General features: G+C 44.4%; 2 protein-coding genes across 5 annotated transcripts; both read left to right on the top strand.

Annotated features, from left to right (window-relative positions):
- The first annotated feature begins 482 nt into the window (after positions 1-482).
- Positions 483-23575, top strand: LOC115148930 (nuclear pore complex protein Nup98-Nup96). 4 transcript variants are annotated; one of them, XM_029691255.1, is made up of 33 exons: positions 483-654; positions 2044-2150; positions 2328-2426; positions 3101-3148; positions 3722-3907; positions 6973-7115; positions 7378-7485; positions 8051-8237; positions 8326-8504; positions 8603-8746; positions 8839-8974; positions 9101-9193; positions 9384-9524; positions 9735-10056; positions 10301-10420; positions 10507-10660; positions 10752-10953; positions 11045-11183; positions 11410-11587; positions 11670-11825; positions 13703-13933; positions 14044-14173; positions 14584-14849; positions 15118-15299; positions 15450-15682; positions 15837-16103; positions 17669-17826; positions 19513-19796; positions 19950-20171; positions 20564-20805; positions 20900-21054; positions 21352-21463; positions 22120-23575. In XM_029691255.1, exons 2-33 carry the CDS (start codon positions 2072-2074, stop codon positions 22305-22307), a joined length of 5484 nt encoding a protein of 1827 aa, XP_029547115.1. In that variant the 5' UTR covers positions 483-654; positions 2044-2071; the 3' UTR covers positions 22308-23575. The 4 variants fall into 4 exon arrangements, with proteins under 4 accessions (XP_029547115.1, XP_029547116.1, XP_029547117.1 ...); XM_029691256.1 differs by having other exon boundaries at positions 8842-8974; XM_029691257.1 differs by lacking the exon at positions 3101-3148.
- A 966-nt stretch (positions 23576-24541) lies between these two features.
- Positions 24542-39411, top strand: LOC115148931 (neuronal acetylcholine receptor subunit alpha-9-like). Its single transcript, XM_029691260.1, has 6 exons — positions 24542-24820; positions 34410-34555; positions 34721-34875; positions 36391-36637; positions 36989-37274; positions 38057-39411. The coding sequence occupies exons 1-6, from the start codon at positions 24760-24762 to the stop codon at positions 38917-38919; spliced, it is 1758 nt and encodes a 585-aa protein (XP_029547120.1). The 5' UTR covers positions 24542-24759; the 3' UTR covers positions 38920-39411.
- Positions 39412-71418: the final 32007 nt, after the last annotated feature.

Here is a 71418-nt window from a genome sequence, read left to right on the forward strand (position 1 = left end):
CTTTGGTCATATAGTGTACATCAAGTGCCTTCGGAAAGTATTCATACCCCTGACTTATTACACATGATATTATGTTATAACCTGAATTCAAAATTGATTAAATAGATTTGTTTTCTCAGTCATCTACACATAATATCCCATAATGACAAAGTGAAAACATGTGTTTTTAGAAATGTTTGCAAATGTATTGGAAGTGAAATACAGAAATATCTCATTTACATAAGTATTCACACACGAGCCAATACATGTTAGAATCCCCTTTGGTAACGATTACATCTGTGAGTCTATCTGGGTTAGCCTCTAAGAGCTTTGCACACCTAGATTGTACAATATTTGCCCATTATTATTTTCAAAATTATTCAAGCTCTGTCAAATTGGTTGTTGATCATTGCTAGACAACCATTTCTTGCCATAGATATTCTAGGACCGATAAAACGTTGGTGCGCGTCGACATATTTAGAACGTAGCCGCCGTGCGTCGTGACGTACTTTGGCCTCGTTACCGCAGTTTCCCTCCTCGTTGTGCAACGAAAAGCCGCAGTTTCGGAAAAAGAACATTACAATCTATTCCAGTTTAGAGACTTCGACCTTATTTACACCCATATTGTGACTGGATCACAAGACACGTATTGTATTGAACATAATTTGATTTACGGTGAGTTTTAACATTGTCCTTCCATCCCTTTTTCAACTGGATTACATATCAAGGTAGTTAGCACAACATCACAACTAGCTAGCAATGAGTTCTTTAACAGTTAGCTAGCAACTTTGGTCTGTTAAAGTTGTCAATATATCTAACTATAGTGTAGACTTGAACGACCTAGATACATTTGTTGGATATCAAAGATTGTTATCATGCCAGAGAGAGTTGGCTAACAGGAGCTAGCTAATTAGTGAGCTAGCTGTTAGCCAACGTTAACAGATTTGCGGTTCTGACTCACCAGCGACATTTGCGGATGTTTATAACTAACGTTAGCTAGCAGGTTAAACTGGTCATATCTGGTTTTATCTTGTGCGACGTTGGTGTGATCATTTTCTTAATGTTTTGAAGTGGGCAATTAACTGGCTAAAGACTGTTTTAATATCAGGCTGTGTAAGTAGTGCGCTAGCAGCTAGTTAACTGACGACGTCTGCCAGGCCTTGGCTTGGCGTGATGAGAGAACACATTCTGGCGCCTAGCTGGTTTTCAAACGTTATTTTTTATTTCACCTTTATTTAACCAGGTAGGCTAGTTGAGAACAAGTTCTCATTTGCAACTGCGACCTGGCCAAGATAAAGCATAGCAATTCGACACATACAAAAACACAGAGTTAAACATGGAATAAACAAAACATAATCTTTAGTTAACAAGCCAACGGAGCGGTGAGCGCTATTTGTTAGCGAAATCTAGCTAAAGTTCAACTGTTTCTGCACGGACTCTTGGCCTTTGCTCTAAAAAAAATATATATATCGATGAACTGAAGGACTGGCAGGTAGTGAATTTGACATGTGCGGACGGTGGTTAACTAACGTTACAGTAGCTGAGTTAGCTAGCTAACTAAGTTCTCATTACAGGAATTATAGTGGAACTAACGTTAGTCCTATTTTCTGGAACCTCGCACCACCAGAACTAATTTACTGTACACTGCTTCTCTCAATTCCATTTCTCAACTAACGTTAATCCGTTTTTGTGTTGCTATGTGTGTTATTATAACTGCCATATAGGCCAGGTTATGCTAAAACCAGTTTAATGTCTAACAATAAAACATTTTACAGGCCAATTGGCTGTCTCATAGAAAACCTTAGCTTCTAATGGATATAAATCAGCCACTGTGTTCAGTCAGCGCCTGCTCTCTTCTTGGCTACTGGAATACCTAAAACGAATGTACTGTATCTCATTAATTTGTTCCATGCCCAAAAATCATACATAGCCAGCTAGATCTTGGTAACTTAGAACATTTACGTGATTACTGTAATTGTATTTAGTTACTGTCAATTATGTTTGTCAGTTATTTTTGTCTGCTGATATAAACTGAAGTTTGTCATTTTGTGAAATGCTGAGCAGACATATGCAGTCCTGCTAGCAGGAGAAGATGTTCAACAAGTCATTTGGTGCTCCTTTCGGGGGAGGGACAGGAGGATTTGGGACTTCATCCACGTTTGGACAACAAAGTAAGTAACAACAGTAGGAAGCAAGTGTACAGTTTATTTTAATGTATGCCCTGACAAGTTGAGTACCTTTATGCTTTCCTGCTTGTCTCATCAATGTCTTCGCCTCAGCATTCACTCTCAAGTAAAGTTACATTGTTCCAGATTATAAGAGGGGTGGTGTTGACCCTGTGTTTGCAGACACTGGCTTCGGGGCGACGACAGGTGGCTTCGGGGCCTCAGCGTTTGGGGCAACCAACAACACTGGAGGACTCTTTGGGGCAACGCAGAATAAACCAGGTTTGCCACATCTCCCTGATCCTGACTATAACACATGTTAATAAATCAGTACCTGCCTAATCCTGTCGAATATCAGATCTGTTCTTCTAATTAACATCCTGTAGTACAGGGGCCATAGCTGCTTTCCTGAATACTTTTTTCACTATAATCTGCTGAGGCCCTAAAGCAGTATGGTTTCTGCAACTATGCTCTGGGTTTAGAACCAGGCCAGTGTTCTCCATTGCAGTGGTGTAGGGGTTAACTGTGCTGACGGTTCAGGACGACCGTGTTCTTCATTTGAATGAATAGCCACAGAAGAAAGGTGTCTGTGGCATAAGGTCTTTTGTATAACTTTTGCATAACCTACAGATTCCATTATGAAATTTCCCACTGGCATTTTAACCACATAGCTTCAGGGGGATTCCCATGTGTCAATATGATAGCACTGATAAAGTACGACGTTGAACATGTTTAAGACTAGCTTTTGTACTGTGATGTCTGCCTGAACAGTGAACCTGCATGATCACACTGCCACTCGCAGTAGACAGAGAGCTGACTATGTGCTCTATACATTAATCTATTATTCAATATACAATGGTGAGTGTTTTCTGTGCCCACCTTGATGCTGCTACTGACATGTGGTGGTTGAATATGTGTGTCTAACCCCACCCTGTAATGCTTTACTCTCTCAAAAGTGGTGACAGCCAATCCTCAACAAATCCAAACTGGTGCAGGTAGAGGAGGTAAGCATGGGTTGACGCGCGCACACACACGACCCGCTGTTAAACAGGCGGCTGTGCACACACAAAAAGGCTGCGCACCCACAGTCCCTGTTATACTCTTGAAAGGGGTTTCCGTACATACAAAGTATATTCAATATGTAGTATTTGGTTTGGAGCAAAGCCACAGTCTGCATTCTGCTCTTAAAGGGAGTGTGATCATGTAGACAGGTGGCACTGTGTATGGCCCTATTGTCTGTAATATATGTGAGAGTTCATGGGTTATTTGTGCTGAGTGAGAGGAAAGAAAAAGGTGGGACAAGGATGATGAAGGGCTGCATGTTATTTGAGACCACCTCTCCTTGTGATGAGTGAAATGATTAGGGGCTCCCATAAACTAGTTCAGATGGACCTAAAGGCCCATCTGACTGGCTTAGTCAGATCATGGATGCACAACTCCAGTTCTAGAGGATCCTCAGTGAACATGAAACCAAACCGTTAGCTTGGGTCCTACAAGAATTTGAGTTGAGCACTCCTACAGCTGGCCATAGGGACCTGTGTGTGAGCTGGTTTGAGGTGGTGTGTGTCCCTCCCCAGGTGGCCTGTTTGGTTCCAGTACGTTCAGCCAGCCCGTAACGTCGTCCACCAGTAGCGGCTTTGGGTTTGGCGCGGCCAGCGGCACGTCCACTAGCCTGTTCGGCAGCACCAACACGGGCGGCGGCGGAGGACTCTTCTCCCAGCAGAGCAATGCTTTCGGAGCCGCCAAACCAGCCTCCTTTGGCAGTCAGTGTCTATTTTTACTGTCTAGCATTGAGGTTGTTCAAACAGTTTTACCATAGTACAACTAATTCTATCATGCATTCACATTCAAAGGAATGTTCCGTGACCAGTAGGACAGTGGTCATATTGGGTGTACTATGTAGTCCCAGTCGGTATTCACGTATTAATAAGGAATTCTCCTCGACCACACCCACAAATTTTGGACCGTCCCACACTATTCAACAGCCAGTGAAATAGCATGGCGCGAAATACAAAACAGCAAAAATATCATAATTTCAATTTCTCAAACATATGACTATTTTACACCATTTTAAAGATACACTTCTCCTTAATGTAACCACAATGTCCGATTTCAAAAAGTCTTTACAGCGAAAGCAAAACATTAGATTATGTTAGGAGAGTACATAGACAAAAATAACCACACAGCCATTTTCCAAGCAAGGATATATGTCACAAAAACGCAAAACACAGCTAAAAGAAGCACTAACCTTTGACGATCTTCATCAGATGACACTCCTAGGACATCATGTTACACAATACATGTATGTTTTGTTCAATAAAGTTCATATTTGTATCCAAAAACAGCATTTTACATTGGCGTGTGATGTTCAGAAAATGTATTCCCACCAAAACTGTCGGTGAATGTGCACATCAATTTACAAAAATACTCATCATAAACGGTGACAAAATATATAACAATTATTTAAAGAATTATTGATAGACTACTCCTGGATGCAACCGCTGTGTCAGATTTTAAAATAGCTTTGCGGAGAAAGCACATTTTTCAATTTTCTGAGTACATAGCTCGCCATCACAGCAAGCTATACAGACACCCGCCAAGTTCGGGGTCACCTAAACTCAGAATTAGTATTATAAATATTCTCTTACCTTTGCTGATCTTTGTCAGAATGCACTCCCAGGACTGCTACTTCCACAAGAAATGTTGTTTTTGTTCGAAATAATCCATATTTATGTCCAAATACCTCTGTTTTGTTCGTGCGTACAGAGCACTATCCAAAGGCATAACGCGCGAGTGCGGTACCAGAGACAAAGTCTAAATGTTCCATTACCGTTCTTAGAAGCATGTCAAACGTTGTTTAAAATCAATCTTTATGGTATTTTTAAAAAATGCGCTAATATTCCAACCGGACAATAGCATATTCATTCAAGAAGAAAAAGAAGGAACGGCGCTCTCGCGGGATCACTCATATCTAATCCCTTTCCCCATGCAGTCCACTGATTGACTGAGCTCCTATACTCTGCCCAGTGACAGGAGAATGCTGAAAGAACTTTCTGTAGGCTGTTGACAGCCAATGGAAGCCTTAGGAAGTGCAACGTGACCCCACAGACACTGTAGTTTCGATAGAGATTCAAAACAACTACAATTCTCAGACTTTCCACTTCCTGGTTGGATTTTTCTCAGGTTTTTCCCTGCCATATGAGTTCTGTTATACTCACAGACCTCATTCAAACAGTTTTAGAAACTTCCGAGTGTTTTCCATCCAAATCTACTAATAATATGCATATTCTAGTTTCTGGGCCAGAGTAGTAACCAGTTAAATTTGGGTACGTTTTTCATCCGGCCGTGAAAATACTGCCCCCTATACTTTAAGAAGTTAAAAGAAAATGACTCAAGTAAAAGTGAGTCACTCAGTAAAATACTACTTGAGTAAAAGTATTTGGTTTTAAATATACTTAAGTATCAAAAGTAAATGGAATTGCTGAAATGTACTTAAGTATAAACCATTTCAATTATTTCCTTATTTTGCAAACCAGACGGCACTATTTTCTTATTTGCGGATAGCTGGGGGCATATTCCATCACTCAGACATAATTTACAAATGAAGCATTTGTGTTTAGTGAATCTGCCAGATCAGAGGCGGTAGGGATGACCAGGGATGTTCTCTTTAAGTGTGTGAATCGGACCATTTTCCTGTCAACATGTAACAAGTACTTATGGGTGTCAGGGAAAATGTATGGAGTAAAAAGTACATTTTCTTTAGGAATGTAGTGAAGTAAAAGTTGGCAAAAATATAAATAGTAAAGTACAGATGACCCCAAAAAGTGACTTTAGTACTTTAAAGTATTTTTACTTAAGTACTTTACACCACTGGCTACTGTGTTGTTCAATGTACATGTAGCCAGGCCAAAAATCCGGACCTGTGGTTCGCAATGCTCCCTCATAGGGAAATGGAGCCTGCAAGAAGAGCCATGTGGCTTCAGGCTATTCGGTGTGGGAGAGTGGAAAATGTGGGGACGCTGTGTTCAAGTAGGCTATATGTGGAAAACATTTAATCACATGTAAGATATTTAACTTGTTTAGTACAGTTCGATTTTAACTCCACTCACTACTTGTAGCTGTATAGTCCGTTTGTGTTGGTTTTGTCAGGCTTCATGTTCCGGTCGGTAGCGAGCTAGCGCTCACTCGCTCAAGTGGCTGCTAGCATCGTCATGAAAAGGGGCATGAAGGAAGCCCTACAATATTATGTTTTTTTTAACACTAGGGACCAGGCAATGTTGAAAAGTAATTGACTAAAACAAGCAGACAACAATAAAATTGCATTTGAAAAAGGTCACGTTTTTGCTGTGAGTCCATAGGGTAACCACAGGTTCTTTTCCCCGCAGGCAGGCAGGGTCGCGACGTTCTATCTAATACCGACTGGGTCTATGGAGTGTAAGCTTAGAATTCTGTGCCTTTCTCAGAGTTCCATAGATGCAACAATGGCAAATAGAACTGGTTTTGAAAATGTTGATTATTTTGTGGTGGCACTCCTATGGCCACACCAGTGCCTTCTATTTAGCCTGTAAAATTGTAGTAGATAGAGGGCTTTGGTCCGTTGTAGTAATTGTGTGACAGCTGGTGTTCAATGAAATACAATGAGATCATGATGTGTAATACCTTATATTTGTTTCTCTTTTGATTAGATGCATTTGATGTTGTATATTGCTCATATTTCAGAAGGATTTTAGATCACTCATGAGGGGCAGGAGTTATCTTGGTCAGGTCACATGGTCCTACATCATTATCGATGTCTGGCTAGATCGTTAACATGTTTTTTTTTGTCTAGCGTTTGGCACGAGCGCAGCCAGCAGCGGGGGGCTGTTTGGGGCGACCAACTCCAACCCCTTCGGAGGGGCGTCTGCCTCCCTGTTCGGAGCTTCAGGGTTCACTCAGCAAGCCGCTCAGCCAGGCACCACTGTCAAGTTCAATGTGAGTTTGGCCTGACCTAGGCTAGCCCATTACACCTGGGACAAACTACTGTACTAGGACTCTGTCTAGTGTCGTGTATGGAATGTTATTTTATCTAAAAAGGTCTGTACTTACTGCTGTATGTCATGCAACTCTTTACTGTAATCCTCAAGAAATTCATAGGTTAGCTTTCTCTGCAATGTGTACGAGTAATCAGTTTATCCTGCTACAATACAGTAAGGGAGTTTGTATTCCAATGAATGTCCTCTTCTGTCCTCCTCAGCCTGCAACAGGAAGTGACACCATGGTGAAAGGGGGTGTGACCACGAGCATTAACACCAAGCACCAGTGCATCACGGCCATGAAGGAGTATGAGAACAAATCACTGGAGGTGGGCCATTATTATGCAGTTATTTTCAGCTGCCCTCTGTCTTTTAGATCAGTTCAAATGAAAGGGAAAGAGACGAGGAGAGCAATCACTTTAAAGTATTGAATCAAAATCAAGTTGAATTTGTCACATGCGCAGAATACAACAGGTGTAGCATTTACTGTGAAATGCTTGCTTAAAAGCCCTTCCCAACAATGTAGTTAAAAAAAAATATATATATCTCTCACGAGGAATAAAATACACAAGAATTTAGCTATATACAGGGAGTACCAGATCACTGTGCAGGGGTACGAGGTATTTCAGGTAGATATGAACATTAAGGCAGGGTAACGTGACTAGGCATCAGGATAGATAATAGTAGGAGTCAAATATAGAACAGAGTAGCCGCAGCATATGACTGTAAAAGTGTGTTTATGTTGTCTGTATGCGTGTATGTGGTGAATGTGTGGTTTTGTGAGTGTCATTTTAGGGTGTGTGTGGAGCCAGTGTGTGGAGCCAGTGCAAGATGGGATCAGTGCAGCCCAGGCCTCACTCACCCTCTCTCCTGTGTGGTGTTTGCTCTGTGTAGGAGCTGAGGTTGGAGGACTACCAGGCAGGAAGGAAGGGCCCCACTAACCCCATGGCTGCACCAACGGGGGGTCTCTTTGGGGTTGCGGCCGCAGCCACCCCCAGTACGGGGGCTGCAGGGCTGTTCGGCTCCTCAGCCACCAACACAGGCTTCTCCTTCGGCCAGGCCAAAACCAACTTCGGCACCAGTAAGTCACATAGGCCCATAGACAGAGCTCAATAGAAAATATATATACAAATGTATTATATAGTACAGTTTTAACTCCCTGTCCCCAGGTACTGGTGGGTTTGGTGCAGCCACAGGCAGTCTGTTTGGCCAGCAGCAACAGCCCCAGCAGGCCCAGCAGGCAGCCAGCCTGTTCAAGCCCTTCGGTCAGGCCACAACCACACCCAACACAGGATTCTCCTTCGGCAACACCAGCACCATGGGTCAGCCCCAACAAACCAGCACCATGGTGAGAGCTCACACGTACATGTTAATACACTCACGTGCCTAACATTAACTCTGTCTGTGTTGTACCATTCCACTAGAGTAACTCTCTCTCCATCCCAGGGGGGTCTGTTTGGGAGCACCGCGGCATCCCAGGCAGGGGGATTGTTTGGAAACACAGCTCAGACCACACCAGCCACAGGCTTTGGGACAGGCACTGGGCTCTTCGGACAAACCAACACCGCCTTCGGGAACGTCGGCACACAGGTGTTAATAGACTCGACTGCGCAGGCTTTTACACAGTTGTTAGGTACAGGCATGGTGGGATGGGCGTGTATTAATCTGCTCTCTGTCCCTAGCAGAGCTTGTTTGGTAATAAGACTGCAGGGTTTGGCGCCACCACCACCAGCGCCTCGTCGTTTGGCACAGGCACCGGCCTCTTCGGCAACAAATCCGCCCTCACCCTCGGAACAGGCACCAACCCATCTAACTTCGGTGAGTTGATCATCTGCCCTTATTGGAGTGCACCTGTGTCATAAAGGCTAGTACTTGCAAATAAATCGTCTATAGATAATCGTATTGGCCATTTAAGTGATCATGTTATCTCTGTGTTGTGTGAAGGTTTTGGGCCCACTGCTGCTGGCGGAAGCCTCTTTGGGAACAAGACGGCAGCAGGAGGACTGGGGACCGGACTGGGAGCCGGCTTTGGAGCAGGTATGAACGGAAAGAGCGTCATAGGCCTGGGATACAATAATAAAGAAACCAAAAATACATGAAATTTCCATCATGTAAAGAAAAGCAAAAACAAACACCTGCCCGTTTGGGTGTTTTACCGGAGTCTGTATTGTCAGTCGTTAGTACTCCCCTGTGGATGTTTCTCTAAGTGTGTTCTGTGTTTTGTTAGCGGTGGGCACTGGGCAGATGTCTCTGTTTGGGAATAACAAGACACTGGGTTCCACTCTGGGAACAATGGGAGCGTTCGGACCGCAGGGATTCAGCACAGGAACCAGCACTCTGGGCTTTGGAGCACAACAACAGCCCGTCGGTAAATACCACTTCCGTCTACCACCTCTATCTCCTCTGCCCAGTCTCAAGCTGATTGTGAAAGCACATTCTCTAGCACTTTCCTCTAGTACCTAGTCGTATTACTCTTTGTGTACTGAAGAAACTGTCTAGATAACATTACACTGTGGTGGAAACTTCCAGTAGCCCTTGAAGGCTAGGTGAAGCTATAATTCTCTCTCTCTCCTCCCAGCGCTGACGGACCCTAACGCGGCAGCGGCCCAACAGGCAGTGCTGCAGCAGCAGATCAATGCTCTGGCCTACTCCCCCTTTGGTGACTCCCCTCTCTTCAGAAACCCCCTCTCTGACCCCAAGAAGAAGGAGGAGCGTCTAAAGCCCACCAATCCGGCAGCCCAGAAGGCGTTGACCACGCCCACTCACTACAAGCTGACGCCGCGGCCTGCGACACGTGTGCGGCCCAAAGCTCTGACATCTTCAGGCTCCTCCAAGTCTCAGCTGTTTGACGGGCTGGATGACGACGAGCCTTCTCTCACCAATGGAGCCTTCATGCCCAGGTAGGTGGCCGTCTGTGGAAATTCACTTGTAGCTAGTTCACATGTTTCTGTTTACCGATTTTTTTTTGTTGTTGTTTTCTGTTATGTTTTTCTTACCGAAAACCAAGTTGGAGTATTCGCTAGCTTTTCAACTCTTGTGTAACCTCTTGTATGAGGTGCAGCTATTTGCTTCTGTCTGTCTTCTGACAGTGATGTTGGTGTATGGTATCTGATCTGTGTGTTTCTCTGTGGTGTTGTAAACCAGGAAGAGCATCAAGAAGCTGGTGCTGAAGAACCTGAATGGCAGCAGCCTGTACAGCAGCCCAATCAACAGAGACACAGATGACCTGGCCTCTCCACCGGAGTACCCCCTCAACGGACTCAGGTCAGACACGCGCCCACACACACCGTCGGGGATATTGATCTGTGTGATGTTTGTTGCTGAACCATGTCTCCCCCACCCCCCTACAGTGCCAGTGTGGACGAGGATGATTATGTGAGGGAGGTGGTGGAGGGAGGGGATGACCTGGAGATCAACAAGTTCTACACCAAGCCCAACCTGCAGGACACCATCTCAGAGCTTAACGCCCATAGGGTGGGGGCCAGGGGCAGGAATGGCCTGGAGGTGAGCTGATAGAACAGAGTAGACTTCTTTTGGCCGTGCTTCTCATATAGTGCTCTACTTTTGAGGTTTGACATGAGTGTTCTGATTCCAGGTGAGCAGCGAGGACATATCGCTGGGAGAGGACTCCATACAGGAGGAGCGAGAGGAGGAGGTGCAGGAGGTTCCCCCACACCCTGCAGGTATCGTTCTGTGCCGTGTGGGCTACTATACCATCCCCGCCATGGACGAGCTGGCCAAGATGGTGGACGAGAACGGCGTGTGTGTGGTGGAGAACTTCACCGTGGGCAGAAAAGGTAAACGATTCTCTTAATTGGTCGGGTGGAAATGGCTCTGGGGAAATAATTGGTCGGTAGCTCACTGCTCTGCTCTCTGATTGGCTCTCAGGTTACGGCTCAGTGTTTTTCCATGGTGAGGTGAATGTGACGGGGCTGAACCTGGATGAGATTGTTCACTTCAGACGCAAAGAGGTCATCGTCTACCCCGACGACAAGAACAAGCCTGCTGAGGGGGAGGGGCTCAACAGGTCAGTGACAGGGAAACTTACTACCCTTCACACTGGGGACAATGTCGTTATCAGTTTCCTTGTAATTTCATCACAGAAGTCATAAACTGATTCAACATATTCTGATAGTGATCACAGCTGAGATGTAACTCAAGTTGATATTCTCTTTCTCATCCTTTACCTCTCACCTCTTTACTACCCCATGTTATTTTATACCTCTTTTTCCCTCACTCCTCTCCTCTGCCAGGCGAGCGGAGGTGACTCTGGATGGGGTGTGGCCTAATGATAAGACCACTTGTACTCAGATAAAGAACCCTGAGCGTCTGTCTGAGATGAACTACGAGGGCCGCCTGGAGAACGCCTCACGCAAACAGGGCGCCCGCTTCCTTGAGTACCGCCCCGAGACCGGCTCCTGGGTGTTTGAAGTAAGCATGCCTAGACACATACGAAAGGTATGTCTCCATATCTCCCTTCCAATGTCTGTAACCCATCTCTCTCTGTCTGCAGGTGGCCCACTTCTCTAAGTACGGCCTGCTGGACTCTGACGAGGATGAGGAAGTGCCTCTCAAAGTGGACCCCAAGAAGCTGAAGACAGCCACAACACTTCCCCCGGGGCTGCAGCAGCTTCCTCCCTCCCAGAAGCAGGTGGCGCCACAGGCTCAGGTAGACGGAGCAGCACAGCGCGCCCACCCACACTGACAGTCACACCCACTGCTCTCTACATCACCTGGATGGCCTTAGTCAATATACAACCTAAATATACATGATCTGAATTGAAGCCGTTTCCTTTCCACTACCATTACAGCCACATGCAGTGTGTGGGGTCCTCTGCCTAGATCTCAGCTGTTTCACCACTACTATTATGGGTTGTATTCAATAGGTTTCTATGGAAAGGTATTAAGTTTGGTAGCCCTCGTTGGTGATCTCTGCACCCCAAATAAGGCTGCTAAACATTGGTCTGTCATCAGTTGGATGGGCTGTAGAGTATAGCGACTGATCAGATGGGACACCCCACATAATCTGTTTATCAGTGGTGGTGTGGGGAAGGCTGGGTTCTCCTCTCCCAGGTTCACCTGTACCTGAGGTGGTGGAGGCCACAACCCACCAATCACAGACAGGAGGTGGGCAGGGTAGTTTGTCAGAAGTCTGTCAGTCCTGGTTAGTGATTACGTTCTGCCCCTCACAACTGATTCAGGATCATCAACTTCATTTGTGCTCTAAATATAAACTGTCCTTAGCTAAACATCAGCCTGGATCAATAGCTATGGCATGAAGTCATCCGTGGATTGAAAATAAGGTATTTTTAAAGGGATACTTCTGGAATTTGTCTCTGCACGCAAAGACATAAAAATTGTATCCACTAGTTCACCTGAATCTGGAGAAGTAGATAAAGGGCCTCATTGCCAAAATCCCGAAGTATCCCTTTAAAGGCTGTGTTAAATCGTTTTTTTAATATATGAAAATCTAACCGGCAATCTGCAGTTCGAACAATAACAAAGCGCCACCCCGCCACTGATTTGGTAAACAGCTAAGGGATGGGGCGGGAGAAATGTAACCACTCACAAACTCATGGGCAGCGCTATGGATACAGGGACTGACCATCCATGATATTGGAGTTGTAGTTTTAACCATGTTTTGAGGCTATACAGTTTGTTTAAATTTACATTGTTTTCAAACAAAGGAGTAACACAAGCTTATATTTTGGGTGGTGATGGTGTATGACAGAAACTATGCTCATGAGGCATCTGTTATATTTTTCAAGAATCAATGGGTATATATCATTACTTTCAAAGTCTAAAAATGGATGTACCAACTGCAGATTTCCCCTTTTTAAGGAAATGTTTGAAGTGTAGTCTTTACTCAGAAGTAGAGTTTGTTTGTAAGATTTTAAGATTTCTTAAATTAAATCTGTATTATATTGTAAAATGTTTGTATTTTGCCAACTGTTCCTTCCATTGTTATGTGTTTTAAAATCAAATATAATTTGACTAGGTAATACTGATTATGGTAACTTCAGAAAACCTCACATTGATCATGGTTGTATCTCATAAGAGTCTACACAATGTATTTTTGATTCTTTGTTGTTATGAATATTAGTTTATCTCTTTGAAACAAGCTTTGAGATGATGACCAAAGATAATGAGTTATGTGCGATAACCTACCATTCTTCGGAAACTGCCAGTCCTGCAGAATATATTCAGGGTTAGGTCTTCTTTCTGGTTGAGGGTTTAAGAAGCTACAACATCTACTCTTGGGTTATTATTGAGTCAAGCTATGAATTATTTTATTATGTAAAACATGCTCCTATATACATCTGTGATATCTTGTATTTGATCTGATAAATCTAAGAAATAAACGGATTAAAGATCACACTTTGCTGGTCTGTCTGACTTGTGTATGCTGACCATTTTCATTTATTTACACTAAACTGATTTTGTCTGTGTGTCTCTCTTCTTGGTGTGTGTCACCTGACTGTGTGTGTTTGGTTGCACTTTCCCTGCTGTGTGTGTATCCTGTGTCCATTCGCTCTGTGTGTCCAGTCCACGGCGGTGCTGGAGCTGCTGAGCCGCATGTCTGAGGTGGACAGTGACATGGCCGACATTACCCAGGATGCCCCAGGGGAGAGCATGTTGGGGGAGGAGGAGGGGGAGAGCGGCATGGGGGAGGAGAAGGGCAGTCGGCTGGGGACTGTGACCCCCACAGAACACAACCTTGTCTCTGCATCCAGTCAGATCGCCTCCTCGCTGGGAATCAACCCTCACACTCTCCAGGTAAGATACTACTGTACACCCTCACATTCTACCTGTTTGTTGAGGCTAAAGGAGTCCTCAATCACATCATGAAGACAATGTATTTGTGATGTGTGCTTCTCTTCTCTCAGATCATGAAGGCATCTCTGTTTGCTGAGGATGATGATGGTGACATGTTCCTGGAGCAGGGAGGGATGAAGAGCTCTCTAGACAGGGCCTCCCCTCGCATCCTCCTGCCTGGCACTCAGGGCAGGCCCTCCAGTAAGTGTGTCACACACAGCCCTAACCATGATTTCTGCCCTCACACACACTCACCCATCCTTCACTCAGAGACCCTAACATGTCTTAAATGCTATTATAAACTGTCTCGTTCGAGCCCTGAATGCTGATTGGCTGACAGCCGTGGTATACCGTATACCACGGGTATGATAAAACATTTATTTTTACGTTGGTAATTATGTTGGTAACCCATTTATAATAGCAGTAAGGCACCTCGGGTTTGTGGTATATGGCCAATATATCACGGCTAAGGGCTGTGTCCAGGCACTCCGTAATGCGTCGTGCCTAAGAACAGCCTTTAGCCATGGTATATTGGCCATATACCACAAACCCCTGAGGTGCCTTATTGCTATTATAAATGCTCATCAATCTCTCTTGCTCTCTTTCTCCAGTCGGTGGTCTCCTGCAGACTCGTTTCAGCGGGGCAGGTCTCTTCCCTCAGCTCCCTGACGTGCCCTTTGGAGGGGGCATTCCCGGGAGGCTGTCCATGTCTCGGCCTTCCGCTGTGGTTCCTGAGCCCTCGCGGCTCTCCCCCTGGCCCTCGCTGGGGCCCTCTTTCCTGCTGCCGGCCCCAGTGGCAGAGACCACTGTTCGGACGGTGGGGGCTCGACGCCTGGGGGGCCCTGTAGCCCCAGAGAACTCAGTCACACTGGGGAAGGTAATGATAACTATACTACTAGTAGTATTAATTTATTTTTCCGGTGTCTTTCTAGACACTTCATCCTACATTTGATAGTTAAGAGTTTAAATATCTGACAGTACAGTAGAGTGAACACACAGGGATACATACAGTACAGAGGTACATGGAGATTTGTTGGATCATTTCAATGAATCCACTGTGGTTTTCATATGTGTGAACATAGCTGTACAGTACGGGCAGTTTTAAATCATCTAGTCAACGTAATCAACACATTCCCTCCACCCAGGGCCGTCTGCTGATGGATGCAGCTCTGTTCACGGGCCGGTCGTTCCGGGTTGGCTGGGGTCCAGGCTGGACTCTGGTCCACTGTGGAGACAGGCTGAGTGGGGCTGGGGACAAGGAGCAGGACCAAGGAGACACAGGAGCTGGAGGTTTTGGATTCCTGCCTAAACCTGCCAAGAGCAAACAGTGAGTAACAGACAAACACCAGACCACTGTCATCTACACAATGCTGTAGGAGTGTCAGAATGGGATCCAGACTTACTCTATCAGAGCAGTGCTTGACCTTGTTATGGGTGGTAGAAACTTAACCCTAAACTCTTTCCCCTCCCCCTACAGACTCTCAGACAGTCCGTTCAAGGTGGTGATCGAGCAGGTGGTTGGTCTGGAGCCGCGGGACAGTGAGGAGAGCCAGGCGGTGTACCAGCGGCCCCTGGAGATCGGCCTGAAGCACAGCACCATCAGTACAGAGGGGGCTTGCCCCTTCATCCAGCCCCAGAGTGGGGTGGCCGCCTTGCACGAGTACGTGGAGTGGATCACAGACCTCAACCAGGAGGCTGGTGCCGGAGACGGTAAGCGATGCAACCCTCTGATACACAATGGTAGATGGCTTCCCTATGATTCTAACATCACCCCTGCTACCTCTGTTTTAATTCTCTCTCCCACTGCTGGCTCAATGAGTTCAGATATAACTATATGCTTGCTAATGCTATCCTCTCCCTGTAGCGGTCCTGGCTCACTGGGCTCTGGTGTGGACTCTGTGTGAGGCCCTGTGGGGTCGGCTGGGTACGACAGAGCCAGAGCCTGGTACCAGCGGCTACCTGCAGCAGCTGGAGAGGAGGAGGAGCTTCTCAGCCTGGCTGTCCCACAGCGCCACCCAGAGGATCGAGCAGGAGGTGGGCCTGAGCCAGGCGGGAGGACACGTGGAGGCCATCTTCAGCTACCTCACTGGACACCGCATCAGTGACGCCTGCAGGCTGGCTCAGAAGAGTGGTGAGGAAAGGGGGGATTGGAGGTGGGGGAGATCGGAGTTTGAGGGGATTGGTAAGAGAGGAAGGGGGACAGAGATCAGGAAAAAAGGGAATGGATGCATGGATGAGGGGTGGGAAGGTAAAGCCTGCTGCAGACCTGGGGCCTCATTTAGAAATGTTGCCTACATACAGAATATGCCCCAAACTGGTGCACGCATGTTTTTCACGAAAATTGCATTTATAATAACTTAACGTGAGAATGTGCTTATCCTCCCGCACACTGTAGACCATGCGTACACAGTTTCTAGTGGTTGCAGAATTGCATTGGAAGAAGGCAAAAGTAGCCTTGTGCAAATAGGGAGTATATGATGACTTATTCATTTTCTGTTGTTGAGAAGATCCAAAAACAATTTACTTTCTTTGCATTCTAAAATAATTTGAAATCTATTTCTGATTTCTTTCATGTCCATGATCATTGCAGAATAAATTCCTCAGCTTTTCTGACTGTGATGGTTTCATACTCGTGAAATAGCCTATAGGCATCCAACAAGTTAGGATAGACTACTATTCGTCTCATCTGTCATTTAATTCCACCCACTTCACAGTAGTAAATAGATAAGCTATCACTATTTCAAGTATTTTGCTCTATGTGATCCGATCTGAAGAGCAGTTTAACGGTAGAACAGACGGTTCACCTTTTCCAATGACATTTGTAGGCTACGTCTGAATTCTGTAATGTCAAATTTCTCCAGTAGCCTAGACAATATTTAATTTATAAACAATACATATATCATAACCATTTGTGCCTTTTCTGGCCATGATGAGTTCATATTCCCGAAGAAGCCATTCAACAAATTACCATGAGCATCTCGTTTTAATTGGGCCTATTAGATAGGCTATTATAATGTCAAGTTTTTGCTCTATGCATCCTAAAAGGAGTGTGGTTTATAACATACAGATGAACAGACAGTTGATCTTTTGCATTGAAGTGTGTAGACAACCACTGTAAGGGCCTACTGTATTTTAAAAATGTCAGTATAGATATTCAGAATTTGCGGGCAGTGCAGCATGTTTAGGTTCGGGAGAAAGTAAATACAATGTATTGTATTTGCAGTTGTTTTTGTGTTTCAGAAACTGTCAGATACAGCAAATGTTAATGGGGGGGGGAGCTCTGCCAATACCTCAAGACATTTGATCAAGTTCGCCATTGATATTTCCTTTATATACATATACACACACTGTCTTGGTCTAAGTCCAGTACTTCCAAAGTATACAGCAAATATGGGTGTTGTCGTCACCATAAAAGGTGAATGATGGGCATTATTCAGGCGCAGTTATAATGCTTGTTCACACATGCACAGTTTTAAAACGGATCTGATTTATAACTGGAAACATGCGTATGGATGACGTGCGCCGACTTCAGAAATATCTATTTTTGTGAGTGTGCGCTCTCTTTTCAGAAATGGCACACGCAGATATTTAGTGTGAAATTTACGCAACGGTTATAAATAAGGCCCCAGGGGCGTCACAAATGAGTTGGGCCAGGCTGTAGGATCTCATTAAGATGTCTTTAACCTGTGTGTGTAGGGGACCACCGCCTCTCCCTGCTGCTGTCCCAGGCGGTGGGCTCTCAGTACGGCCGGGAGCTGCTGGCGCTGCAGCTTGGAGACTGGAACAGAATGCAGACGGACTCATTCCTGCAGGAGGAGAGGCTACGCATCTTCGCCCTGCTCGCCGGGAAACCTGTAAGTAACCGCGTGTGCGCATGCAGCCGTTTCCGTTGTGTTCAGACCGCCATTAACTGGGTTATCCTTTGTGCTATGTTGATGTGTGTAGGTGGTACTTGTTGTAATATACAGTACCAGTCAAAAGTTTGGACACACCTACTCATTCAAGGGTTTTTCTTTATTTCTACTATTTTCTACATTGTATAATAATAGTGAAGACATCAAAACTATGAAATACACACATGGAATCATGTAGTAACCAAAAATATATTCTATATTTGAGATTCTTCAAATAGCCACCCTTTGCCTTTATGACAGCTTTGCACACTCTTGACATTTTCTCTACCAGCTTCACCTGGAATTCTTTTCTAACAGTCTTGAAGGTGTTCCCACATATGCTGAGCACTTGCTGGCTGCTTTTCCTTCACTCTGCGGTCCAACTCATCCCAAACCATCTCAATTGGGTTGAGGTTGGGTGATTGTGGAGGCCAGGTCATCTGCTGCAGCACTCTAATACTCTCCTTCTTGGTCAAATAACCCTTACACAGCCTGGAGGTGTGTTGGGTCATTGTCCTGTTGAAAAACAAATGACAGTCCCACTAAGTGCAAACCAGATGGGATGGTGTATCGCTGCAAAATGCTCTGGTAGCCATGCTGGTTAAGTGTGCCTTGATTTTGAAATAAATCACAGACAGTGTTACCAGCGACGCACCCCCCTCACCATCACACCTCCTCCATGCTTCACGGTGGGAACCACACATGCAGAGATCATCTACTCTGCGTCTCAAAGACAAGGCGGTTGGAACCAAAAATCTCAAATTTTAACTCCTCAGACCAAATGACAGATTTCCACCAGTCTAATGTCCATAGCTCGTATTTCTTGGCCCAAGCAAGTCTCTTCTTATTGGTGTCCTTTAGTAGTGGTTTCTTCGCAGCAATTCGACCATGAAGGCCTGGTTCATGCTGGCTCCTCTGAACAGTTGCTGTTGAGATGTCTGTTACTTGAACTCTGAAGCATTTATTTGGGCTGCAATCTGAGGTGCAGTTAACTCTAATGAACTTATCCTCTGCAGCAGAGGTAACTCTGGGTCTTCCTTTCCTGTGACGGTCCTCATGAGAGCCAGTTTCATCTTAGCGCTTGATGGTTTTTGAGACTGCACTTGAAGAAACGTCTTGAAGTTCTTGAAATGTTCCGGATTGACTGACCTTCATGTCTTAGTAATGATGGACTGTCGTTTCTCTTTGGTTATTTGAGCTGTTCTTGCCATATTTTGGACTTAGCCCTATTTGGTAAAAGACAACCGTTTGTATACCACACCTACATTGTCACAACACAACTGATTGGCTCAAATGCATTAAGAAGGAAATAAATTCTGCAAATTAATTTTTAACAAGGCACACCTGTTAATTGAAATGCATTCCAGGTGACTACCTCATTAAGCTGGTTGAGAGAATGCCAGGAGTGTGCAAAGCTGTCATCAAGGCAAAGGGTGGCTACTTTGAAGAATCTCAAATATAAAATATATATTTGGTTACTACATGATTCCATGTGTTATTTCATAGTTTTGATGTCTTCGCTATTAATTTACAATGTAGAAAATTGTAAAAAATAAAAACCCTTGAGTGATTAGGTGTCTAAACTTTTGACTAGTACTGTGCATAAGTGCTAAATGTTTTCTGAGCTGTATGTACTTGTCTCTCTAGGTGTGGCAGTCTACAGACTGTGTGGTGAATGTGTGTTCAGAGCTGGACTGGAAGCGTTGTTTGGCGGTCCACCTGTGGTACATGCTGCCTCCCACCGCCTCCATCGCTGACGCCCTGGCCAAGTACGAAGCCGCCTTCCAGGGCTCTGCAGAGGGTCAGAAGTATGCCTGCGCCCCCCTGCCCCCCTACCTCGGCCAATCAGACCCGCTGGACATGGAGGAAGAAGAGTCTAAACGGCCACTCTACGACATCTGTTTCCACCTGCTCAAACTATACAGCGACAGGTACTACATTTACCACAACACACTGCATAGATTTCTCAAAATAGGTTACAATTAATCCTACACTTCCATTCTCAAGCAGATTTAACAGAATAAAAGTGAAGTACCGCTAGAGTGGGGTTTAAATGATAAGTGACGCCTCTCCCTCCCTCCCAGACACTACAGCCTGCAGGAGTTGTTGGACCCGCTGACGGTGACATGGGAGCGTCTGGACTACCGTCTGAGCTGGCACCTGTGGTCGGTCCTGCAGGCGCTGCACTACACACACCTGAGCCCCGCCCGGCAGGGCCTCATACACACCAGCTACGCTGCCCAGCTGGAGAGCGCTGGCCTCTGGGACATGGCAATCTATGTACTGCTGCACATATCTGAGGACATGTACGTACCGCAACACACACCTTACAAAATACACACAGGAAGAGACTTCACACTCTCAACTTTAACATGAATCATGACGAAGTTTAAATTGATTAGTCGCAGGAGGATTTGAGGAGGATTTGAGGGTCAGTGCCCTCAGCAGATGCCCTGGATGGACCGATAGGCTGAACACGGTTTATCATAATCTCACACAAGTGCTACTGTGACCAGCTGGGTTCCAATTCCAACTGTGAATCGTCTGTAATGTGTTATCCCTCTGTGCTCGGGTAGCTAACGGACGTAATAGTCTCAGGCAAGCTTACACATTACTACGTGAGCAAGCCCTGTTGGAATACTTATAACATGGAAAGTTGTATTAAGTTAAACCTGCTAACATGTCCTCCTCTCTCCAGGCTCCGTGAGCGTGCGGTGAGGGAGATGCTCCAGCTCCACTGCCCTCTGCTGGAGACGGAGGAGTCTGCCCAGAAAGAGCGCTTCCTCACAGAAAGACTACTGATCCCAGAACAGTGGCTCCACCTGGCCAAAGCTACTAGAGCCAGAAGAGAGACAGACAGACACAGAGAGGCCCTGCACCTGTACAGAGCAGGCCACTGGAACCTCTGCCACAGGCTGGTCATACAACACCTGGCCTCAGGTGTGTATGCGCGCACACACACACACACACACACACACACACACACACACCTCTAACCCTATTCAACCTGTATGTATGTATGTTTCCCCTGTAGACTGTATCATTAATGATAACCATGAGTACCTGTTGGAGTTCTTGGAGGGGCTGGCTGTTCCAGAGCGCAGTGCTGTGATCCAGGACTGGGACACGGCAGGCAGAGTCTACCTGGACTACATCAGAGTCATACAGACCTTACACGCCATACAACAGGTACGTCTGTCTGGCATTGTTGACTCTATTACAGTTGATTATGTTAGCCAATTAGCTATGCTGCTAATCTGCTGATTATCTATCTGTCAGTCTCTGTCATATACCGATGGACAATGGTGGCTATGGTCTGGAACACATTGAGGCTGTATGTTTTTTTTTAATGGAAGGATGTGGGTGGGAGGGTGCGTGTGTTGGTGCTCCATGGATAGAAAGTGCTGGAATGCTTCATATTGACGCATGACGTTTGTATGTAATGGGTCTCTGTCGTTCTCGGTCTCACTCTCCGTTTGTGTTCAGATGGACGGTGCTGGTTATAAGCTGGAACGTCTACACACCGAGGTGACATCACTCTGCAGCAGGATAGAGCTCCTCCCCTGCTCCACCGCCAAGGACCGCCTCGCCCAATCAGGTGAGGAGATGGAGCCGTCTGCTCCAATCAGAGGGATCTTTCCTAGGACAGATCTATATATGTAACGTTAATTTTAATGTTCTACGTTGTCCTGTCTGACCTAGCCCAGTTTCTAGACCTGAATGGAACTCTGGTCTAGTCTTATAACATATACCCACCTTACGAGTTATTTGTCGGCCTGCACCTGTTTGTCGTCACTTTTCCCACGTCCGAGCCTATATCTGCTATCAATAGACAGTTCTGATTAGGAAGTAATTGTTTGCGGTGCCCAAGAATGAATTAAATACAAATCAAAACCAAACATGGATACCATGTTGTGTTCTTGCTTTGTGCACACACCTGTCTGTTTTACACCTGTTTGTCCTAGCTAATCAGCTTCGTAATATGGGCACCATGCTGCCACAGACAGGAAGTAGAATGGAGCGTGTGGGCGTAGACATTGACATTCTGTCCTGGGCACTGCTCGGCGGCGCAAATTACGCATTATTTATCCAAACAGTCCACCAATCACGGCTATACCCTCTAGTGGGAAAAGTGTCGGTAAATAAGTTGAACGTGGGCTACTGTTATACTGCTAGACTGAGATACAATCTCGGTCTAGAGAAGCTGGACTATAGGTGTGTTCCGAGACCTACCTAAACCTCTTCTCTCTCCAGAGATGGCCAAGCGCGTGGCTAACATCCTGCGTGTGGTGTTGAGTCTGCAGCAGGGTGGTGAGGGTGGCGAGATCCCCTTGTCCCAGCTAGCGCCCCACATCGGCCGTCTGCCCATGCCTGAGGACTATGCCCTCGAGGAGCTCCGCAGCCTCACCCAATCATACCTGAGACAGCTCATCGTCAGCTAATGACCTGCCCCCGAACCTTCAGCCCCCGCCCAATAGGAACTGAGGTAGTTTGTTGGGAGCCAATGAGAACAGTGGGGGTAGGAGGGGACTATCTGGCACTGTTTAGTAGGACTACTGGGGTTGATTGAGATGGGAGGGGAAGTTTGGTTGAGAAGGCAGCGACGAACTTGCAGTGTATCCCATGCTCCTTTGGGGCTTTGGTTTCTCCTGAAGAAAATGGCACAAGATAATTGGATGAAGCATTCCTCCGTGTGTGTGTGTGTTTGGAAATGAATGACATGCAAGTTGTTTTCTTTCATTATGTTTTTGTATATCTTTTTTGTACTTAGGAGGCCTGAGATGTGTGTATGATGTGCATTTAAATATTGAACTGCTGAACCATCCTGATAAGAGCTCTCTTCTCCCAACCTTTGACCCTGTTTAAAGGGACACTCACTCACTGGCTCGTGTGTTAACGCCGTCATCCTGCAATTGATCCGTTTCCAGTATAAATACTGTGTGCAAACTACGTGTTTGTTTGACTCCTACATCCCCATGGAAACGGAAAGTTTAATATAGTAAAGATTGTTTACCAGGATTTTGTTAGTGCGTGGAATTGCGCTCACCTGATGAACTCTCAATATGTGTATACATAGGGAAGATCTATCTAGCTTAAAATGGAGACTCATTTTAGTGATGTAATCTTGTACAAACAGCTGGCTTGAAGTGAACAACTCTTGTTTTTGCATACCAAAAGAGAGAGAATGTAAAATGAGATTGGATAAACTTCTATTTTTGTATTTTATTTTTTGGGGCTGAAAACCAGAGTGTCAGTCTATTGGAATGGAGATAGTTAGATTCCATATCTCAAATATATGGTTTCATATTTCTATTGTATGGGGGATTACCAGAGCTATGTTTGTTCCTTGGTGTTTTTTTTTTTTTTTTGTGGTCCTTGCAAGGATTTTGATTAAAAATATAATATTTTAAATATAATTTACAATTCCTTGGTGGTCTCACCTTCACTCACACACCCTCCATTTTCTCAATCTCCATTACCCTCGGGTTTTCTGTTTTTTGATGTTTCAAGTGAAACTGAGGTATGTAGTTATTGTTTGGTGTGTGCTGCCGCAGTATGTATGTTTGGCGGGAGACCGCTCCCCTCGCGCACAGTGCCTTTCACGAGGAGGGTCTCCGGACATCTGTTGCCGCCGTTACTGTGCATGATTGTGATGACGGTGATAATGATAACGTTTTTATTAAAGTCTGAATAAAATGTTTGTCCTGAATTAATGCATCCGTTCTCCTTTAGGCTATAGTACAGTATGGCATGTCTGTTAGTCTGCATAAGGCAGCATCAGCATTTACTTTAGTTTTTTTTAATAGGCTTAATGCATTTTTATAATGCTTGATTTTCTGAAGATGTTCCTTGCATACGTTTATATATAACAATGACCAGGGTTGCTGAGTGGAACCTTTACATTTTAGTCATTTAGCAGACGCTCTTATCCAAAGCGACTTACAGTAGTGAATGCATACATTTTTTTAATTTTTTTTTATTAACTTTAATTAGGCTACTTGCTGTGTGTCCACGGTACAAGCCGCTTTTGGCTACCATTACATTGAAATGATTCACATCACCTGCCCTTCCTCAATGATGCATTTTTAAAACCTTGTTTTAACATTTGCCAACGCCTCAAGGTAGGCTACGCACCATCACGTTGCTCTTCAGAGTTGCTTCAAATGAATGGAGGTCAATTGGGCAATGGCCACTTTCCTTAATGGCACTCTTATGTTACAGGAGTCAGTGCTGGTCAGATATGATCAATTACATGTATTAAGCACTTTTTACATCAGCTGATGTCACAAAGTGCTTATACAGAAATCCAGCCTGAAGCCCCTAAGAACAAGCAATGCAGATGTAGAAGCACGGTTGCTAGGGAAAAACTCCCTAGAAAGGCAGGAACCTAGAGAGGAACCAGGCTCTGAGGGGTGGCCAGTCCTCTTCTGACTGTGTCAGTGGAGATTATAAGAGTAGCCTACATGGCCATTAAGGCTAGATCGTTCTCCAAGATGTTGAAACGTTCATAGATAACCAGTAGGGTCAAATAATAATCACAGTGATTATAAAGTCAGCACCTCAGATGTTTCAAACCTATTTTATAGTATCGCATGTACCTTTAAGTGTGCACACTATATACAAGCATGTGTTCTGTTGCAACATGTTTGTCGCTCACCACAGCGCGGGAGAAAAAAAACTATGCAACTGGACACAGCAGCAGTCCATCCATAAGCAGCTCTGTGTGCGCAGCTGTCACTTCGTGGCGCGTTTCAGTAGTGCGCTAAAATCGATAGATACGGCAAATAATCTTTCAATCGCTTTGGGATGATATCTCAGATGTAGGTGACTATTTTGCTCCTCTTCTGCCTGCTGGATCAAACATATAGCGGCACATTGTGCCAGTTCGGAACCATGCATCTATTGAGCTTATTTCCTATGTTGCTGTTCTTCCTCGGTGTAAGTTTTCTTCCAGGTACGTGCTCTTTGTTGCTTAACAAACTGACAACATGAATTGCATTACAGAGAAGGTTCTGATTGCTTATCCATGGCTTAAATCAGTTTCAAATATTGAATAGACTTTGAAGGCAAATTTCCTCACTTATGTCAGTCGGGAGACTAACTTACACTAAGTAGGCTATTTCATGTTTTCCCAGTGTTATAAAATGCCACCTACAGTATAGTGACCTAACTGACCTCACATTGAAAATGTGGTAGACTATAGCTATGTTGACATTGGATGATGAATTAATGTATTAACTATCCCTCACAGATGTATTTAGAGGCAAAGGTGGACAGGATATAATGGCATGCATGGACTACACACTCTGGGTTGGTGATTTCTGGATGAGAATTTAGGTGTTTTATCCCACTGGAATGGAAATATGGAATTAACCTGATAATATTACTTGCTGGACTACCATGCTTTAGTGCCTGACCCTATTGGTGTTATTGCTGGTTTCACTCTTCACAAAGCTGTGGAGGTTATGGTGTGTTTATTAATTAATACCTGATTGCTGTACTCGTGGCAAGTTGTTCCTCTCATCACTCACCTATCTATCGCTCTCTCTCTTTTTCATATCATCCCTTGTTAATCCTAACCATCTGGTGCTTAAACCTGCAGTGAGAGTGTGTTCTGACGTCACCACTGGGCTGAATGAGAAGACACACACACACACACACACACACACAAAGAGATTAGATCAGATGAGAGAATTACACTGTTGTCTGGACACGTGATATCTGCCACTATCAACAGGTTAATGCTGTCATCCCTGTGACCTCTGATCCAGACTCATGCCTGGTCATGCAAATACTGACAGGAGACAGAAGAGAGGAGATGAATGAAGGGGAAAAAAGAGGGAGAGGAGGAGAACCGAGAAGATGACAGGGCCTGGACTCTATGGTCAAAGACTTCCATATCAATACATTGCCCATAAGAAATTAAAACCAATAGTCTCAAGGCATTTGATAATTGCTCTTCCTGTTTTTTTAAATGTTAATTTTTTTTAAATTGGTAGCCTCAATTTGTAAGAATCAATATCACTAATGTTGCTTTCCAGGAAAGAAGAGGGAGTGGACAAAGGGAGGTAAAGTGAAAGGAGAGGAGAGATTGAGGGGACAAGGAGTGGTAAAGGGAGAGGGAGGGGACAAGGAGTGGTAAAGGGAGAGAAGAGGGAGGGAGGGGACAAGGAGTGGTAAAGGGAGAGAAGAGGGAGGGAGGGGACAAGGAGTGGTAAAGGGAGAGAAGAGGGAGGGAGGGGACAAGGAGTGGTAAAGGGAGAGAAGAGGGAGGGAGGGGACAAGGAGTGGTAAAGGGAGAGAAGAGGGAGGGAGGGGACAAGGAGTGGTAAAGGGAGAGAAGAGGGAGGGAGGGGACAAGGAGTGGTAAAGGGAGAGAAGAGGGAGGGAGGGGACAAGGAGTGGTAAAGGGAGAGAAGAGGGAGGGAGGGGACAAGGAGTGGTAAAGGGAGAGAAGAGGGAGGGAGGGGACAAGGAGTGGTAAAGGGAGGGGACAAGGAGTGGTAAAGGGAGAGGAGAGGGAGAGAGGGACAAGGAGTGGTAAAGGGGGAGAAGAGGGAGGGGACAAGGAGTGGTAAAGGGAGAGAAGAGGGAGGGGACAAGGAGTGGTAAAGGGAGAGAAGAGGGAGGGGACAAGGAGTGGTAAAGGGGGAGAAGAGGGAGGGGACAAGGAGTGGTAAAGGGGGAGAAGAGGGAGGGGACAAGGAGTGGTAAAGGGGGAGAAGAGGGAGGGGACAAGGAGTGGTAAAGGGAGAGAAGAGGGAGGGGACAAGGAGTGGTAAAGGGAGAGAAGAGGGAGAGAAGAGGGAGAGAGGGAGGGGACAAGGAGTGGTAAAGGGAGAGAAGAGGGAGGGGACAAGGAGTGGTAAAGGGGGAGAAGAGGGAGGGAGGGGACAAGGAGTGGTAAAGGGAGAGAAGAGGGAGGGAGGGGACAAGGAGTGGTAAAGGGAGAGAAGAGGGAGGGAGGGGACAAGGAGTGGTAAAGGGAGAGAAGAGGGAGGGAGGGGACAAGGAGTGGTAAAGGGAGAGAAGAGGGAGGGGAGGGGACAAGGAGTGGTAAAGGGAGAGAAGAGGGAGGGAGGGGACAAGGAGTGGTAAAGGGAGAGAAGAGGGAGGGAGGGGACAAGGAGTGGTAAAGGGAGGGGACAAGGAGTGGTAAAGGGAGAGGAGAGGGAGAGAGGGACAAGGAGTGGTAAAGGGGGAGAAGAGGGAGGGGACAAGGAGTGGTAAAGGGAGAGAAGAGGGAGGGGACAAGGAGTGGTAAAGGGAGAGAAGAGGGAGGGGACAAGGAGTGGTAAAGGGAGAGAAGAGGGAGGGGACAAGGAGTGGTAAAGGGGGAGAAGAGGGAGGGGACAAGGAGTGGTAAAGGGGGAGAAGAGGGAGGGGACAAGGAGTGGTAAAGGGAGAGAAGAGGGAGGGGACAAGGAGTGGTAAAGGGAGAGAAGAGGGAGAGAAGAGGGAGAGAGGGAGGGGACAAGGAGTGGTAAAGGGAGAGAAGAGGGAGGGGACAAGGAGTGGTAAAGGGGGAGAAGAGGGAGGGGACAAGGAGTGGTAAAGGGAGAGAAGAGGGAGGGGACAAGGAGTGGTAAAGGGAGAGGAGAGAAGGAGGGGACAAGGAGTGGTAAAGGGAGAGAAGAGGGAGGGGACAAGGAGTGGTAAAGGGAGGGGACAAGGAGTGGTAAAGGGAGAGAAGAGGGAGGGGACAAGGAGTGGTAAAGGGAGGGGACAAGGAGTGGTAAAGGGAGAGAAGAGGGAGGGGACAAGGAGTGGTAAAGGGAGAGAAGAGGGAGGGGACAAGGAGTGGTAAAGGGAGAGAAGAGGGAGGGGACAAGGAGTGGTAAAGGGAGAGAAGAGGGAGAGAAGAGGGAGGGGACAAGGAGTGGTAAAGGGAGAGAGGGAGGGGACAAGGAGTGGTAAAGGGAGAGAAGAGGGAGAGAGGGAGGGGACAAGGAGTGGTAAAGGGAGAGAAGAGGGAGGGGACAAGGAGTGGTAAAGGGAGAGAAGAGGGAGGGGACAAGGAGTGGTAGAGGAGAGGGAGAGTCGACGAGGTAGATGTAGAGAGCGAGAAAGAGCGAGAGAGAGAAAAATATAGTGTTGTGTTTACGCAAGAGACCTTTCCTCTGACCTTCTTGTGTGTAAATAATGAATGTTTACTATTCCCTACAGTTTACACCCAGAGAGAGGCTACAGTGACTTCCTTCACCATCGTTCATTAATAATTAATCATCAGGATGTCCCTGGGCTCGCGTGCACACACACACACACACTCACACACACACCCACAGTATGGATCCTAAATTGTTTGCATCTTGTTCTGATTATGTTGTGCATTTTCAATCACTTCACACAGTCAGAGGATAGAATAGAGATGTCGGGGTCAAATTCAGTAAAAAGTTAAATAAAATGTGAAAATTGGCAGTATCACTTTAAATGATGAGCATGTATGTGACCTAGGATTAAGGTAAGGTTTAAAATTAGGGTTAGTGATTAAAAAAATGATTTGTGGTTAGAAAGCGTTTAAATTCTATGACCAGATGGTGATGACCCAGAGTTAGTGTAGATGAGGTCCGGGCTTCTGAAACTACCGTCAGAGTTGATGCCAGAGTGCTCTCTGCCTTCAAGGAGTGGCTGGTGTGTGTGCGTGTCAGTGTGTGTGTCCAGATGCTAGAGGAGAGCGGGTACAGTGAAAGGCATGAGCGGGATTATAGCAAATAATCCCACAATGCCTCTGGCAGGGTAGGAGTACATGCTTTGACGCTTCACTGCTTCATGGCATGATGGGACAGATAATCCAACCTGGCCCTGTCAGTCTGACAATACACACTCAGACAGTTCTTCTTATTCCAGGACTAGTCTTAATCTATATCTGGGAAACCAGCCAATACAGTGTAATTTCTACTCTTATGTATGCTTTGTTATGCTCTACAGTAGGCCTACATGTGTTTGTGCATGTGTGTGCTAGTTGGTACATGCATTTGGGTTTCTCCATGTGTATGTTCCCTCTCATGTCCATGTGTTGTGTGCACTTTGGGCAATACAGTAGGTAGTTAGACAAGTGTCTGCCAGCTGGCATGTGATGGTCCATTAGCACCAGGGCCCTTAGATTAATGCTGGAGAAAAACGCTGACTAAACTCACACCTCATGAACCCACCAAACAACTGAACCTGCTTTTCTAGAGATAGAGAGAAGGATGGAGGGAGAGAGATAGAGAGGTGGAGAGTGCGTAACTGAAATAAAGAGAGAGAAGGAGCGAAGGTGAGAATGAGACGGAAAGGTGAGCACAGTGGCAGAGAGAGAGAACATGAGAGGGATAGAAACAATTGGCACAGAGTGAAAGAAGAAACAATGAGGAGAACGAGGAACTAAAGAACAGATGAGTAAACCTGCTGTTCCATTAGGAGCTGAGAGAGAGAGAGCGCGCTGTGGCCCAGTGAATGTAGTAGTGGGACAGCAGCCCTCTGCAGTGTGGCTGCAGCACTTTATACTGGCACAGAGATGGATGGATGCTGAGCTGGACTGAGAGAATAGAGCTATGACAGCCAGTGAGCTGCTGATGGGGTGCTGACTGAACTCAAAAGCAGATAAACATGTTAATGGACCACTCTGTGTGCCGTACACATTATTACACAGAACAAAAACAGGACACCACTTATTTGTTTTTTCGCCGAACATTTAGGGTATAAGACCTTCTTCAGTGTGCATACGAGGCAATGCCAATCAATGTTACGGCAACAATACAGGCCACACACAGGTGGACATAATTATAGAATCTCAAAGTAAGTATTACTAGTACATTATTACACACACACACAGTATTAGAGCAACAAGCCATTTTTCACAATGTGTGAGACGATGAAGAGCATCCAACCATTAAGCACGGACACGTGCACTCACAGTCACACTGAGACAGATACAGAGTTTTCTGTATGAGAGGCTAGAACAATTTTTCACTTTTATAGGTGACACGGTCAAGGTAAATTTCACATTCTTATGCCGAGTTTACAGGCTCCCAAGGCAGGACTAGTAAATACTATCTATGAATATACATAAAATGCTATGAGTCAGCAGACTGAAGAAGCTACTCACAGATGTATGATGCCTTATGACTTGTGGCAACACGCACCACAGTATATGGGTTAGAAAATGATGGAGTAGCTACTCAAGTCCTTAAGAGCACTGTGAAGGAGTCATAATGCCCCTCCTGTACTCTTTTAGACTAGATGTATGGGCTATTAGAAAGACACCCCATGGTGCCAAAAAAAGAATTCCCCCTCTGTGTCACTGATGATGGATCAGTTGGGGTAATGTTCAGGAACTTGATCAAGGACAGTAAGTTCCCTGTATAATGCTGCACCAACTGTACAGACAAAAAGTTGTAGTTCAACCCCAATAACACTGCAATTAGATTGCTCTCATCATTCCCATTCATTTGGATTTGAGGTATAGAGATTTTTCTGAATGTGTGATTTACACAGAAGATGGTATGGAATAATGAGTGGACTTTAGATCACTTTTGAAGTATGACAACATCTGACAAACATTGATTTAGTGGTGAACAATCTCTTTAACTTAAGGCAAACAGTCGCATCTGGTCAGCTTGCATGCAACGTAGCTCTACCCAGAGCCAACCTCCAATCCTTAACACTGCTGCTTATTTACTGTGTGACGTGACCAGGGAAGACTGTGGAACCTAGTCATAATGGGCTACAACTAGGACCCAGAGTTGTTGGTCTAGTTATGGGCTCAGAGATAGCATTCATCCCATAAGCTCAACCCCTATGTGATGAGGGGGTAGGTTTGCAGTGATGGCCTGGTTGACAGATGTGGGTGGTGCCATAACCAAGTCCTCTTGTTGGTTGACATGCAATACATGGTGTATGTACACGATATTACTGAGGCTCTATGACATTCACACATGTACAGTACTGCAGATGGGTAATCAGGCCAGCAATCCACTCAAGACCACACCAAGTCTGTTATTCTAACTAAATTAGTAAACTATTTTTTTTCTTTCTCTCTCTCAATTCAATTCAAATTTTTTCTCTCTCTCTCTCTCTCTCTCAATTCAATTCAAAGGGCTTTATTGGCATGGGAAACATATGTTTACATTGCCAAAGCAAATGAAATAGATAATAAACAAAAGTGAAATTAACAATAAAAATGAACAGCAAACATTACACTTATAAGTTCCAAAGGGATAGAGACATGTAAAATGCCATATTACAGTGTAGCAACAATGTGCAAATAGTTGAAGTACAAAAGGGAAAATAAACAGAAATATGGGTTGTCTTTACAATGTTTGTTCTTCACTGTTTGCCCTTTTCTTGTGGCAACAGGTCACAAATATTGCTGCTGTGATGGCACACTGTGGTATTTCACCCAATAGATATGGGAGTTTATCAAAATTGGATTTGTTTTCTAATTCTTTGTGGGTCTGTGTAATCTGAGGGAAATATGTGTCTCTAATGTGGTCATACATGTGGGAGGAGATTAGGAAGTTCAGTTTAACCTGTCTTCTCTTGAGATCCAGGTCTGCCTCTCTCAATAGCAAGACTTTGGTCACCGAGTCTGTACATAGTCAAAGCTTTCCTTCATTTTGGGTCAGTCACAGTGGTCAGGTATTCTGCCACTGTGTAATCTCTGTAAGGGCCAAATAGCATTCTAATTTATTCAGTATTTTTGTTCAGTCTTTCCAATGTGTCAAGTAATTATATCTTTGTTTTGTCATGATTTGTTGGAGTCTAATTGTGTTACTGTCATGGGACTGTTTGTGTTTGTGAACAGAGCCCCAGGACCAGCTTGCTTAGATGACTCTTCTCCAGGTTAATCTCTCTGTAGGTGATGGCTTTGTTATGGAAGGTTTGGGAATCACTTCCTTTTAGGTGGTTGTTGAATTTAATGGATTTTAATGGATTTTTATAATTAGTGGGTATCGGCCTAATTCTGCGCTGCATATATTATTTGGTGTTTTACGTTCTACATGGAGGATATTCTTGCAGAATTTTGCTTGCAGAGTCTCAATTTGGTGTTTGTCCCATCTCTCTCTATCTCTCACACACACACACACACACACACACACACACACACACACACACACACACACACACACACACACACACACACACACACACACACACACACACACACACACACACACACACACACACACACACACACACAGGCACACACCGCTTTGTTACATGTACAGACACACACACACATGCATTGTTTGAGATTGAGTGCCTATAATGTTTGGCAGTAGTAAGTGTAGAGGCACTGAGTGTGTCTAACTTTCTGCAGTGGGGGTTGTAGTGGCACACAGGGCGTGCCTGTGCTGCGCTGTGCTGTCTGCAGTAGGAAGTGAATGGACAGGGATTTAGCAGTTCTAGATGGACACACTATCTCCTTTACTGTTTGTAATTAACTTTCAGCTTGTCTGCCTCTGTTTCCCACTCCTTCCCCTCTCCCCCTCTCTTCCCTTCTCTCTCATATATCCAGCGTTTCTCTCCAGTGCGTTGAGTAATTAACTCCTTCCCTCCATTCCTCCAACCCTTTCTCTCTTTCCTCCCCTCACGCTAAAGTCACCCCTAATCTTCTTGTCCTTTCCACCTCTCAGTTGACTTCTCCCTGTTAATCTCTCTAACATTTCCCCTTTCTCTGTCTCCATCTCCCTTTTCACTTTCTCTCTCACCCTCAGTCTGTCTCTGTCAAATAGAATTTCTAAATAATAAAAAATTAACATAAGGTTTATAAACATGAGTGTTGCCATTGTTTGTGTGTTTCTTGCCAAACCAAATTCCAAATATTAAGGGACCTCAAGAAGCTGGCCCAAACTCCTACAGGAACTCTTCCAAGAAAGGCTTGAGAGACTGCAGGACTATCCCACCAGTTCCATCAATGCAGCGAATAAGGGAGAACATCTGGAGCAGGACTTTTGCCAGTGACCCTGCAGTTAAAGGGCAACCGCACAAAAAGGCAATACCTTAAATGTGCCTACTTATAGGAACAAGCCTAACCAAAAGATACTGTAACATTATCAAATGTAATGACTGTAGTGAGTCATGCATGGGGGACCAGACAGACATGTAGAGCTAGCTTTGTTTTTAATTTTAAAAAAATTATTTAACCTTTATTTAACCAGGTAGGCTTGTTGAGAACAAGTTCTCATTTGAAACTGCGACCTGGCCAAGATAAAGCATAGCAATTCGACACATACAACAACACAGAGTTACACATGGAATAAACAAAACATACAGTCAATAATACAGTAGAAAAAGAAAACAAAAAGTATATATATATATATATATATATACAGTGAGTGCAAATGAGGTAAGAAGGGAGTTAAGGCAATAAATAGGCCATGGTGGCGTAGTAATTACAATATAGCAATTAAACACTGGAATGGTAGATGTGCAGAAGATGAATGTGCACGTAGAGATACTGGGGTGCAAAGGAGCAAGATAAATAAAATAAATACAGTATGGGTATGAGGTAGATAAATGGGTTGTTTACAGATGGGCTATGTACAGGTGCAGTGATCTGTGAGCTGCTCTGACAGCTGGTGCTTAAAGCTAGTGAGGGAGATATGAGTCTCCAGCTTCAGTGATTTTCACAGTTCGTTCCAGTCATTGGCAGCAGAGAACTGGAAGGAGAGGCGACCAAAGGAGGAATTGGCTTTGGGGGTGAACAGTGAGATATACCTGCTGGAGCACGTGCTATGAGTGGGTGCTGCTATGGTGACCAGTGAGCTGAGATAAGGCGGGGCTTTACCTAGCAGAGACTTGTAGATAACCTGTAGCCAATGGGTTTGGCGACGAGTATGAAGCGAGGGCCAACCAACAAGAGCGTACAGGTTGCAGTGGTGGGTAGTGTATGGGGCTTTGGTGACAAAACGGATGGCACTGTGATAGACTGCATCCAATTTGTTGAGTAGAGTGTTGGAGTCTATTTTATAGACGACATCGCCGAAGTCGAGTATCGGTAGGATGGTCAGTTTTACGAGGGTATGTTTGGCAGCATGAGTGAAGGATGCTTTGTTGCGATATAGGAAGCCGTTTCTAGATTTAATTTTGGATTGGAGATGCTTAATGTGAGTCTGGAAGGAGAGTTTACAGTCTAACCAGACACCTAGGTATTTGTAGTTGTCCACGTATTCTAAGTCAGAGCCGTCCAGAGTAGTGATGCTGGATGGGCGGGCAGGTGCGGGCAGTGATCGATTGAATAGCATGCATTTAGTTTTACTTGCATTTAAGAGCAGTTGGAGGCCACGGAAGGAGAGTTGTATGGCATTGTAGCTCGTCTGGAGGTTAGTTAACACAGTGTCCAAAGAGGGGCCAGAAGTATACAGAATGGTGTCGTCTGCATAGAGGTGGAGGTGTGATCAGCTTATCAAATGACTGGACATCATTAAGGTCGCGCTTAGTTTAATCGAGCTGGGATACTGCAGAGCCAATTTTTCCCATTCCTTTGAGAAACTGAGACTTGGATTTGATTATTGAATAATATAACCCCCCCCCCCTCTCTCTCTCTCTCTCTGTGGCAGTGAGTCTTGGTGCTCATGGGAGGTATGCTCAGAAGTTGCTGACTGATTTGTTCGCTAACTACACCAACGCTCTGAGACCAGTGGAGGACACGGACCACATCATTAATGTCACACTGCAGATCACCCTCTCACAGATAATCGACATGGTAAACACACAAACACATGCACAAGGTCACCTTGATGACCCCACATCACATGCACACCTCAGCCTCCTCTGATACTACCATTTCTGTATGTTTTCATTACCTGTAGTCATTGGACCTGTGGGTTTCAGTACCTGTTGTCTCTTTACCTGTGTGTTTTCTCTGCAGGATGAGCGTAACCAGATCCTGACCACATACCTGTGGATCCGGCAGGTGTGGACGGACGCCTACCTCACTTGGAAGAAGGAGGATTACGATGGTCTCGATACCATCCGTATACCTAGTAGTTATGTATGGAGGCCTGATATTGTCCTATATAACAAGTAGGTCTGGCTGGTATTGAGACACATCGGTTCTCCCTGCACGGGTTTGTTGTCCTCTTCCTCATACTCCTCTTCTTCACCCTCATCGTCAAATTTCTGTTGTGTTGCCATGGACACAAGCTGGACACCCTAAAAGCCGTTACTCACGGGGTGTCCAGGCAACCAGTCTACTTCTGATGCTCATCACAGTGTATTGGAGCAGGACTTTCTTGCTGTTGCACCATGACTAGTGCCAGGGTTTGTCTTGGTTAGGCTTCGTGGTCAGGAAAATCTCTTGGCACTTGTTATGGTTTATGGCCACCTACAGCCTTTCAAGTTTTTTGTTGCTGCAATGTGCCAATTCAACATTGACAGTGTTTCTAGCCAGAATCAAGTCTTAATCAATAACGCAGTAGATACCAACCTTGTCCCACCAATGGACCCGGGCCCACAGTTGGGAAACACTCTCCAAAAACAACTGTAAAACTGCACACTAGAAAAGACAGACAACTGACCTTGACTTCTATTTATTTTTCATTTTTTAACCTGAAACTAAAGACAAGGTTGGTCGTCTGTCTTTTCTAGTATGCGGTTTTTAAACTTGTTATTGGATACTAGTTGTTCCTACATGAACCAGCACCCAGACCTAGATGCACAGGGTTTTCTCATATATATTTTTGCACTGGGAAACACTGTATTAGCGGAATAATCCAGCTCTTCATTCTTTCAGTTTTGTTATGTTTTAATCTCCCTTTGTTGTTATTACAACTGAGTCAGTAATCCTTTTACAACAGGCTAGGCTTGGAGCATTTCTACATCCCTTTTCCTGGAAATATCTGTACAGGTCTGAAAGTTGTGTGTTACATGAGACTCACAATAATCCCATACCTAAACTAACATTTTACATGTTTAGTTACCGAATCCCTGTTGGAGGACGATTGATAGTAGGGGGATGCCACAGAATGCAGATTCAGTTCCTAAGCTTTGGTTTCTGAGAAGATTCAAACTTTTAGGGTAATGACTATTAAGGTTCTAAGTTCAGTCCAGTCCCTGTGATGAAGGTCAGAAGTGTAGTGAGATTTCTGATTGTAAAAGTGGGCTCTGAGAGGAGGGCTCCACCCCTCCTCTCCCCACTCTCCTTGCGCCCCGGCAATCATTTTTCAATCATCCTGCCTGACCGTCATTACATCCTTTGTCACTCCATGCCCATCTTCCTTCCCTCCATTTCTGCCCTCTGTCCTTTCCCAGTCACTCCTCTAAAGAGTCTTTAGTGACTTGACGGTATCTATTGTAGACAAGAACACATTTTCTATGCTTTTAATTGCCTTCTTTGTTCACCAATGAATTCCTCACACACTTTGCCTCTTCTCCCTCTCTTCCTTCCTCCCTCCGTTTCTCCTCCTCCCACCATCCCTGTCCTCCTTCTCCCCCCTCTATCCTCCCTCCCTCCCTCCCTCCCTACTCCTCCTTTTCCCTTCAATCTCCCCTCTCACTCATACACTTTCCCTTCCTCTCGCCTTCCTATCCTCTTCTCAGTGCTGATGACCAGTTCGCCAGCTCCATGGAGACCAATGTGGTGATCCGTAACGATGGACAGATCATGTGGGACCAGCCGGCCATCACTAAGAGCTCGTGCTCAGTGGATGTTTCCTTCTTCCCGTTTGATGCCCAGCAATGTCGCCTAACCTTTGGCTCCTGGACACACAACGGCAACCAGATGGACCTGGTCAACGCCCTGGACAGTGCTGACCTGGCCGACTTCGTGGCCAATGTAGAGTGGGAGGTCAGATTTATTAGTTAATTTAGACTTTTTTTATCCTTTATTTATAGCAGTGCTTTTGCTGATATTTATATGGGAAAAGCCTGATATGTATTCCCTATTTGCACTTTATTGATTGAAAACACTTTTGCATTTATAAGACTGTCTTATCTAGTTGTTTCCATAGTTTCTATTCAACGATGCACAATACATGCATTTTATTGGATAGGATAGAGAGAGATTTGTGTGTGCTGAAAGAGCATTGGATCGGATTTGAACCCATGCTGGCAGAGGTTCAAAGTATCAGTGTTCTTAGACCGCTAGATCACCGCAGGCCATTCATTTCTATTATATTCCATTATATCCTAACTATAGGTTCTGGGCATGCCAGCCAAGAAGAACGTTATCCTGTACGGCTGCTGCTCGGACCCCTACCCAGACATCACCTACACCCTGCACCTGAAACGCAGGGCCTCCTTCTACATCTTCAACCTGCTCATCCCCTGTATGATGATCTCCTTCCTGGCCCCGCTGGGCTTCTACCTGCCAGCTGACTCTGGGGAGAAAGTGTCCCTGGGGGTCACCGTGCTGCTGGCTCTGACTGTGTTCCAGCTACTGGTGGCAGAGAGCATGCCACCCTCAGAGAACGTACCACTCATAGGTGAGGGGGGGGGGGTGTTAGAGAGAGAGCGAGAAATGGGTAGAGAGAGTGCCACGAGTACAGCAATCAGAGAATATATACTCTCTTCTGGGCTATTGAGGCCATTTTATCTCCTTCTCCAACACTAACTGAGACTGACTAGCTCTCCTCTGAGACTTTTGTAGGTCTTCTCCCATAAACTCACAGGCAGAGATGCTTAGTAAATATTTAATGGGTCTTACTCAGCACATCCTCATACAGCCTCTCTCTGCTGCTAAATTGAATTGCCTGGCTACTATATAGATGAGATGTGATACAGTGCAGGGAGACCTTATGAATACTAAAGAAGGATATTTTGTATGTTTATTCAGTATATTATTCCATATGTTATTGTGAAATAGTGTACGGACAAGCAAAAAGTGCTTATGCATTTTGAATCAACATTGGGATGCATGCAGAGTAAAACAAAGTGAAGTAGGAATTTTTGCAATAGTATTACATTTTCAATAAAGAAGATATCAGCAAAGTAATACATTGTGTTGGTGTTTGTGGGATAATGTTGATGTAATGGTACAGAGGCCAGTCGATAGTGGCTGTCCAGATAATTTAATGTGCCGCAATCACAACTCGATAACCTATACTCTGTCTTCCCTCTGCGGAGCAATTATGCTTGTCTGTCTATTTAACACTGTCTACAATCCTGAAGGCAGTGATATTACATTGAATAATGATGATTATGTTTGAATGTGTGAGAGTTGTTATACATGGAATTGACTGTATTGCTGATCACTACTTCCCCACAGGCAAGTACTACATTGCTACCATGACGATGATCACTGCGTCGACCGCCCTGACCATCTTCATCATGAACATCCATCACTGTGGTCCGGAGGCGCGTCCCGTCCCTGAGTGGGCCCGCCGCTTCATCCTGCACTACCTGGCACGGATCTGCTTTGTCTATGAGGTGGGAGAGAACTGCTTTACCGGCACCCCCAAGAAACGGGCCCCGCCCGAGCTCCCACCTGACCACAATATCAACCCCCAAACCAGAAGTACCAACTGGGATGTGAATGGGGAGTCCTTGGGAGGCATGGGAGGGAGGGGGGGAGAGGAAGGGGGTGGGGTGGGCGTAAAGACACAGAAAGAGAAAGAGGAGGGGGATAGACTGGATGTGAAAAGAGGCTCATACCAAACGTTTGAGCCCAGTTGGTGGAAAGACAACCTGTTTGTGAGTATAGATGCTGGAGAGGAGGAAGAGGGAGCAGCAGGAGGTGAGAAAAAAGGAGGAGGAGAGGCAGAAAGAGAGAAGGGTTTCAGAGGAGAAAGTGGGTACATGGGAGGAGCAGTGGCGGCAGAAAGAGGCAAAGGTGGAGGAGGAGAGAGAGGCTGTGTGGGAGGAGGTGGAGAAAGAAGGAAAGGATCATTAGGAGGCGCAGAGGCTAGGGTTAGGAAGGAGGTGGTGGTGAGGGCCCAGTGTGTGTGTCAGCACCAAGCACTATGCAGGAACATCGAGTACATCGCCAGCTGCTACCATGACCAGCGCTCCACCCAGAGACGTACGGGTGAGTGGAGGAAGGTGGCCAAGGTTATGGACCGACTCTTCATGTGGCTCTTCTTCATCATGGTCTTCCTCATGAGCCTCCTCATCATGGGCAAGGCTGTCTGAGCACGTGCAGAGAGAAGAGGGAGAAGGCTCCGGGCACAAGCTACCCTTAGGCCCAGATCTAGGATCAGACCATACCCTTCCCAAATACTGACCTTAACCATTAAGGGGGATCCCAAACAGATCTTAGCTCAGTTTCTAATGGCAACTTTATCCTACTCCGAGGGGCAGTATTGGCCAACTAAACCATTCACAGAGTTTACCACAGGAGATACTGTGTATGTGGAAAGGTGTTTTTGTACCTAGTATACTAGCTGTTTATGTTCCAAGACTGTGAGGAAGAGGATTAATTGATCTCTTGATACAGAGGTGGGGAACTTGGCAGTTTCTCTGTATCGCCACCATACATATGTTTTCTACGTGGATCTAAAGTATTTGTAGAGGAGACAGGAACACACTTAATCTGTGGAATGGAGTCAAAGCAAATCTTCTGCCACCCTGTGACTATTATCAACACACACACATGCAAACAATCAATCAATTAAATGTATTTATAAAGCCCTGTTTACATCAGCTGATGTCACAAAGTGGTCATACAGAAACCCAGCCTAAGACCCCAAAGAGCAAGCAATGCAGATGTAGAAGCACGGTGTCTAGGGAAAACTACCTAGAAAGGCAAGAACCTAGGAAGAAACTTCTCTCTCTCACACACACACACACACACACACACACACACACACACACACACACACCTTTTTGTATTAATATAATTTTACCGCTCTCTGTCCTTTTACTGTATGTGAAAAATCCAGTACACTCCATAAGGACTGTGTGTCATTGGACAATTGTATTTAAGCGTACTTCTCAGGCCTGCCAGTCACTGCATGGGAATCACAGCACTTTATAAGTGTGCACTTTCTTTGAGTGCTCACTTGACACTTTTGAAGACTTGATGTGTAGATACAGTATAGTATGACAATGCTAAAATAATAGGTATGGGCCAAGCTTAAGAATAATGTATCTGATGTTTATCACTTGTCTTGTACCATAAAGAAGTATCCAAAATGCATAGCAGCATATGTGCAGCCACGCCATTAAATGTATTGAATATTTCATACTTTTCAAAACCCTCTGACTTTTTCCACTTTGTAACCCCAGGTAAACATTTCAGTGAGCCATGAATGGGAAAGTAATACTGTTATACACTCATACATTCCAGTAGTGAGGAATAGGACAGGATACATGGAAGAGAACCAGCGTGAAGCTAAATTAGGACATGTAGTAGTGTAATCCAATAACCCTTTAACATCATTAGAGCTTTGTGAATTAATTTGGAAAAGCAATTTAATCTTAAATTTAAAACCATTCAGAGAGTCCTGGGTAATCTTCCTCAGACACTAATCCTGCTTACGATGACAACCGTTCACATACACTCCCGAACTACACACACTGTTGAAAACAGGGTTTTCATAGGCTGAATTCAGATGACGACTCTTTGAACCGGACCACTTAAAATACTAGTCTATTGACGCACCTGTGCATCTATCTAATGGAAATAATACAAAAATCCCCATCAGATCCGTCAATTTAAGATAGGGATATCAGTTTTTTTGAATGGGCTGCGTCTCAATCCACCACATCTGCCTTTGTTGCCCTTCTGCAACAGGGAAACAGTGGCAGATCTACAGACCAGGAGATGAAAATCAATTTTCTCACAAAATGTCTGTAGTGTCCGAACAGTGGCCTACTAATTAATATGAACTCTCAATGGAAAGAACACGATGGTGTTCTCTGTTTTGCTCTATGACCCCCACAAGTGTCACGGGACTGCCTTCAGAAAGTATTGACACCCTTTGACTTTTTCCACATTTTGTTGTGCTACAGCCTGAATTTAAAATGGATTCAATTTAGATTTTTTTGTCACTGGCCTACTCATAATACACCATAATGTCAAAGTGGAATTATGATTTTTGAAATGTTTACAAATTCATTAAAAACGAAAAGCTGAAATGTCTTGAGTCCATAAGTATTCAACCCCTTTGTCATGGCAAGCCTAAATAAGTTCAGAAGTAAAACATTTCTTAACAAGTCACATTGATTATCCCTTTGAGTATGGGGAAGTTATTAATTACACTTTGGATGGTGTATTAATTCACCTAGTCACTACAAAGATACAGGCATCCTTCCTAACTCACTTGCCGGAGAGGAAGGAACCCGCTCAGTGATTTCAATAAATCAACAACATTGTAGTCACTCTAAAATACTAATCTAATTGACAGAGTGAAAAGAAGGAAGCCTGTAACGAATACAAACAATTCCAAAACATGCATCCTGGCACTAAAGTAATTCTGCAAAAAATTTTGGCAAAGCAGTGTGTTCAGTGCAAATCCAATACAACACATTACTGAGTACCATTCTCCATATTTGTAAGCATAGTGATGGCTGCTTCATGTTATGGATATGCTTGTAATCATTAAGGACTGGGGAGTTTTTCAGGATAAAGAAGAAACGGAATGGAGGGGGCAGGCAGAAATGTCAGGCAAGCGGGCTCAGAGTCAGGACAGGCAGGGTTAAAACCAGGAGGGCTAGAAAAAGAGAGACTGGGAAAAGCAGGAGTTGAGACACAAAAACGCTGGTTGACTTGACAAACAAGTGTGTCTATTTCAGGAAATGGCTTCCTGGATTCCTAAAGCAGCTGATTGGTCGGCCCCAACGTTGATTGGAGCTCTGACCCCTCCCTCTCGTCAGGGGATACAACTGTTTCTTCAATTACCAACTCCTCCAGCTTGATAAAAGCCAGTGTTCCTTCCTCAGAGAGGAGAGCTTCTTTTTATGTCCTACGTGGGTTGTTGTTGTGGTGGTCAGTGAAAGTTTTTTAAATATTATTTTGTAGCCGCTCCTTCAGAGATATGTGTATGGGAATAGGACTTAGTGTTTGTGGTTGAGATTTCACACTTAGAGTATTGGTAAATTATTCTATGTTTCATTTGTTCCCAGGGTGGGAAGGGGAACACACCTTGGGAGTGTTTAGGCAAGAGGCCTGAGGGCATATATAACCCATAGTATTTAATCTGTCTATGCACACTAGGTAAGACCTGGGCGGACCACCCCCTGTATTTTGGTTAGCGCACCAGGTGGTGCTAAAGGTTAGGTAGGAGAGGAGGGGGGGAGGGGCTCTTTAACTGTAACATTCTTTGCTTTGGTTCCGTCCAGCCACTTTTCCTCAAATTACTGTGTGAAGGAAGAATAAATTCTCTGTAAACGGTAATATTTTCTGCTTTTGTCATCCTTACCCGCACCTGCAATCACATACCTCTTTCACTCCACAGGGAGTTAAGTGTAGCAGGGTGTTGCGTTCCAAATCAAATCAAATGTATTTGTCACATACACATGGTTAGCAGGTGTTAATGCAAGTGTAGTGAAATGCTTGTGCTTCTAGTTCCGACCAGTACTATCTAACAACTCATAACCTAACAATTTCACAACAACTACCTTATACACACAAGTGTAAAGGAATGAATACGAATATGTACATAAAAATATATAAATGAGTGATGGCCGAACGGCATAGGCAAGATGCAGTAGATGGTATAGAGTACAGTATATACATATGAGATGAGCAATGTCGGCTATGAGAACATTATATAAAGTGGCATCGTTTAAAGTGAAACATTACATCAAGATGGCAAGATGCAGTAGATGGTATAGAGTACAGTATATACATAAGAGATGAGTAATGTAGGGTAAGTAAACATTTTATAATATAAAATGGCTAGTGATAAATTGATTACATCAATACTTCCATTATTAAAGTGGGTGGAGTTGAGTCAGTATGTTGGCAGCAGCCACTCAATGTTAGTGATGGCTGTTTAACAGTCTGATGGCCTTGAAATACAATCTGTTTTTCAGTCTCTCGGTCCCCACTTTGATGCACCTGTACTGACCTCGCCTTCTGGATGATAGCGGGGTGAACAGGCAGTGGCTCGGGTGGTTGTTATCCTTGATGATCTTTTTGGCCTTCCTGTGACATCGGGTGGTGTAGGTGTCCTGGAGGGCAGATAGTTTGCAACCGGTGATGCATTGTGCAGACCTCACTACCCTCTGGAGAGCCTTCCGGTTATGGGCGGAGCAGCTGCCGTACCAGGCGGTGATACAGCCCGACAGAATGCTCTCGATTGTGCATCTGTAAAAGTTTGTGAGTGTTTTTGGTGACAAGCCGAATTTCTTCAGCCTCCTGAGGTTGAAGAGGCGCTGCTGCGCCTTCTTCACCAGGCTGTCTCTGTGGGTGGACCATTTCAGTTTGTCCGTGATGTGTACGCCGAGGAACTTAAAACTCTCCACCCTCTCCAGTACTGTCCCGTCAATGTAGATAAGGGGCTGCTCCTTCTGCTGTTTCCTGAAGCCCACGATCATCTCCTTTGTTTTGTTGACATTGAGTGTGAGGTTATTTTCCTGACACCACACTCCGAGGGCCCTCACCTCCTCCCTGTAGGCCGTCTTGTCGTTGTTGGTAATCAAGCCTACCACTGTAGTGTCGTCTGCAAACTTGATGATTGAGTTGGAGGTGTGCATGGCCATACAGTCATGGGTGAACAGGGAGTACAGTAGAGGGCTGAGAACGCACCCTTGTGGGGACCCAGTGTTGAGGATCAGCGGGGTGGAGATGTTGTTACCTACCCTCACCACCTGGGGCGGCCCGTCAGGAAGTCCAGGACCCAGTTGCACAGGGCGGGGTCGAGACCCAGGGTCTCGAGCTTAATGACGAATTTGGAGGGTACTATGGTGTTAAATTCTGAGCTGTAATCGATGAACAGCATTCTTACATAGGTAGTCCTCTTGTCCAGATGGGTTAGGGCAGTGTGCAGTGTGATGGCGATTGCGTCGTCTGTGGACCTATTGTGGCGGTAAGCAAATTGGAGTGGGTCTAGTGTGTCAGGTAGGGTGGAGGTGATATGGTCCTTGACTAGTCTCTCAAAGCACTTCATGATGACGGAAGTGAGTGCTACAGGGCAGTAGTCATTTAGCTCAGTTACCTTAGCTTTCTTGGGAACAGGAACAATGGTGGCCCTCTTGAAGCATGTGGGGACAGCAGACTGGGATAAGGATTGATTGAATATGTCTGTAAACACACCAGCCAGCTGGTCTGCACATGCTCTGAGGATGCGGCCGGGGATGCCGTCTGGGCCTGCAGCCTTGCGAGGGTTAACACGTTTAAATGTTTTACTCACGTTGGCTACAGTGAAGAAGGAGAGCCCGCAGGTTTTGGTAGCGGGCCGTGTCAGTGGCACTGTATTGTCCTCAAATCGAGCAAAAAAGTTGTTCAGTCTGTCTGGGAGCAAGGCATCGTGATCCGCGACGGGGCTGGTTTTTCTTTTGTAGTCCATGATTGACTGTAGACCCTGCCACATACCTCTCGTGTCTGAGCCGTTGAATTGCGACTCCACTTTGTCTCTGTACTGACACTTAGCTTGTTTGATTGCCTTGCGGATGGAATAGCTACACTGTTTGTATTTGGTCATGTTTCCGGTCACCTTGCCCTGATTAAAAGTTGTCGTTCGGGCATTCAGTTTTGCGCGAATGCTGCCATCAATCCACGGTTTCTGGTTGGGGAATGTTTTAATAGACGCTGTGGGCACAACAACACCGATGCACTTGTTAATAAACTCGCACACCGAATCAGCGTATTCGTCAGTGTTGTTCGCCGCAATGCGGAACATATCCCAGCCCACGTGATCGAAGCAATCTTGAAGCGTGGAATCCGATTGGTCGGACCAGCGTTGAACAGACCTGAGGGAGGGAGCTTCCTGTTTTAGTTTCTGTCTATAGGCTGGGAGCAACAAAATGGAGTCATGGTCAGCTTTTCCGAAGGGAGGGCGGGGGAGGGCCTTATATGCATCGCGGAAGTTAGAATAACAGTGGTCTAGGGTTTTGCTACCCCTAGTAGCACAATCGATATGCTGATAGAATTTGGGGAGCCTTGTTTTCAGATTAGCCTTGTTAAAATCCCCGGCTACAATAAATGCAGCCTCAGGATATGTGGTTTCCAGTTTACATAGAGTCCAATGAAGTTCTTTCAGGGCCGTCGATGTGTCTGCTTGGGGGGGATATACGCGACTGTGATTATGATCGAAGAAAATTCTCTTGGTAGATAATGCGGTCGGCATTTGATAGTGAGGTATCCTAAATTGGGTTAACAAAAGGACTTGAGTTCCTGTATATTGTTATGATCACACCACGTCTCATTAATCATAAGGCATACACCCCCGCCCTTCTTCTTACCAGAGAGATGCTTGTTTCTGTCGGCGCGATGCATGAAGAAACCAGGTGGCTGTACCGACTCAGATAGCATGTCTCGAGTGAGCCATGTTTCCGTGAATCAAAGAACGTTAGTCTCGGATGTCTCTCTGGAATGCTACCCTTGCTCGGATTTCGTCTACCTTGTTGTCAAGAGACTGGACATTGGCGAGTAGTATGCTCGGGAGCGGTGCGCAATGTGCCCGTCTACAGAGCCTGACCAGAAGACCCCTCCGTCTGCCCCTTCTTCTACGGCGTCGTTGTTTTGGGTCGCCGGCTGGGATCCGATCCATTGTCCTGGGTGGTAGGCCAAACAGAGGATCCGCTTCGGGAAAGTTGTATTTCTGGTCATAATGTTAGTGAGTTGACGTTGCTCTTATATCCAATATTTCCTCCCAACTGTATGTAATAAAACCTAAGATTACCTGGGGTAACAATGTAAGAAATAACACATCAAAAAACAAAATACTGCATAGTTTCCTAGGAACGTGAAGCGAGGTGGCCATCTCTGTCGGCGCCGGAAGTAGAGGCATGCGTAACACGAGCCTATGAAACTTGCGCAGTAAAAGACCAGGCTCACTGGTAGGAGAGAGTACTCTGGTGGGCCATATGGAGAACTTGTCTGCTTCCCTTACTCGCACCCCTTTTCATGTCATTCTGTTGTGGGAAAACCAGTCCAAATCTCTCCAGGTCCTCATTGACTCTGGGGCCGATGAGAGCTTTTTGGATGCCACACTGGCTTCCAAGCTGAACATCCCCACTCAGCCCCTCTCCATTCCCATGGATGTTAGAGCGCTGGACAGGCGCTCTATAGATCGGGTCTCCCATAACACCACTCCCATCAACCTACGTGTGTCAGGGAATCACAGAGAGACCATTCAATTCCTGCTCATCAAGTCCCCCCAGATTCCTGTGGTCTTTGGGATTCTCCTGGCTCCAGCGACACAATTCCCTCATCAACTGGTCTACGGGTGCTATCATGGGCTGGAGTCCGTTCTGTCACTCCCATTGTCTGAAGTCGGCACAACCTGCCCCGGGACGTCTGCCTGGGGGCTCAGAAGTTGTTCCGGACCTCTCCGCCATTCCCACTGAGTACCAGGACCTCCGGGAGGTGTTCAGCAAGTCCCGGCCACTTCCCTTACGCCGCACTGCCCCTATGACTACAGGATTGACCTTCTCCCTAGCACCACGCAGCCCCGGGGACGTCTGTACTCTCTGTTGGGACCAGAGACCAAGGCTATGGAGACCTACATTGGGGACTCCCTAGCTACAGGATTTATCTGTCCCTCTTCCTCTTCCGCTGGTTACTTCTTCGTGGAGAAAAAGGACAAGACCCTACACCCGTGTATTGACTACTGGGGACTCATTGACAATACTGTGAAGAACCATTATCCGCTACCACTCATTTCCTCGGCCTTCGAGTCACTTCAGGGTGCCACTGTTTTCTCCAAGCTAGATCTACGAAATGCCTACCACCTGGTGCGGATACGAGAGGGGGACGACCACCTGGTGCGGATACGAGAGGGGGACGAGTGGTTCAATATGGCCAGCGGCCACTACGAGTATCTGGTCATGACCTTTGGGCTCACCAATGCCCCTGCTGTGTTCCAGGCTCTGGTGAATGATGTTCTCCGCGACATGCTGAACTGGTTTGTCTTCGTCTACACTGATGACATCCTTGTCTTCTCCTGCTCCCCACAAGAACACATGCTCCACGTCCGACAGGTTCTCCAGCGCCTTCTGGAGAAACAGTTGTTTGTTATAGTGGAAAAGTGCGAGTTCCATCACTCCACCATTCCCTTTCTGGGCTACATCATCTCTGCTGAGAGGAGGATCCCGAGAAGGTGAGAGCAGTGGGGAATTGGCCTCAGCCTACGTCCAGGGTGCAGCTGCAATGCTTCCTGGGGTTCGCCAACTTTAATCACCACTCTATCCGGAGTTACAGCACCCTGGCCTCCCCCTGTCTGCACTCAACTCTACCAAGGTTCCGTTCACGTGGTCATCTGCTGCTGACCGGACATTCCAGGACCTTAAAACCTGTTTAGGATAGGGGGCAGTATTTTCATGGCCGGATGAAAAAACGTACCCGATTTAAACTGGTTACTGCTCTTGCCCAGAAACGAGAATATGCATATTATTAGTAGATTTGGATAGAAAACACTGAAGTTTCTAAAACTGTTTGAATGGTGTCTGTGAGTATAACAGAACTCATATGGCAGGCAAAAACTTGATAAAATTCCAAGCAGGAAGTGGCCTGTCTGAGAATTTGTAGTTCTTCTTTTGATTCTCTATCAAAACTACAGTATCTGTGTGGTTACGTTGCACTTTCTAAGGCTTCCATTGGCTGTCTAAAGCCTTCCGAAAGCGGATTGAGCTGTCTCATGTCTCTGGGCAGAGTATAGTAGGTCAGTTTCTCAGTGGTTTGCCTGGGGACAAAGAGATTGGATATGAGCGTTCACGCGAGCACGCTGTTTTTTCTTTTCCTCTTTGAATTAATACACTATTGTCCGGTTGGAATATTATCGCTATTTTACGAGAAAAATAGCATAAAAATTGATTTTAAACAGCGTTTGACATGCTTCTAAGAACGGTAATGGAACATTTTGATTTTTTTTTGTCTCGAAATGCTCTCGCGCGTTACCCTTTGGATAGTGACCTGAACGCACGAACAAAACGGAGGTATTTGGACATAACTATGGATTATTTGGAACAAAAACAACATTTCTTGTGGAAGTAGAAGTCCTGGGAGCGCATTCTGACGTAGATCAGCAAAGGTAATATAATATTTCGAATACTAATAACAATTATTTTAAGAATTATAGATACAGAACTCCTTTATGCAAACGCTATGTCAGATTTTAAAATAGCTTTTCGGCGAAAGCACATTTTGCAATATTCTGAGTACATAGCTCGGCCATCACAGGCTAGCTAATTTGGCACCCACCAAGTTTGGGGCTCACTAAACTCAGAATTACTATTAGAAAAATTTGATTACCTTTGCTGTTCTCCGTCAGAATGCACTCCCAGGACTTCTACTTCAACAACAAATGTTGTTTTGGTTCCAAATAATCCATAGTCATATCCAAATACCTCCGTTTTGTTCGTGTGTTCAGGTCACTATCCGTGACAAAAAAAATCAAAATATTCCATTACCGTACTTAGAAGCATGTCAAACGCTGTTTAAAATCAATTTTTTATGCTACTTTTCCCGTAAAATAGCGATAATATTCCAACCGGGCAACATTGTATTCATTCAAAGGCTGAAAGAAAAAAATTGATTAGTCTCGTGACCGCGCATCTCAGTCTCACTGTCCCCAGGCTAACCACTCACAAACAGAGCTGCTGTACTTTGCCCAGAGACAGCAGACACCCCATTCCACTTTCTGGCGGCTTTAGAGAGCCAATGGAAGCCTTAGAAAGTGTCACATTACAGCACAGATGCTGTATTTTCGATAGAGATGAAACAGAAGGACAACAAATTGTCAGACAGGGCACTTCCTGTATGGAATCTTCTCAGGTTTTGGCCTGCCATATGAGTTCTGTTATACTCACAGACACCATTCAAACAGTTTTAGAAACTGTGTTTTCTATCCAAATCTACTAATTATATGCATATTCTCGTTTCTGGGCAAGAGTAGTAACCAGATTAAATCGGTACGTTTTTTATCCGGCCATGAAAATATTGCCCCCTATACCACAACAGGTTAAACTATTGTTAATTCGTTGTCTACATCTGGGTCTTACCTTCATACCTGATACCACGTCTCAATGTGTTTGGTTTTCGACAAATATCAATATTGAAAACTGGGGCTTATTCAAGATGCAGCTTTGCAGAATGATCAGACAGAAATGTGTTCTGTAGAACAGTGTCGACCAAAATGTGGCCCACCAGAAGGATCCAGATTTCTGTCTGATCGTTCTGCAAGGCTGCATCCTCCCAAATAAGCCCCAGTTTTCACCATCAATATATGTCGGAAACCAAACAAGTTGAGAAGCGGTCTGTAATAATGCCTCTAAAAATGGTATGGCGGTCTAAGGCACTGCATCTCAGTGCTAGAGGCGTCACAACAGACCCTGGTTCGATTCCAGGCTGTATCACAACCGGCCGTGATTGGGAGTCCCATAGGGCAGCGCACAATTGGCCCAGCGTCGTTAGGGTTTGGCCTGGGTAGGCCGTCATTGTAAATAAGAATTTGTTCTTGACTGACTTGCCTAGTTAAATTAAGGTAAAAAAAAAAATAAAAATTAAAATTAAAATGCCCTGCTTAATTTATAGAACCGTGATTACTTGAGTAACCTCTGATATTTGCTAAATGCTGTTGGAACAAACAGAGCATCCACTAGCAGCACAGGAGACGTTAGAAGCGACAGTGACAAAACCGCAATTGAAGCAATGCAAAACTTTTTTTTAACGACACAATTATTACCCGATTAGCTTTCCTGGTGTTTTCCTGGACTTTCCAATACCTTTCGGATGCATTTCACTCACTTATTGATGCAAATGAAAAATTGTTACACCTTTCCAATATTCAAGTTATTAGCCATATGAACATAGAAACTTGGTTGCACACCTATTGACCTCTGTTACGGATACAGGTATCCTGTGTATGTATCCTTTATGTGTGTTTCTTTTCTCTCCTTCTCCCCTCACAGGTGACAATCATCACTCCCCAATCAGTCATCAACCAGTCCCCAATCAGAAGACACCTGCTCCCCTTTCCTCACCCAATCACAGCCCCTTTCCCTTGGTTTAAAAACTCCAGTCAGTTGCTCTCTCTAGCTCAGTATCAGTCTGTGTTCAATCGCTCTCTGTGAGATCAATCTTTGTGTCATTCTCTCAATCTCTCTTTGTATGCTCTGTCTTTCTCACCCATCTCTTTTGTTTTTCTTTCACTCCACATGTCCCATTTGTCCGGTACCTGTGAGTATTGTTTTGTTTGACTTGTTTGTTTGGTGGGAAAAGGGGGTAACAAGACCAGTCGCCCATGGGCCTACATTACCCGTAGGAAAACAGTGTCTAAATACACTAGTTAGAACTGGGTGGACCACCCCCTGTATTTTTGGTTAGTTAGCTAGCTGTTGTTGAAATAGGCTAGTCTAGTTTAGGGGTGGTTTTGGATTATTGTTTCTTTGCTTGGGTCCCGCTCAGCCCCTTTTCTCACACCCCCCCTTACCGTGTGTTTAAACAATAAACCTTTAGTGTTTGACGGTAGATTTCAGTTGTCTATGGTTTTTGTTCTCACTGTTACTTTTCAGTATTATAATTTGCATGATTTATGTTACGGGTCTCAGTTCCATCTCCCCTAGACTGCAGGGCCAAAGGGATTCGTAACAACCTCACACACTGCATGCTGACACAGGTAATGGGGTTATGACAAATCGCTTTCTCGCTCTCATCAGGCTACAGACTGATTAAAACATGACTTATGTGCAGGGAACTCTGAGTGGTCCCTATTTTGTGGTTGTGTGTGGCCCTCCTCATGGCAGACACAATATTCTGCAGAGAGCTACAGTTACCTACAGGTGAACTACCCTTCAGATGAATTCCCCCCACCACATCCAAATAAAGGTACACAGGCTTTAGGATTCACTAAGCATTCCCAAAACAAGACCAACCCTTCTAAATCATTCTGTCATATAGCTTAGATACAGGTCACCACCTCAATAAGTTCTTTAAATTTCCATCTCTCTAATGAAGATCCATGTTAAAGTCAGGCTGTCATGGTGTTGAGAGAGGGTCAGTGCTTCTGTAATTTGTCTAACTCTCTGCAGTTCTATTGAATGGTTGTTTTTAATCATCCTGCCACTCTGTGAGAGGGATTTCGACCTTGAGGTGGTTCTCGGCGTTTCTTGCTTACTCCTTAACTCTGATTCAGTCTTAGAGGGTGCCAAAGGAGGAAAAAACAGCTATGCTGCACTTCTGCCCTGATTACCACCACAGCCTGATCCGCTGACTCAGAAACCTGCTCCCTCTCTCGTTCCTTCCTTCCCCCTCTGGTTGTCTGTCTGCTTCTTTCTACCTCTTAATATATACTTTGCCTTACGTTCTCGCTTTCTTCCAAAACAGACTCTTTCTCCTACTGTATTTGTCTATTAAAATAACATCAAATTGATCAGAAATACAGTGTAGACATTGTTAATGTTGTAAATGACTATTGTAGCTGGAAACGGCAGATTTTTATTGGAATATCTACAGTACATAGGCGTACAGAGGCCCATTATCAGCAACCATCACTCCTGTGTTCCAATGGCCCGGCGTTAGCTCATCCAAGTTTATAATTTTAAAAGGCTAATTGATCAGCTGAAAACTGTTGTTCTGATTAAAGAAGCAATAAAACTGGCCTTCTTTAGACTAGCTGAGTATCTGGAGCATCACCATTTGTGGGTTCGATTACAGACTAAAAATGGCCAGAAACAAAGACCTTTTCTGAGACTCGTCAGTCTATTCTTGTTCTGAGAAATTAAGGCTATTCCATGCGAGAAATTGCCAAGAAACTGAAGATCTAGTACAACGCTGTGTACTACTCCCTTCACAGAACAGCGCAAACTGTCTCTAACCAGAATAGAACGTGTGGGAAGCTCCGTTGCACAATTGAGCAAGAGGATAAGTACATTAGAGTATCTAATTTTATAATCAGACGCCTCACAAGTCCTCAACTGGCAGCTTCATTAAATAGTACCCGCAAAACACCAGTCTCGACATCAACAGTGAAGAGGCGACTCTGGGATGCTGGCCTTCTCGGCAGAGTTCCTCTGTCCATTTTCTGTGTTCTTTTGCCCATCTTAATCTTTAATTTCTATTGGCCAGTCTGAGATATGGCTTTTTCTTTGCAACTCTGCCTAGAAGGCCAGCATCCCAGAGTCGCCTCTTCACTGTTGACGTTGAGACTGGTGTTTTGCGGGTACTATTTAATAAAGCTGCCAGTTGAGGACTTGTGAGGCGTCTGTTTCTCAAACTAGCCATTCTAATGTACTGGTCCTTTTGTGCACCGGGGCCTCCCACTCTTTCTATTCTGATTAGAGCCAGTTTGCGCTGTTCTGTGAAGGGAGTAGTCCATTTCTTGGCAATTTCTCACATGGAATAGTCTTCATTCCTCAAAAACAAGGACATTTTTAAGTGACCCCAAACTTTTGAATGGAAGGGTATATATATTTTTTATTTACCCCCTCTTTCTCCCCAATTTCACGATATCCAATTACGATCTTGTCCCATTGCTGCAACTCCCCAATGGGCTCGGGAGAGGCGAAGGTCAAGTCATGCGTCCTCCAAAACATGACCCGCCAAGCCGCGCTACTTAACACCATCTCGCTTAACCCGGAAGCCAGCTGCAACAATGTGTCAGAGGAAACACTGTTCAACTGACGACCGTTGTCGGCCCGCCACAAGGAGTTGCCCCAGGGGTACGCGCAATGCCATCGGGGGTACGCCTAATAAAAATGTGATTCACATTTTTTTCTTCTTCACATTTTCAAACAGTCCATTTATATTTTCCAACAGGGCTATACATATGGGTGAGGTTTTTTCCTCGCCTGAGTTAAGTCGTTTCACTGCCAATGTAACGGTTGTCGTCGGATAAAGCGGACCAAGACGCAGCGAGGAAATGTGCACTCATCTTCTTTATTAAAGAAGGGAAACCAAAATAAACACGTACACAAAAGACACAACGACGACTAACAGTCTGGTAAGGCACAAGGCTATACACAGAACAATCTCCCACAAAACACATACCTATATATAGGACAATCAATCAAAGGCAACTACAAACACCTGCCTCCAATTGAGAGTCCAACACCCAATTATCTAACATAGAAATACTAAACTAGAGAGAACATAACCCAAAACCCGGAAATAATAAATCAAACACCCTTCTAAGCAAACCACCACCCCGAACCACATAAAACAAATACCCTCTGCCACATCCTGACCAAACTACAATACAAATAACCCCTATTACTGGTCAGGACGTGACAGCGAAGATAAAATTAAACTATCTAGTGTTCAGCGAAATAACAACACAATGTCAAATACAGGTAGCCTAGTCAAATAATTAACAACCAATAACATTAACCGTTACACTCTCGCAGGAATTCCACTAACGGTCCGTATGTAGCCAAACGTAGCTACTGCTCATTCCGTTTGCTCAAAAATTGATAAATGGTTTTAAAAAGTAAGGCCATAGAGACACTTACCAGCTCTACTGGTAGTACTGCTACTACCAGCAGTATTACACCTGCACCTGTCGATGACACAAGTTGTTCTGCTTCCACGAGCACATCCAATGCTAGCATCAGGAATTCTACATTTGTTGTTAGCCCAGATAGCATGGACACTGACAGTTGTGAATCTGATGTAGCCGAAGAGCTACTGCCCCCTTACCCGGGAAAGCACCAAACAACAGACAGGGACGTTGGACCATCGAAGAGGCGAAAATATGATGAGAACTACATTGATTTGGGGTTCACTTATCTTGGGAGTAGTGCCTTTTCTCAGCCACAGTGTGTTATATGTGCAAAAGTACTATCTCACAACTTGATGAAACCTTCCCTCATGTGCAGACATCTAGAAACAAAACATGGACACAGGAGTTTTGAGCGAGAATTAAGGCGACTTTCGAGTAGTAAGACATGTATAAAAGCAACAGATACCATAATAAGGGGCTAGAAGCGTCTTATATGGTGAGCTACCAAGTGGCTAGGACAGGCAAGCCCCATACTATTGTGGAGGACTTAATTCTTCCTGCTGCCGCGGATATGGCTGGGACAAAAGGCCAAAAATAACTATACAGACTATGTCTTCATCAAACAACACTGTTTCACAATGCATCAGTGACATGGCAGGAGATGTTTTGAAACAATTACTGCTTCGCATACAAGCCAGTGAATTCTATGCGTAACAGCTGGATGAGTCAGACGTGGCGGGGCTGGCACAGCTCCTGGTATATGTCCGTTATGTTTATGGGGGGTCAATTAAGGAAGACATCCTCTACTGCAAACCACTGGAAACCAGGACAACAGAAGAGGATATTTTTAAAGTACTGGACAGCTTTGAGACCTCAAATGGACTTTGGTGGTCAAGATGGGTCTACATCTACACTGAAAAACCATGACAGGGAAACATAGTGGAGTGGTAACGCATGTGCAAGCAGTTGCTCCTGACGCCACTTGGGTACACTGTAGCATCTACCGAGAGGCTCTTGCTGCCAAGAGAATGCCTGTCAGCTTGAAAGACATTTTTTTGGACACTACAGTGAAAATGGTTCACTTTGTTATAGCAAGGCCCCTGATCTCTTGTGTATTATCTGCACTATGCAATGATATGGGCATCGACCATGTAATGCTTTTACAAAATACAGAAGTGCGCTGGTTATCAAGGGGCAAAGTATTGACACATTATTTTATATTATTGAGAGACGAGCTTAAAGTTTTCTTTACTGACCATCTTTTTCACTTGTCTGACCTCTTGTCTGATGACGAGTTTCTCACACGACTGGCCTATCTGGGTGATGTTTTTTCTCGCCTGAATGATCTGAATCTAGGATTACAGGGACTCTCCACAACAATGTTCAATGTGCGGGACAAAATTGAGCATTTGATTAAAAAGTTAGAGCTCTTCTCTGTCTGCATTAACAAGGACAACGCGCAGGTCTTTCCATCATTGTATGATTTTTTTTGTATGCAAATGAACTCAAGCTTACGGACAATGTCAAATGTGATATAGCGAAGCACCTGAGTGAGTTGGGTGCGCAATTACGCAGGTACTTTCCCGAAACGGATGACACAAACAACTGGATTTGTTATCCCTTTCATGCCCTGCCTCTAGTCCACTTATCGATATCTGAACAAGAGAGCCTCATCGAAATTGCAACAAGTGGTTCTGTGAAAATTGAATTTAAAACAGAAGCCACTGACAGATTTCTGGATTGGGCTGCGCTCAGAGTATCCTGCCTTGGCAAATTGTGCTGTTAAGACACTGATGCCCTTTGCAACCACGTATCTATGTGAGAGTGTATTCTCGGGCCTCACTAACATGAAAACTAAATACAGGCACAGACTGTGTGTGGAAAATGATTTAAGACTGAGACTCTTTCCAATACAACCCAACGTTGCAGAGTTATGTGCATCCATTCAAGCACACCCTTCTCATTAACCTGTGGTGAGTTATTCACAATCTTCGATGAACAAATAAGGTTTAATATGTAAGATGGTTAAATAAAGAGCAAAACTATTGATTATTATTATTTGTGCCCTGGTCCTATAAGAGCTCTTTGTCACTTCCCATGAGCCGGGTTGTGACAAAAACAAACTCATTCTTATGTTTAATAAATGTATTGTATAGTGTGTGTGTGGCAGGCTTACAATGATGGCAAAAAACAACATTTGAGAGTGCGCTGACCCTGGTGCTAGAGGGGGTACGCAGCTGGAGGTTGAATGTTTGAAGGGGTACGGGACTATAAAAGGTTTGGGAACCACTGCTGTAAAGTAAGTGGGACACAATGCAGATAGCCCGGTTAGCCAATGTGCGGGAGCACTGGTTGGTCGGCCCAATTGAGGTAGTATGTACATGAATGTATAGTTAAAGTGACTATGCATATATGATAAACAGAGAGTAGCAGCAGCGTAAAAAGAGGGGTTGGGGGGGGCACACAATGCAAATAGTCCGGGTAGCCATTTGATTACCTGTTCAGGAATCTTATGGCTTGGGGATAAAAACTGTTGAGAAGCCTTTTTATCCTAGACTTGGCACTCCGGTACCGCTTGCCATGCGGTAGTAGAGAGAACAGTCTATGGCTGGGGTCTTTGACAATTTTTAGGGCCTTCCTCTGACACCGCCTGGTGTAGAGGTCCTGGATGGCAGGCAGCTTAGCCCCAGTAATGTACTGGGCCGTACACACTACCCTCTGTTGTGCCTTGCGGTCAGAGACCGAGCAATTGTCGTACCAGGCAGTGATGCAACCAGTCAGGATGCTCTCGATGTTGCAGCTGTAGGACGTTTTGAGGATCTCAGGACCCATGCCAAATCTTTTTCTTTTCTTGAGTGGGAGTAGGCTTTGTCGTGCCCTCTTCACGACTGTCTTGGTGTGTTTGGACCATTCTAGTTTGTTGTTGATGTGGACACCAAGGAACTTGAAGCTCTCAACCTGCTCCACTACAGCTCCGTCGATGAGAATGGGGGAGTGCTCATTTTCCTGTAGTCCGCAATCATCTCCTTAGTCTTTGTTACGTTGAGGGATAGGTTGTTATTATGGCACCACCCGGCCAGGTCTCTGACCTCCTCCCTATAGGCTGTCTTGTCATTGTCGGTGATCAGGCCTAACACTGTTGTGTCATCTGCAAACTTAATGATGGTGTTGGAGTCGTGCCTGGCCATGCAGTCGTGGGTGAACAGGGAGTACAGGACGGGACTGAACACGCACCCCTGTGGAACTCCAGTGTTGAGGATCAGCGTGGCAGATGTGTTGCTACCTACCCTCACCACCTGGGGTCAGCCCGTCAGGAAGTCCAGGATCCAGTTTCAGAGGGAGGTGTTTCGTCCCAGGATCCTTAGCTTAGTGATGAGCTTTGAGGGTACTATGGTGTTGAACGCTGAGCTGTAGTCAATTAATAGCATTCTCAGATAAGTGTTCCTTTTGTCCAGGTGGGAAAGGGCAGTGTGGAGTGCAATAGAGATTGCATCATCTGTGGATCTGTTAGGGCGGTATGCAAATTAGAGTGGGTCTAGGGTTTCTGGGATAAAAGTGTTGATGTGAGCCATTACCAACGTTTCAAAGCACTTCATGGCTACGGACGTGAGTGGTACAGGTCTGTAGTCATGAAGATGCGTACAAAGCTCTCCCTCACCCTCCAACTTAAACAAAATATAATAAACATCTAAAACAAAATATCATAAACTCAGCAAAAAAAGAAACGTCCTCTCACTGTCAAGTAACAGTAACAGTCAGTATCTGGCATGGCCACAAGCTGTATTAAGTACTGCAGTGCATCTCCTCCTCATGAACTGCACCAGATTTTCCATGTTCTTGCTGTGAGATGTTACCCCACTCTTCCACCATGGCACCTACAAGTTCCCGGACATTTCTGGGGGGGAATGGCCTTAGCCCTCATCCTCTGATCCAACAGGTCCCAGACATGCTCAATGGGATTGAGATCCGGGCTCTTCGCTGGCCATGGCAGAGCATTGACATTCCTGTCTTGCAGGAAATCACGCACAGAATGAGCAGTATGAATATGGGACATTTCTTTTTTTGCTGAGTTGATTTACACATGTTAAGTTTGCTGAAAATAAACGCAGTTGACAGTGAGAGGACGTTTATTTTTTTGCTGAGTTTATATATAATGATGCACTTTACCTGGAGTGTCACGCTCTGACCTAGGAGAGCTGTGTTTTCTCTGTTTAGTTAGGTCAGGGTGTGATAGGTGGGTGGGTATTCTATGTTTTGTTTTTCTATGTTTTGGCCGGGTATGGTTTCCAATCAGAGGCAGCTGTCTATCGTTGTCTCTGATTGGAAGCCATACTTAGGCAGCCTGTTTTTCCCTTTGTTTTCATGGGTAGTTGTTTTCTGTTTCGTTTAAGTACCTAAGAGAACTGTCGGCTGTCATTTTGCTTATTTTGTAAAGTGTTGGATTTTTTATTAAACTTCAAGATGAGCACTCAACACGCTGCGCCTTGGTCCCCTTTATATGACGCCCGTTACATGGAGTTTACTGTAAACATACAGTTTAAGTCTGAAGTTTACATACACTTAGGTTGGAGTCATTAAAACTCGTTTTTCAACCACTCCACAAATTTCTTGTTAACAAACTATAGTTTTGTCATGTCGGTTAGGACATCTACTTTGTGCATGACACAAGTCATTTTTCCAACAATTGTTTAGACAGATTATTTCACTTATAATTCACTGTATCACAATTCCGGTGGGTCAGAAGTTTACATACACTAAGTTGACTGCCTTTAAACAGCTTGGAGAATTCCAGAAAATGATGTCATGGCTTTAGAAGCTTCTGATAGGCTAATTGACATCATTTGAGTCAATTGGAGGTGTACCTGTGGATGTATTTCAAGGCCTACCTTCAAACTCAGTGCATCTTTGCTTGACATCATGGGAAAATCAAAAGAAATCAGCCAAGACCTCCACAAATTGTAGACCTCCACAAGGCCAGTTCATTCTTAGGAGCAATTTCCAAATGCCTGAAGGTACAACGTTATTCTGTACAAACAATAGTACGCAAGTATAAACACCATGGGACCACGCAGCCGTCATACTGCTCAGGAAGGAGACACGTTCTGTCTCCTACAGATTAACGTACTTTGGTGCAAAAAGTTTAAATCAATCCCAGAACAACAGCAAAGGACCTCGTGAAAATGCTGAAGGACACAGGTACAAATGTATCTATATCCACAGTAAAACAAGTCCTATATCGACATAACCTGTCACGACTTCCGCCGAAGTCGGTCCCTCTCCTTGTTCGGGCGCCGTTCAGCGATCGACGTCACCGGCCTTCTAGCCGTCGCCGATCCACTTTTCATTTTCCATTTGCTTTGTCCTTGTCTTACACACCTGGTTTCATTCCCCCAATTACTTGTTCATTATTTAACCCTCTGTTCCCCATGTTTGTTTGTGAGTGATTGTTTGTATGTAATACGGTCCGTTATTGTGGGGTAGATTATTGCGTTGTATTATTGGTTCATTGAGTAAATTATGTTTATTACTCATATCTGCTGTCCTGCGCCTGACTCCTCTACACCAGCTACACACAGGCTTATTACATAACCTGAAAGGCCGCTAAGAAAGGAAGAAGCCACTGCTCCAAAACCACCATTAAAAAGCCAGATTACGGTTTGCAACTGCACATGGGGACAAAGACCAAACTTTTTGGAGAAATGTCCTCTGGTCTGATGGAACAAAAATAGAACTGTTTAGCCATAATGACCCTCGTTATGTTTGGAGGAAAAAGGGGGAAGCTTGCAAGCCGAAGAACACCATCCCAACCGTGAAGCACGGGGGTGGCAGCATCATGTTGTGGGGGTGCTTTGCTGCAGGAGGGACTGGTGCACTTCACAAAATAGATGGCATCATGAGGCAGGAAAATTATGTGGATGTATTGAAGCAACATCTCAAGACATCAGTCAGGAAGTTAAAGCTTGGTCGCAAATGGGTCTTCCAAACGGACAATGACAACAAGCATACTTTCAAAGTTGTGGCAAAATGGCTTAAGGACATCAAAGTCAAGGTATTGGAGTGGCCATCACAAAGCACTGACCTCAATCCTATAGAAAATAAATGGGCAGAACTGAAAAAGTGTGTGTGTGAGCAAGGAGGCCTTCAAACCTGACTCAGTAACACCAGCTCTGTCAGGAGGAATGGGCCAAAATTCACCCAACTTATTGTGAGAATTTTGTGGAAGGCTACCAAAAACGCTCAGGCAGGCTCAGGATCAGGGTAGGCAGAGGTCAATCATCCAGAGGTGGGGCAACGGTACAGGTCGGCAGGCTCAGGGTCAGGGTCAGGCAAAGTGGTCAGGCAAGCGAGCTCAGAGTCAGGACAGGCACGGGTCAAAACCAAGAGGGCGAGAAAAAGAGGGACTGGAAAAAGCAGGAACTGAGACACAAAACGCTGGTTGACTTGACAAACAAGACGAACTGGCAACAGACAAACAGAGACACAGGTATAAATACACGGGATAATGGGGAAGATGGGCGACACATGGAGGGAAGTGAAGACAATCACAAAGACAGGTGAAACAGATCAGGGTGTGACCGTTTCCATTCATTAGGGGTTTCAGTACATTTAGCTTTAACCATCCCTTTAAATACGGTGTACCTTTAATTCGAATTTGGTCGACATACTAGAATACAGTGGGAGAAAAAAGTATTTGATCCCCTGCTGATTTTGTACGTTTGCCCACTTACAAAGAAATAATCAGTCTATGATTTTAATGGTAGGTTTATATGAACAGTGAGAGACAGAATAACAACAAAACAATCCAGAAAAACGCATGTCAAAAATGTTATAAAATGATTTGCATTTTAATGAGGGAAATAAGTATTTGACCCCTCTGCAAAAAATGACTTAGTACTTGGTGGCAAAACCCTTGTTGGCAATCACAGAGGTCAGACGTTTCTTGTAGTTGGCCACCAGGTTTGCTCACATCTCAGGAGGGATTTTGTCCCACTCCTCTTTGCAGATCTTCTCCGAGTAATTAAGGTTTCGAGGCTGACGTTTGGCAACTCGAACCTTCAGCTCCCTCCACAGATTTTCTATGGGATTAAGGTCTGGAGACTGGCTTGGCCACTCCAGGACCTTAATGTGCTTCTTCTTGAGCTACTCCTTTGTTGCCTTGGCCGTGTGTTTTGGGTCATTGTCATGCTGGAATTCCCATCCACAACCCATTTTCAATGCCCTGGCTGAGGGAAGGAGATTCTCTCCCAAGATTTGACAGTACATGGCCCCGTCAAATGATGCGGTGAAGTTGTCCTGTCCCCTTAGCAGAAAAACACCCCCAAAGCATAATGTTTCCACCTCCATGTTTGACAGTGGGGATGGTGTTCTTGGGGTCATAGGCAGCATTCCTCCTCCTCCAAACACGGCGAGTTGAGTTGATGCCAAAGAGCTCCATTTTGGTCTCATCTAACCACAACACTTTCACCAGTTGTCCTCGGAATCATTCAGATGTTCATTGGCAAACTTCAGACGGGCATGTATATGTATTCTTGAGCAGGGGGACCTTGCGGGCGCTGCAGGATTTCAGTCCTTCACGGCGTAGTGTGTTACCAATTGTTTTCTTGGTGACAATGGTCCCAGCTGCCTTGAGATCATTGACAAGATCCTCCCGTGTAGTTATGGGCTAATTCCTCACCGTTCTCATGATCATTGCAACCCCACGAGGTGAGATCTTGCATGGAGCCCCAAGCCGAGGTATATTGACAGTTCTTTTGTGTTTCTTCCATTTGTGAATAATCACACCAAATGTTGTCACCTTCTCACCAAGCTGCTTGACGATGGTCTTGTAGCCCATTCCAGCCTTGTGTAGGTCTACAATCTTGTCCCTGACATCCTTGGAGAGCTCTTCGGTCTTGGCCATGGTGGAGAGTTTGGAATCTGATTGATTGATTGCTTCTGTGGACATGTGTCTTTTTTACAGGTAACAAGCTGCGGTTAAGAGCACTCCCTTTGCTCCTAAGCTCAGCTCGTTACCTGTATAAAAGACACCGGGGAGCCAGAAATCTTTCTGATTGAGAGGGGGTCAAATACTTATTTCCCTTATTAAAATGCAAATCAATTTATAACATTTTTGACATGCGTTTTTCTGGATATTTTTGTTGTTATTCTGTCTCTCACTGTTCAAATAAACCTACCATTAAAATTATAGACTGATCCTTTCTTTATCAGTGGGCAAACGTACAAAATCAGCAGGGGATGAAATACTTTTTCCCCCCACTGTACATTGAGAGAATGGGTTCAGAATGTAGGTATCAATGAAATAAAGCCATCTAAATATATGCATTTTCATCTCTGTTTCAGCACCAACAGGAAGATTGAAATATACTATGATCTTATAGATTATTTAGGAAAATGTTATGGTTAGGAAAGTATGCATGAATCATAAAATAAAACTGTGTTTTGAAAGTTGTCATATTCACGTTCAATCCATGAAATATTGGAATGTGGAAAAAAGTTTACAACTGTATGACAATGGTCCAGTCTTTGTGAACTGTGCGCCAGGCTCTAGGTTTAAACTGCTATGTGTGGTCTGAATTACATAATGATTCAAATAGGCTACATGTCCCAAATTATTGCACAACGTTACCTAATATGATCCACTAATGCTAGTGACCCTCAGGAACAACTATACAGAAAGGTAAACGGAATGGAGTGGAATAATGCACAATGTAAGTTACAAATTTAAGAAAATGAACACTAAAGTGAAAGTTATAACTGTATGTTGATATTACTGATGGTAGTTCTTGATAGTGCCTACAATTTTACATGATACAAATTGTAAAATTAAATGGAGAAAAGCCTGGGTATATAATTAAAACATTCTAAAGCACATACATCAACTCGGCAGGTTCAGCCCTACAGAAGTCTATAGCTTGAGTCTCCAAATTCAGTCCACGCACATTATGAGGGCACACAATTAAAATTCTGAATAACGGCACAGCTATTTATGGCTTACTTCATACATGTTGAGGAGTGACGGACTCCATCCTAGCTGGAGGGGTGCTCTCATCTTCTCTACGAACATAGACAGGGCTCTAACTCCTCTAGCTCCAGAATGAAATAGGGTGCAGGCCAGGCAGCAGGCTGTTAGCCAGCCTGCCAGCTTAGTGGAGTCTGCCATTAGCACAGTCAGCGTAGTCAGCTCAGCTTTCCCCATTGAGACCGTGTCTGTGCCTCGATCTAGGTTGGGCAAAATTAAAAATGGCGGTGTTCGCTTTAGTAATCTCACTAGTATAAAGACCTCCTCCATTCCTGCCATTATTGAAAGAGATTGTGATACTTCACATCTCAAAATTGGGTTACTTAATGTTAGATCCCTCACTTCCAAGGCAGTTATAGTCAATGAACTAATCACTGATCATAATCTTGATGTGATTGGCCTGACTGAAACATGGCTTAAGCCTGATGAATTTACTGTGTTAAATGAGGCCTCACCCCCTGGTTACACTAGTGACCATACCCCCCTTGCATCCGGCAAAGGCGGAGGTGTTGCTAACATCTACGATAGCAAATTTCAATTGACAAAAAAAAAAACAATGACGTTTTCATCTTTTGAGCTTCTAGTCATGAAATCTATGCAGCCTACTCACTCACTTTTTATAGCTACTGTTTACAGGCCTCCTGGGCCATATGCAGTGTTCCTCACTGAGTTCCCTGAATTCCTATCGGATCTTGTAGTCATAGCAGATAATATTCTAATTTTTGGTGACTTTAACATTCACATGGAAAAGTCCACAGACCCACTCCAAAAGGCTTTCGGAGCCATCATCGACTCAGTGGGTTTTGTCCAACATGTCTCTGGACCTACTCACTGCCACAGTCATACTCTGGACCTAGTTTTGTCCCATGGAATAACTGTTGTGGATCTTAATGTTTTTCCTCATAATCCTGGATTATCGGACCACCATTTTATTGCGTTTACAATTGCAACAAATAATCTGCTCAGACCCCAACCAAGGAGCATTAAAAGTCGTGCTATAAATTCTCAGACAACCCAAAGATTCCTTGATGCCCTTCCAGACTCCCTCTGCCTACCCAAGGACGTCAGAGGACAATTTAACCTTGCGCAATACCCTAGATGCAGTTGCACCCCTAAAAATTAAAAACATCTGTCATAAGAAACTAGCTCCCTGGTATACAGAAAATACACGAGCTCTGAAGCAAGCTTCCAGAAAATTGGAACGGAAATGGCGCCACACCAAACTGGAAGTCTTCCGACTAGCTTGGAAAGACAGTACCGTGCAGTATCGAAGAGCCCTCACTGCTGCTCGATCATCCTATTTTTCCAACTTAATTGAGGAAAATAAGAACAATCCAAAATTTATTTTTGATACTGTCGCAAAGCTAACTAAAAAGCAGCATTCGCAAATGGAGGATGGCTTTCACTTCAGCAGTAATACATTTATGAACTTCTTTGAGGAAAAGATCATGATCATTAGAAAGCAAATTACGGACTCCTCTTTAAATCTGGGTATTCCTCCAAAACTCCATTGTCCTGAGTCTGCACAACTCTGCCAGGACCTTGGCTCAAGGGAGATACTAAAGTGTTTTAGTACTATATCTCTTGACACAATGATGAAAATAATCATGGCCTCCAAACCCTCAAGCTGCATACTGGACCCTATTCCAACTAAACTACTGAAAGAGCTGCTTCCTGTGCTTGGCCCTCCTATGCTGAACATAATAAATGGTTCTCTATCCACCGGATGTGTACCAAGCTCACTAAAAGTGGCAGTAATAAAGCCTCTCTTGAAAAAGCCGAATCTTGACCCAGAAATTATAAAAAACTATCGGCCTATATCGAATCTTCCATTCCTCTCAAAAATGTTAGAAAAAGCTGTTGAACAGCAACTCACTGCCTTCCTGAAGACAAATAATGTATACGAAACGCTTTAGTCTGGTTTTAGACCCCATCATAGCACTGAGACTGCACTTGTGAAGGTGGTAAATGACCTTTTAATGACGTCAGACCGAGGCTCTTTATCTGTCCTCGTGCTCCTAGATCTTAGTGCCGCTTTTGATACCATCGATCACCACATTCTTTTGGAGAGATTGGAAACCCAAATTGGTCTACATGGACAAGTTCTGGCCTGGTTTAGATCTTATCTTTCGGAAAGATATCAGTTTGTCTCTGCGAATGGTTTGTCCTCTGACAAATCAATTGTAAATTTCGGTGTTCCTCAAGGTTCCGTTTTAGGACCACTATTGTTTTCACTATATATTTTACCTCTTGGGGATGTCATTCGAAAACATAATGTTAAATTTCACTGTTATGCGGACGACACACAGCTGTACATTTCAATGAAACATGGTGAAGCTCCAAAATTGCCCTCGCTAGAAGCCTGTGTTTCAGACATAAGGAAGTGGATGGCTGCAAACTTTCTACTTTTAAACTCGGACAAAACAGAGATGCTTGTTCTAGGTCCCAAGAAACAAAGAGATCTTCTGTTCAATCTGACAATTAATCTGGATGGTTGTACAGTCGTCTCAAATAAAACTGTGAAGGACCTCGGTGTTACTCTGGACCCTGATCTCTCTTTTGAAGAACATATCAAGACTGTTTCAAGGACAGCTTTTTCCATCTACGTAACATTGCAAAAATCAGAAACTTTCTGTCCAAAAATGACGCAGAAAAATTAATCCATGCTTTTGTTACTTCTAGGCTGGACTACTGCAATGCTCTACTTTCCGGCTACCCGGATAAAGCACTAAACAAACTTCAGTTAGTGCTAAATACGGCTGCTAGAATCCTGACTAGAACCAAAAAATTTGATCATATTACTCCAGTGCTAGCCTCCCTACACTGGCTTCCTGTTAAGGCAAGGGCTGATTTCAAGGTTTTACTGCTAACCTACAAAGCATTACATGGGCTTGCTCCTACCTATCTTTCCGATTTGGTCCTGCCGTACATACCTACACGTACGCTATGGTCACAAGACGCAGGCCTCCTAATTGTCCCTAGAATTTCTAAGCAAACGGCTGGAGGTAGGGCTTTCTCCTATAGAGCTCCATTTTTATGGAATGGTCTGCCTACCCATGTGAGAGACGCAGACTCAGTCTCAACCTTTAAGTCTTTACTGAAGACTTGTCTCTTCAGTAGGTCCTATGATTAAGTGTAGTCTGGCCCGGGAGTGTGAAGGTGAACGGAAAGACTGGAGCAACGAACCGCCCTTGCTGTCTCTGCCTTGCCGGTTCCCCTCTTTCCACTGGGATTCTCTGTCTCTAACCCTATTACAGGGGCTGAGTCACTGACTTACTGGTGTTCTTCCATGCTGTCCATGGGAGGGGTGCATCACTTGAGTGGGTTGAGTCACTGACGTGGTCTTCCTGTCTGGGTTGGCGCCCCCCCCTTGGGTTGTGCCATGGCGGAGATTTTTGTGGGCTATACTCGGCCTTGTCTTCGGACGGTAAGTTGGTGGTTGTAGACATCCCTCTAGTGGTGTGGGGGCTGTGCTTTGGCAAAGTGGGTGGGGTTATATCCTGCCTGTTTGGCCCTGTCCGGGGGTATCATCGGATGGGGCCACAGTGTCTTCTGATCCCTCCTGTCTCAGCCTCCAGTATTTATGCTGCAGTAGTTTATGTGCCGGGGGGCTAGGGTCAGTCTGTTTCATCTGGAGTATTCTCTTGTCTTATCCGGTGTCCTGTGTGAATTTAAATATGCCCTCTCTAATTCTCTCTTTCTCTCTTTCTTTCTTTCTCTCGGAGGACCTGAGCCCTAGGACCATGCCTCGGGACTACCTGGCATGATGACTCCTTGCTGTCCCCAGTCCACCTGGCCATGCTGCTGCTCCAGTTTCAACTGTTCTGCCTGCGGCTATGGAACCCTGACCTGTTCACCGGACGTGCTTGTTGCACCCTCGACAACTACAATGATTATTATTATTTGACCATGCTGGTCATTTATGAACATTTTAACATCTTGACCATGTTCTGTTATAATATCCACCCGGCACAGCCAGAAGAGGACTGGCCACCCCTCATAGCCTGGTTCCTCTCTAGGTTTCTTCCTAGGTTTTTGGCCTTTCTAGGGAGTTTTTCCTAGGGAGTTTTTCCTAGCCACGGTGCCTCTTTCACATGCATTGCTTGCTGTTTGGAGTTTTAGGCTGGGTTTCTGTACAGCACTTTGAGATTTCAGCTGATATACGAAGGGCTATATAAATAAATTTGATTTGATTTGATTTGATGTCCTGTTGATATGATTTTCATTTTGCTTCCATATGACTGGATTCATATTCGTCTCCAGGGATCATAATGAAAAATCATCTAAAACAATTGCTATGTGTATACAATCCCCTTCTCCAAATGGATTACTAATTTTCCTAGCTTTTATCAATAACTCTTATCAGTTTATAAATTACAGTGCATGGAGAATGCTGTTATTGTTGTCGGGAAAAATTAAGTAGAATAGTAGATGCTTTTCCCACTTGGAAGGTTCGCTCAACCTTAATAATTTTCTTGCACGTAAAGGTGGTAGAATTATGAGGGAATTAAATCACAGTCAGAATACGGCATTTCTGTAGACACACATTTCTCAGATCTCCACCCACGAACAAATAGCGGGTGAATAGCATGCTTTCTCCTGCTTAAGGTAAAGGTCAAAATATGTATAGAGAGAAAATTGCATAAATGGGGAATTACGTTCCATTTACGAGTGCTTAACTCAGGTCGGAATCGGCCCCTAAGTGAATATGTATAGAGAGCTTAGAGAACTGTTTTATAAATTAGCGTTAAGTGTAATAGTGTGTTTTGTTTGCAAACATTTATGTTATAATAATCAGATTTCAACATATTACTACATTTTGAATTCAGTGTTCAAGCTTTTGGCTGGAATTGTTAACTAAACATAGTTGACTACCACTTACTATAAATTATTATAAGTTATTGTTATCATATCACATTGCATTTAGATTTCCCCATTCTGATACGACCATAGGAAGGTCAAGAATCAAAAATATTACGATTTTATTTTGTATTTTTTTCTTCTGTGGGCAACACTTTTCATTACTATTATTCTTACACCATGTATTAATGTAACTACTTTAGTAACCAAAATATAACTGTACTAAACCATGTTCGTTCAGAATGTGCTTCTTCTATGTGTACACGCAGTGGTGTAAAGTACTTAAGTAAAAATACTTCAAAATACTACTTAAGTAGTTGTTTTGAGTATCTGTACTTTACTTAACTATTTATATTTTTGACAACTTTTACTTTTACTTCACTACATTCCTAAAGAAAATCATGCACTTTTTACTCCATACATTTTCCCTGACACCCAAAAGTACTCGTTACATTTTGAATGCTTAGCAGTGTAGGGAAATGGTCCAATTCACAGACTTATCATGAGAACATCCCTGGTCATTCCCACTGTCTCTGATCTGGTGGACTCACTAAAGACAAATGCTTTATTTGTAAATTATGTCTGAGTGTTGGAGTGTGCCCTTGGCTAAACATACATTTAAAATTCAAGAAAATTGTGCCGTCTGGTTTGCTTAATAGAAGGAATAAGAAATAATTTATACTTTTACTTTTGATAATTACGTATAATTTAGCAATACAATTTACTTTTGATACTTAAGTATATTTAAAACCAAATACTTTTAGACTTTTACTCAAGTAGTATTTTACTGGGTGACTTTCACTTTTACTTGAGTCATTTTCTCTTAAGGTATCTTTACTTTTACTCAAGTATGACAATTGGGTACTTTTTTCACCACTGTGTACACAATGTCTTTCTCTGTCTGCACTCGGTTTGTCTAAGTTCCTATCAGGCTCACTGGCCCAGCGGTATGAACAGCACCCGGCCCAGCCCTATCACCTTCTTCATCATCCAGGGCCTGGCCAGTCTGGTGGAAAACACAATGGTTCTGTTTGTCATCTTCCTGCTGGCCTATTCCATCATCCTAGGAGGAAACAGCAGGATCATCTGGTATTGTACACTGTACACGCACACCCCTGCACATCGACTCGGTACTGGTACCCCGTGTATATTGCCAAGTTATCATTAAACATTGTGTATTTATTCCTTGTGTTGTTATTTTTTTTATTCCTTGTGTTTTTATTATTATTTTCTATTTTTTCTATTATTTCTATGTTTTCTACTATTTCTATTTTTCTCTCTGCATTGTTGGGAAGGGCCTGTAAGTAAGCATTTCACTCTTAGTCTACACCTGTTGTTTACAAAGCATGTGACAAAAAAACATTATGTTATAAAAGAGAATGGGTGTTGTAGTAAGTGTAAGTGATCAAAAGGTTTGCTTCAGGTCCGCTCACTGAGGGCCTGTAGACTACACTATACTCCTCAGGAGTCAGGACTCTTGAACCCAGATTCTTCCCTGGATGAGTCACATTGTCGGTAAAAACTCCCTGCTGGGCCTATCTATTACATCACTGTCTAATCCCTCTCTTTATCTCATCCTTTAGCTGTGGACTGACACGAAGCTGGGCTCCCCCATGTACTTCTTCCACAACCTGTCCTTCATGGAAATGGTCTACACCACAGTCACTGTCCCCAACATGTTGTCAGGCTTCCTGACTGAGGTCAAGACTGTTTCCGTCCCCGGCTGCTTCCCCCAGATGTACTGCTTCATCCAGATGGCCGTCAACAACCATGCCCTGCTGACCGTCATGGCCTACGACTGCTATGTGGCCATCTGTAATCCTCTCCTCTACACTGCTGTGATAACCCAACCTGTCCGCCTGCCCCTCATCATCGGGGCATGGACCTTAGGTGCCATCTGAACCCTCCTGGCCACTGCCATGGCAACGCGGCTTTTGTTTTGCAAACCCAACTTGGTGCGCCACTGCTTGTCCGATCCATCCTCGGGTGGTGGATAGTATCATGTCGCGGTCTTTTGCCCTTGTAGCGCTGCTCACCACGGCGTGCTCATCTTTACTTCCTACATCCTCATCGGTGTGGTGATGGCTAAAACGGGCGCTGCCCAGCAACTCCTACCTTGTGGGAAACTTCTCTCCAGAGGTGACCCTCCTCTTCATTCTCTTTCTCCCCCTTCCCCCTCCCTCTCTTCCAATGTCTGTTTAACTCTGCCATCAGACATCTTTCAGTCAACACTGTGAATTCTACAATCACCAGCTGAAGAGTTTGACTGATATTTGTGCCATTACTCTGGTTACCCATGTCCTCTGATTTGTGTCCTTTCACTGTTAATGTCTACCAGTATGCAAAATGGGTTCCCACCAGGAGATGGCAGTGTTGTATTAATTGTGTGTCGCATATTGTACTGATGCTCTTCAGTCGTTGTCGGTTGAGAGAGGTTGTGCCATGGTGGCAGGGCTGTGATAATCCTAATAACAGGGTTGGGGTCAATTTCATTTAAATTCCAGTCAATTCAGAAATGTATTCATACAAATTCCAATTCAAATGATTTATTCCTTATTGAAAAGGGTGGGCAAGAATTGGAATTTCAGAGTACTTCCTGAATTGACTGGAATTTAAATGGAATTGACCCCAACCCTTCCTAATAATGCTGTGTAAATGTTTATGGGCAAATATTATCCAGGTCGTGCTGTTAATAATGTTGTGATAAGGTTGGATAACATTGTGTTGATGTTGTAGGTGCGTATCATTGTTGTATAATAATGTGTAACTTTGCATTTATTCTATTTTTTGGGGGCGGAGAGGTGTCATTGTCACATTGCGGTTGTCTTAATGTTGTGTTATTGTTGTAGGTGTGTATCATCATGTCAGTGCTGTACTCAGCTCTGACTCCTTTCATGAACCCGATTATCTACAGCCTGAGGAACCAGAGCCATCTCACTGCAGGGCCGCAGAAAACTCAACACGCTGTCCTGGCCACAAAATAGTAAGCAAATTCTCCTGACTGCAAAACGCTCAATACAGTCTACTTTTAAAATACTAAAGAAAAAAAGATGTTGATGCTGGATAGGAAACAATGCCAGAAAAGCCTTTGTGCCAACAAACTTCCAGAAGTAATCAAGGCACTATCATTTAATGTAAAAATTCGAAAGCCTTTATTCTTTTACGGATTATGCATGGCAAAAACCACAGACATGTTGAGGCTGCAACAGCCTTCAGCAGGGTGATAAAGAGTATCGGTGGAGAAACAGGTGTATATGCCAACTCTCACAGGAAGTGACTCAATTCATTACCATATGTAATAGAATTGGGAAAAAAACACATTCAAGATACAGAGATACAGAAAACAAATAAACCACATATCTCTTACAGGAAGGGAGAATAACTTCCCATGTGGTAACTGCAATCACTGCGATCATATCGTAAAAACAAATACCAAGTGCAATCGTTTGTCAACTGCAACACTACCTACTGTATATGGTGTACAGGCTGGAGTGCCCATGTGGGTTCTTTTCCATAGGACGTACTAAGAGAAGTCTCAAGGACAGAGTGTCTGAACATGCTTATGCTATAAGAACTGCTAACGATAAGTTTCCGATGGCTAAACATTACAGACATGCTGGCCATGGCAGCCCAAACTCTCTGAAAGCAATGGCCATCTCAAACGGCTCCTACAACTTGAAACGTTCTGGATCTTTAAATTAAGTCAACTGTATTGCAGGGTCTAAATTAGGAAAAGTTTTATTTACCCTTCCTGTAAGATATATGTGATTTACTTTCTGTTCTCATTTTTTTGTTCTCCATTCTTATTTAAGTTTGGTAACATGAACTCATGTGTACACAGTATGTCTTTTACTTGTATGACTTGGCATTTCTTTTGAGGTGTTGCATTCTCGTTATGCAATGTTTGTTTTGTTTATCTCTGTATCTTTAATGTGTTTTTTCCCCAAAAGTTTTTTTTGCCTTTACATTTTAAATGTAGGCCGTCATTGTAAATAAGAATTTGTTCTTTGTTCTTAACTGACTTGCCTAGTTAAATAGGTTAAATAATATATATATTTATATATAAATAATATATATATATATATAAATAATATATATATAAATAATATATATATTAAATATGGTAATGAATTGAACCACTACCTGTAAAAGTTGGGATATACACCTGCTTGTCCAACAATATTCTTTGTCACCCGGATGAAGGCTGTT

The sequence above is a fragment of the Salmo trutta genome, chromosome 15, assembly GCF_901001165.1.
Source record: "Salmo trutta chromosome 15, fSalTru1.1, whole genome shotgun sequence".
NCBI classification, from domain to species: Eukaryota; Metazoa; Chordata; class Actinopteri; order Salmoniformes; family Salmonidae; genus Salmo; species Salmo trutta.

Coding starts and splice junctions, on each gene's coding strand:
- LOC115148931 (XM_029691260.1), top strand. CDS start 24,760: ATGCATCTATTGAGCTTATTTCCTATGTTGCTGTTCTTCCTCGGTGTA. Junction 34,556..34,720: donor TCTCACAGATAATCGACATG/GTAAACACACAA, acceptor TTTTCTCTGCAG/GATGAGCGTAACCAGATCCT. Junction 36,638..36,988: donor TGGCCAATGTAGAGTGGGAG/GTCAGATTTATT, acceptor TCCTAACTATAG/GTTCTGGGCATGCCAGCCAA.
- LOC115148930 (XM_029691255.1), top strand. CDS start 2,072: ATGTTCAACAAGTCATTTGGTGCTCCTTTCGGGGGAGGGACAGGAGGA. Junction 2,427..3,100: donor GGCAACGCAGAATAAACCAG/GTTTGCCACATC, acceptor CTCTCTCAAAAG/TGGTGACAGCCAATCCTCAA. Junction 11,184..11,409: donor GAGGGGGAGGGGCTCAACAG/GTCAGTGACAGG, acceptor CTCCTCTGCCAG/GCGAGCGGAGGTGACTCTGG.